General features: G+C 67.1%; 4 protein-coding genes across 12 annotated transcripts in view; 3 read left to right on the top strand and 1 right to left on the bottom strand.

The window, feature by feature from the left end:
* SPTBN4 (spectrin beta, non-erythrocytic 4) overlaps positions 1–13,776 on the bottom strand; it is a 52,846-nt gene extending 39,070 nt beyond the window's left edge. For 2 of the 4 annotated variants that reach the window (XM_075915559.1, XM_075915562.1), the window contains exons 1-8: positions 13,677–13,776; positions 9,338–9,501; positions 7,438–7,589; positions 6,904–7,077; positions 4,300–4,391; positions 3,634–3,714; positions 3,205–3,320; positions 996–1,108 (exon numbers count right to left, since the gene is read on the bottom strand). In XM_075915559.1, the coding sequence (XP_075771674.1) occupies positions 996–1,108; positions 3,205–3,320; positions 3,634–3,714; positions 4,300–4,391; positions 6,904–7,077; positions 7,438–7,589; positions 9,338–9,485 (876 nt within the window). In that variant the 5' untranslated portion in view covers positions 9,486–9,501; positions 13,677–13,776. The other 2 variants (XM_075915561.1, XM_075915560.1) reach the window with 2 other exon arrangements.
* Positions 13,777–17,277: 3,501 nt separating this feature from the next.
* On the top strand, positions 17,278–24,516 carry BLVRB (biliverdin reductase B). Its single transcript, XM_075915574.1, has 5 exons — positions 17,278–17,435; positions 19,637–19,798; positions 21,595–21,684; positions 23,718–23,849; positions 24,091–24,516. Exons 1-5 carry the CDS (start codon positions 17,354–17,356, stop codon positions 24,252–24,254), a joined length of 630 nt encoding a protein of 209 aa, XP_075771689.1. The 5' UTR covers positions 17,278–17,353; the 3' UTR covers positions 24,255–24,516.
* A 6,104-nt stretch (positions 24,517–30,620) lies between these two features.
* LOC102456888 (SERTA domain-containing protein 1) lies at positions 30,621–34,965 on the top strand. Of its 6 annotated transcripts, none has more exons than XM_075915570.1 (3): positions 30,621–30,830; positions 31,561–31,598; positions 33,325–34,965. In XM_075915570.1, exon 3 carries the CDS (start codon positions 33,329–33,331, stop codon positions 34,064–34,066), a length of 738 nt encoding a protein of 245 aa, XP_075771685.1. In that variant the 5' UTR covers positions 30,621–30,830; positions 31,561–31,598; positions 33,325–33,328; the 3' UTR covers positions 34,067–34,965. The 6 variants fall into 6 exon arrangements, with proteins under 6 accessions (XP_075771685.1, XP_075771684.1, XP_075771686.1 ...); XM_075915571.1 differs by lacking the exon at positions 30,621–30,830 and adding an exon at positions 30,902–30,952; XM_075915569.1 differs by lacking the exon at positions 31,561–31,598 and having other exon boundaries at positions 30,629–30,830.
* Positions 34,966–42,485: 7,520 nt separating this feature from the next.
* Positions 42,486–64,966, top strand: PRX (periaxin). The gene is made up of 7 exons (XM_075915564.1): positions 42,486–42,558; positions 54,017–54,069; positions 54,824–54,922; positions 55,737–55,865; positions 56,618–56,774; positions 57,837–58,030; positions 59,104–64,966. Exons 1-7 carry the CDS (start codon positions 42,501–42,503, stop codon positions 64,504–64,506), a joined length of 6,093 nt encoding a protein of 2,030 aa, XP_075771679.1. The 5' UTR covers positions 42,486–42,500; the 3' UTR covers positions 64,507–64,966.
* Positions 64,967–66,073: the final 1,107 nt, after the last annotated feature.

Below are 66,073 nucleotides of genomic sequence, written 5' to 3'. Positions count from 1 at the left end.
TGCGCTGGGGGGGGCATTGGATGCCTCTCACAAGTGTCTTCTCAACTTTCTGTCTCTCAGCCATCGACCTTGCGACGTGAGGGGCTAAAGGCCGACCCAGCGAGCTCTTTTGGGGACCGTCGGAGGCATGAATCGAGCTGGAAGTGGCTGGGGCGGAGATGGGTTTATAAGCTCTCCCCTGGGTGAGGTGCGGGGCTGGTCGGGGCCCAGAACTGGGGTGTTTAAGGGGGTTGCTTGTGGGACCCCTGGCTAGCCAGTGTGGGGAACAGATGTGCCTGCTTTGGGGTCTTATCGTAGCCCCGTCTCTGAGCAATTCTCCCTGACTGGACCCTCTCAGCAGTGCCCCCAGAAATCCGCTCGTTACACCCCCTGCCCGGTAACAAATTAAGCCACCAGCCAGGGGCTCTGGACACGTCCCCTCGCTCAGCGAGCCGTAGGGCTGCCAGGCGTCCGGTATTGACCCGGACAGTCCGGTATTTGGACTGTGTGTCCAGTAAACACATTGAGAAACTATCGGACACATCATGAATTGAGTACGTTTTTCTGCTTTTCCTGGGCCCGGCTTGGCACCCGACGGAAGCCCGCTCGGGACATGCAGCAATTAAAGGGCAATTTCGGCCCAACCTCCCGAATCCCCCCCAAGGCCTCCCTGGTTACTCCCCAGCGTTTCGGGTTTTTTTGCTCAACAAATGTTTATCACATTTTTGTCCTTTTTTTTAAACTTTCTGGCAACCCTAGAACTGCTGGCCCTCCACCCCGTGGCTCCAGGACACGGCCTGCGCCGGGGAGCCCCAGTCCCGCTCTGCCACCAGAGAACGAGGCAGCGCGCCAGGAAGCCAACGGCCAAACCCAGGGCGCTATTGCAGGGCGAGGCCTGGCCCTTGTTTACCATCTCACCAGAGATGCCGTTGCCCCGGAAACAGACCAGGGCCCGCTGTGGTCCCCAGCGTGGCCCATGGTAAGGCTGCCCCCAGCGCCCGCCCCCAGACACCCACCTTCCCAATCCTCTTCCCCTCCACGGCGAGGGCCTTCATTTTGGAGAAGTAGTGGTAGAAAGAGACCACGTAGGTGATGATGGACTTCTCGTCCGGGTTCTCCGTGTTCACATCTGCCGGGGTGGGGGGGAAACACAACCACTCAGCAGAGACGTCGGAGCCGCCGGCCCAGCGCCAGCGACGTAGCCGGCGCCTGTTCCCACCACTCCAAGCACCTCGTGACCAGCACTGCGCTTACGCGCTGGCCCCAGGAGGCCAGGTCTCCCTGGGCCGCAGGGAGGGAACCGCAGCACCCACTGTACTCTTATTATCAAGTATATCCGATAGGATAGAGGTCTATAAAATCACGACTGGTGTGGAAAAAGTAAATTAAGAAAAAGTTATTTGTTTGTTCCCATAATTTAAGAACTAGGGGCCACCCACTGAAATGAAGAGGCAGCAGGTTTAAAACAACCCAAAGGAAGTTTTTCTTCACATAGCACACAGTCCACCTGTGGAACTCCTCGCCAGAGGATGGTGTGAAGGCCAGAACTTTAATAGGGTTCAAAAAAAAAAAAAAAGCGAGATATAGTCATGGAAGTTAGGTCCATCAATAGCCATGAGCCAGGGTGGGTAGAGATGCTGACCCTGGCCTCTGTTTGTCTGAAAATGGAGGATGAGAGAGGGATCAAACAAGGATTCCCTGTTGTGTTCCCTCCCTCTGGGGCAGTGGTCCCCAACCTTTTGGGCCTAGTGGGTGCCCAGGGGCGGGGCCACTCACGGGCCGGGCACCCGGGGGCAGAGCCCCACACACGCCCAGGGGCGGGGCCACCCATACGGCACATGCCCCGTGCTGACGCCACCCATGCGCCGCACTCCCGGGGCCGGCGCCGCTTCTGTGCCACACACTCAGGAGCCGGCAGTGCCCATGCACCGCACGCCTGGGGCTGGCGCCACTCCTGAGCCGTGTGCCCAGGGGCAGGGACACCCATATGCCACGCACCCAGGAGCCGGCAGCGCCCATGCGCCGCGCGCCCGGGGGCAGGACAGCCCACGTGCCACGCGCCTGGGGCTGGCACCACCCCTGTGCCCCGCGCCTGGGGGTGAAGCCGGCCCCGATCACTTGGCCGGCGCACAGAAATGGCCCGGTGGGTGCCATGGTACCCGCGGGCACCGCATCGGGGACCACTGCTCTGGGGCATTTGGCATCGGCAGACAGGACACTAGGCTAGATGGACCTTTGGTCTGACCCCGTCTGATGTTCTGCATGACAGGAGTGCCCGGACAGCCCAGCCATGCCCTGGCCCCCCACCCTTGCTGTCCCCGCCAGCTCTCCCCCCCGGAACCTGCTATAGGGTGCTATGTAAGGAGGCCTTGCTCGGCAGCCATGTTGGAAGGCCTAAAGTCTACGGCCAACAAACAGGAAGTCGCGTCCTCTCATTCCAGCGACACGGCCTTACAATAGCCTCATCCCGGGCTGCCCAGAAGCCCACAAGCACGTGAGAAGAGACGAGGCGACCCCATCCGGACACGCCTGCCCGCAGGGCGCACGCCGTGGGAGTCCCATGGGCTGAGACAGAGTCACTAAGATAGTCTCTCAGGGTACGTCTAGACTACAGGCTTCTGTCGACAAAGAGCGTCTAGACGACAGCCAGTTCTGTCGACACAGCAAGCCGCCTTGTCGACAGGACAGTGTAGACGCAAAGGACAGTGTCGATGCGATGACGCCTTCTGGGTCTCCTCACCTCAAAACAGATATTTTGGCCTTGGAAAGGGTTCAGAAAAGGGCAACTAAAATGATCAGGGGTTTGGAACAGGTCCCATATGAGGAGAGGTTAAAGCGACTGGGACTTTTCAGTTTGGAAAAGAGGAGACTGAGGGGGGATAGGATAGAGGTCTATAAAGTCATGAGTGGTGTGGAGAGGGCGGATAAAGAAAAGTTATTTATTAGTTCCCACAATAGAAGAACTAGAGGGCACCAAATGAAGTGAATGGGGAGCAGGTTTAAAACTAATAAAAGAAAGTTCTTCTTCACACAGCATGTCGTCAACCTGTGGAACTCCTTGCCAGAGGAGGCTGTGAAGGCTAGGACTATAACAGAGTTTAAAGAGAAGCTAGATAATTTCATGGAGGTTAGGTCCATTAAAGGCTATTATACCTCCCAGCCTGCTCCGAGCCCCAGCGGCTGGGTGCAGACTTGGCACCAGGGCAGGACCAGCAGTGAGCTTACCTTCCGGGTCCAGCAGCTTGGTCAGGCCCAGCTGCTGCTCGGCCGTGTTGAAGGCCTGCTGCAGGTTGTAGGTGGCGTTGGACTTGGTGAGTTTGCTGAAGTCGACGATCTCTGGCCTGGGAATACAACACAAGAGCATCTGGCGGGCGTTCAGGGAGATGCACAGGGCAGCAGGACGGGCCTGTGGCATAGAGCTATTAGCCCTGCCTCTCTGACCACTAGACCACACTCCCTGGCCAAAGCGGAGATGGATCCCAGGAGCCCGGGCTGCCAGCCTCCTGCTCTAACCAGTACACCCCACTCCCCTCCCAGAACTCTCCATTCTGTGGCCCTGCTGTACTGCGGACAATCTGACCCCGCTGATGCCTTGGAAACTACCCAAAAGACCCTATAGCCCCCACCCCTCGGGAAGAGGCAGCCCCCACACACCTGTGCCGGTGGATCAGGGCATTGAAGGCCAGCCCATCTCTCCAGCTGGTGGTGAAGTTCTGGATGCTCACCTCCGGGTACCTGGAGGGGTCCGAAAGAAGGGCAGGGAAAGAGTCAATACAGCTGAGCCGACCGGCTGCCCAGCCCACGCACACAGGCGGGCGCTGGCTTGGTTACAGCCCGGGTGGAGGCTGATTTCGGTGTGAGAGTCGGGCCCTGTTCTAGATTCAAGACCGGCCACCAAACCGGAAATCCGACCATACAGGGTTAAACTCACGCCTTGGTCCACTCGCCCCAGCCTAGCGCCCGGTCCCTACGCACGCCCGGTCCCTACGCGCGCCCGGTCCCTCCGTGTGCCCTGGCATGGTGCCCGGTCCCTATGTGCGCCCCCCAGTCCCTACATGTGCTCTCCCTCGGTCCCAACACGTGCCCTGGCATGGTGCCCGGTCCCTACGCAAGGCTGGTCCCTACGCGGACCCAATTCCTCCACGTGCCCCAGTCCCTACACGCACTGATCCAGGGACCGGCAGGCAGCGCTGCCCTGCCAGGGAGCCAAGCGAGGCCCGAGGCCTGGCTCAGGACCGGCTCCCTGGGCGGCGCTGGCAGGGAAGGGCAGAATCGCCCCGTCGCTCAGCCGCACGAGCTGCTGACTCCAGCGCCCCTCACCCGGCCGTCTTCATCTGGCACCAGAGCAGCAGCGCGTCCTTGGCCGAGCGCGTCTCCCTGTTGTCTTCCGTCTCGATTTTAATCACCTGGATCTGGGCGAGAGGGCAGGATGATCGACGTGCGCACCGTGGGAATGCTCAGCCCCCCCCCGCCGGACGCCTGGGTTCCACTGGCCCCCTCCCCCGCTCGTCCAGACACACGGCCCCTTAGGAGACCAGGCAGCGCCGCGCCCCCAGCCTGCCCAGCGCCCCCAGTGAGCCCCCCATCTGCCCCCACAGCCCAGCGCCCCCAGCGAGCCCCCCAGCCTGCACCTCATGGCCCAGCGCCCCCAGCGAGCCCCCCAGCCTGCACCTCACGGCCCAGCGCCCCCAGCGAGCCCCCCAGCCTGCACCTCACGGCCCAGTGCCCCCAGTGAGCCCCCCATCTTCCCCCACAGCCCAGCGCCCCCAGCGAGCCCCCCAGCCTGCACCTCACGGCCCAGCGCCCCCAGCGAGCCCCCCAGCCTGCACCTCACGGCCCAGCGCCCCCAGCGAGCCCCCCAGCCTGTACCTCACGGCCCAGCGCCCCCAGCGAGCCCCTCAGCCTGCACCTCACGGCCCAGCGCCCCCAGTGAGCCCCTCAGCCTGCACCTCACGGCCCAGCGCCCCCAGTGAGCCCCCCATCTTCCCCCACAGCCCAGCGCCCCCAGCGACCCCCCAGCCTGCACCTCACGGCCCAGCGCCCCCAGCGAGCCCCCCAGCCTGCACCTCACGGCCCAGCGCCCCCAGCGAGCCCCCCAGCCTGCACCTCACGGCCCAGCGCCCCCAGCGAGCCCCTCAGCCTGCACCTCACGGCCCAGCGCCCCCAGCGAGCCCCCCATCTTCCCCCACAGCCCAGCGCCCCCAGCGAGCCCCCCAGCCTGCACCTCACGGCCCAGCGCCCCCAGCGAGCCCCCCATCTTCCCCCACAGCCCAGCGCCCCCAGCGAGCCCCCCAGCCTGCACCTCACGGCCCAGCGCCCCCAGCGAGCCCCCCAGCCTGCACCTCACGGCCCAGCGCCCCCAGCGAGCCCCTCAGCCTGCACCTCACGGCCCAGCGCCCCCAGCGAGCCCCTCAGCCTGCACCTCACGGCCCAGCGCCGCCAGCGAGCCCCTCAGCCTGCACCTCACGGCCCAGCGCCCCCAGCGAGCCCCTCAGCCTGCACCTCACGGCCCAGCGCCGCCAGCGAGCCCCCCAGCCTGCACCTCACGGCCCAGCATCCCCAGCGAGCCCCCCAGCCTGCACCTCACGGCCCAGCATCCCCAGCGAGCCCCCCAGCCTGCACCTCACAGCCCAGCATCCCCAGCGAGCCCCCCAGCCTGCACCTCACAACCCAGTGACCCCAGCGAGCCCCCCAGCCTGCACCTCACGGCCCAGCGCCCCCAGCGAGCCCCCCAGCCTGCATCTCACGGCCCAGCGCCCCCAGCGAGCCCCCCAGCCTGCACCTCACGGCCCAGCGCCCCCAGCGAGCCCCCCAGCCTGCACCTCACAGCCCAGCACCGCCAGCGAGCCCCCCAGCCTGCACCTCACGGCCCAGCGCCCCCAGCGAGCCCCTCAGCCTGCACCTCACGGCCCAGCGCCCCCAGCGAGCCCCTCAGCCTGCACCTCACGGCCCAGCGCCCCCAGCGAGCCCCTCAGCCTGCACCTCACGGCCCAGCGCCGCCAGCGAGCCCCCCAGCCTGCACCTCACGGCCCAGCGCCCCCAGCGAGCCCCTCAGCCTGCACCTCACGGCCCAGCGCCCCCAGTGAGCCCCCCATCTTCCCCCACAGCCCAGCGCCCCCAGCGAGCCCCCCAGCCTGCACCTCACGGCCCAGCGCCCCCAGCGAGCCCCTCAGCCTGCACCTCACGGCCCAGCGCCCCCAGTGAGCCCCCATCTTCCCCCACAGCCCAGCGCCCCCAGCGAGCCCCCCAGCCTGCACCTCACGGCCCAGCGCCCCCAGCGAGCCCCTCAGCCTGCACCTCACGGCCCAGCGCCCCCAGCGAGCCCCTCAGCCTGCACCTCACAGCCCAGCATCCCCAGCGAGCCCCCCAGCCTGCACCTCACGGCCCAGCATCCCCAGCGAGCCCCCCAGCCTGCACCTCACAGCCCAGCATCCCCAGTGAGCCCCCCAGCCTGCACCTCACAACCCAGTGACCCCAGCGAGCCCCCACAGCCTGCCCCCCACAGCCCAGCACCCCCAGTGAGCCCCCCAGCCTGCACCTCACAGCCCAGCACCCCCAATGAGCCCCCCAGCCTGCCCCCCACAGCCCAGCACCCCCAGCGAGCCCCACAGCCTGCCCCCCATGGCCCAGTGACCCCAGTGAGCCCCCCATCTGCCCCCACAGCCCAGCACCCCCAGCGAGCCCCCCAGCCTGCACCTCACAGCCCAGCACCCCCAGCGAGCCCCCCAGCCTGCACCTCACAGCCCAGCATCCCCAGTGAGCCCCCCAGCCTGCACCTCACAACCCAGTGACCCCAGCGAGCCCCCACAGCCTGCCCCCCACAGCCCAGCACCCCCAGTGAGCCTCCAGCCTGCCCCCCACGGCCCAACACCCCTAGTGAGCCCCCCGCTCCCAACTGCCCAGAGCCCCGGCCGGCCCTCGCACCTGGAACCGCAGGATGATGGTCCAGACGAGGCCCAGCGTCAGGCGGTGGTTGCCGTCGACGATGTCGTGGGAGCCCACGTTCTCCAGGTGCACCCGCTGCTCCTTGAGGAACTGCAGCGCCTTGTCCACGTTCTCCAGCGAGTGGATCCGCATGCGGCCCCGCGTCGGCTTGGGCTGGGGGCAAGGGGGTCTGAGCGCTGGGCCGGGGGGCTCCCTGCCCGGCCGGGGCCCCTCCCTCGCCCCGGGCACCCTGCAACGCCCAGAGGGGCCCATCTAGTCGGGCCCTGGCCCCACGGGCTGCTGGAGCCGGGCGCCAGGCAAACGCCCAAGCCGAGGGGCACAGGGCGGAGCTGCGACAGGCGGGCAGAGGGCTACGTCTGGGGCCGGACAGACAGACGGGAGCACTGGGGACAGCCCCCCTTTAGAGAAGCGACCCCCGCCCCGACTCTGCGGGCAGCTCCCAGATGTCCTGCCACCTCCCGGCTCCCCGCCCCCAGGGCCTGCGGGGAGGGGTCCCCTGGGTGCGGCTCTCACCAGCTGCTCCCCGGACAGCACCTCCAGCAGCCTGGTCAGCATGTACCCGTCGCGGAGGTCGGCGTAGAGGTCACCGATGCGGCAGGACACCCGGGCCAGGTGCGAGTTCACCCACTTGGTGAAGGTTTTCTTCTGCACGGCGTCGCGTTCGTCTGCCAGCGGCAAGCCAGCCGGGTCACGGCCCTGGCCACATGCGCCGGGCCCCGCACTGCACCCCTGGATCACCCACAGGCCACAGTGCTGGGAACAGCCTGCTTCCCCCCCCCCCCCCCCCGACTCTAACCCCTAGGCCCCACTGCCCTTCCAGAGCCAGGGATAGACCCCTGGAGCCAGTGTGTCCTAGAAACTAGGCACTTGTGTGCCTGCTCAGGAAAGATTCAAATACTGCCCAGCTGATTCGCAGAGCACCCACAGCTGGTTTTCCTGGTGGTGCACATTCACACAGGCCTGGGTGCACATCAAAAAATTATTCCGCGCATGGATGGAAAAAATTAGAGGAACATTGCCTGGAACCCTGGCTCCCAGCTTCTCTCCCCACTAGGCTCCACTCCCTTTCTGCAGCTTGGCTAGAACCCAGGAGTCCTGGCTCCCAGCCCCAGCTCTGACCCCCCCAAGACCCGCTCCCCTCCCAGAACCAAGGATAGACCCCAGAAATCCTAGAATCCTAGAACAGGAAGGGACCTCGAGAGGGCATCAAGTCCAGTCCCCTGCCCTCACAGCAGGACCAAGTACCGTCTAGCCCATCCCTGACAGGCGTCCGTCCAACCTGCTCTTCAATATCTCCAGGGATGGGGATTCTACAACCTCCCCAGGCAATTTATCCCAGTATTTAACCACCCGGACAGGCAGGAAGTTTTTCCTAATGTCCAACCTCAACCTCCCTGGCTGCAATTTCAGCCCCTTGCTTCTTGTCCTGTCCTCAGAGGCCGAGGAGAGCAACGGTTCTCCCTCCTCCCTGTGACACCCTTTTAGGTACTTGAAAGCCGCTCTCACATCCCCTCTCAGTCTGCTCCTTCCCAAACTGAACAAGCCCCGTTCTCGCAGCCTCCCCTCGCAGCTCACGTTTCTTAGACCTCTCTTCCTTTTTGTTGCTCTATCTGGGTAGTTAAATCCTTGATCGCCACCGAGTCCCGCGCTTCGGATGATTGTGTGAGTTGGTTCAAAAAAGCCTCCTCTACCTGGATCGGTGTCTGGAGCAGACCTAGCGCGACATCCCCCTGGGTTGTTACCCCTTTTAACCGAACCCAGAGACTCAGCAAGTCTGTCTCCGACATCCCTCTCCACCTCAGTCCAAGTGTGCACGTTTTTAGTATTTCAAGGCAACGCCTCCTGCTGTTGTCCGTCCTTCTGGAGCAAGCTGGACCTGTCTTCCCCAATATGCCAACCCTGTGAATTCACCCACCCAGTCTCTGAGACACTGGCTACACAGTCCTGGTCCTCAGCCTCTCTTCTAACCACTAGACAGCACTGCCCTGCCAGCACCGGGCTAGAACCCAGAAGTCCTGGTCCTCAGCCCCTCTTCTAACCACTAGCCTGCACTGCCCTGCCAGCACCAGGCTAGAACCCAGAAGCCCTGGTCCTCGGCCCCTCTTCTAACCACTAGCCTGCACTGCCCTGCCAGCACCAGGCTAGAACCCAGAAGCCCTGGTCCTCAGCCCCTCTTCTAACCACTAGCCTGCACTGCCCTGCCAGCACCAGGCTAGAACCCAGAAGCCCTGGTCCTCAGCCTCTCTTCTAACCACTAGACTGCACTGCCCTGCCAGCTCCAGGCTAGAACCCAGAAGTCCTGGTCCTCGGCCCCTCTTCTAACCACTAGCCTGCACTGCCCTGCCAGCGCCGGGCTAGACCCCAGAAGCCCTGGTCCTCAGCCCCCGCCTTAGGGAGGCGCTCACAGACGTACCGGCCAACGCTTTGATGCGGGAGCACTCGAACGCCTTGGCCGGGGTCGTGCTGCCGTCCCAGGCGTGGCCGTCCGAGCCCTCCCAGCGGCTGTTGTTGTTCTGCGGCTGCACCTCCATGTTGTCCAGTTCGGTTGCCACGGTGGCCATCAGGGAGCGTTAACGCCTGACAGGAACGAAAGCAAGGGGCAGGGTCGGGGCCGGGTTCAGAGAGACCCCCCCGTAGTGGGGGTAACTTGCTGGGGCTGTAGGTGACCTCTGCTGTCTGTAGCACGACCAAGCAAGACGGGGGGTGAGTCATTATGCAAAGGGGGCTCCAAACCTGTCTGACCAGCTACCCCCCAAGGAGAGAATCAAAGGAAGGTGGATGCCGCCCCTGGCTGGGGGGCAGGGCTGGAAGAGAGTTGGTTAGTTGCTGTCTGGGAGCATGGAGGAGACAGCCTAGGGAAGGAGCTGGGGAGGGGGCTGGGATCGTAGGGCCCAGCCACCCCCCATCTCAAAGGGGGGCACTGAGGCCTCTTAGCCGCAGTTCCTGTAACCAGATGACAGATGCTGGGCTGTATCCTGGAGAAGCGATAAACTCCCTCTGTTCTACTGGCTGGGGGAGTCTGTTCGTGCCATTCCGGGGGTGCAGGACACAGGGGAACCCCAACGCGCCGTCACACCCCCTGGACACCCAGGGACTTGGAGGTAAGGGCCAGACAGGCAGAAGAACAGAAGAACAGAAGAATGGCCGTACTGGGTCAGACCAAAGGTCCATCTAGCCCAGTATCCTGTCTGCCGACAGTGGCCAGCACCAGGTGCCCCAGAGAGGGTGGACTGAAGACAATGATCAAGCAATTTGTCTCCTGCCATCCCTCTCCAGCCTCTAACAGAGGCCAGGGACACCATTTTATCCCCTGGCTAATGGCCTTTTATGGACCTAACCTCCATGAAATTATCCAGCTTCTCTTTAAACTCTGTTATAGTTCTAGCCTCCACAGCCTCCTCTGGCAAGGAGTTCCACAGGTTGACTACATGCTGTGTGAAAAAGAACTTTCTTTTATTAGTTTTAAACCTGCTACCCATTAACTTCATTTGGTGCCCTCTAGTTCTTCTATTGTGGGAACTAATGAATAACTTTTCTTTATCAGCCCTCTCCACACTACTCATGATTTTATAGACCTCTATCCTATCCCCCCTCAGTCTCCTCTTTTCCAAACTGAAAGGTCCCAGTCGTTTTGGGACTGGAGGCTCTTCTAAGCAGCAGGAGCAATGCCAAGCACTTGCCAGCAACAGCTTCACAGAGCCAAGTTGCACAATATTTCCTCGTGCACGTGCAACGCTCCACACTCGTGCACGGCACACCCAGGACTGGGGTGCACACTGCCAGCCCACCGTTGTTCACAGTGCTGCACGCTCTATTCACCACCAGCGTGCACTCTGTGACCACCATCCCCCAGGGGCCGCCGGGACACAACTGGCCTTCAGCCTCACGCACGTGACTTCTGCCCACTGCACCGTCCCAAGCGAAGCCGTCCCCCCAAATCGGTCACGTGCACAGGCGTGTGCGCTCACATGTGTGGGGAGAGGCTCTGTTCTGCACCCCCAGCCCGCTGCCCACATGTGACCCCCCCAGACAATGCTGCCCACACTCAGAATCAGAGGGGTAGCCGTGTTAGTCTGAATCTGCAAAAGCGACGAAGAGTCCTGTGGCACCTTATAGACTAACTGAAGTGTAGGAGCATAAGCTTTCGTGGGTAAAGACCCACTTCGTCAGATGCATGCATCTGACGAAGTGGGTCTTTACCCACAAAAGCTTATGCTCCTACACTTCAGTTAGTCTATAAGGTGCCACAGGACTCTTCGTCGCTTTTGCACACTCAGAAGTGACTTCACCAGGGCAGGGCCTGGGAGCAGGACCCAGAGGAATCGACGTGCTCCGTGAAACACGGACCCCGCAGCGAGACGCCAGCCGCAGAGCGTCCGGACGACACTTCGAGGGCGACCACAGAGCGTCACTGGGCCAGTAATCGGCCCTAATCTGATCCCCCGCTGGCTGGGCAGTCCTGGGGCCCTCCTGCGAGGCTGCCCTGGGACGAGGGGCGTTAAATTGCGTTTAATCAATCCATGGACTGGCCGCTGGACTAGCCCTCGACTCGTCGATTGGGGGACGCCGTGGAAGCGCAAGGAGCTAACCCCGCTGCGACGCTGCCTTTTAAAAGCTGCCTGCTCTTAGTACATTGGAAAAGAAGCACAGCGCGAGGTAGCGGGGGGGGGGGGAGGGGGGGAGAGCCAGGACAGCTGATTCCCAGCTGGTGCCTGGCCCCCCGCTATGCCTCCACCTCTCCTGCCCCCAGGGCTAGGGGGGATCCGGCTTCTGCTCTCCGCCGTTGCTGCCTCTGATAGAAGCAGTGGGATGGGGGGGACCAGTCAAGTCACTACTGGACTATCGGACCAGCCTCAGCGCCCTGCCCGGCGAGCGCAGGGTGTTCTCAGCCCGAGCGGGGGCTACCCTGGGCCGGGGTGGGTCGTCTGCTCCTGGCCTGTCAGGTACCTCGCTGCCATTAAACAGCAGCCAGGGGAGGGGGACTGGCCCAGCCAAGGCAGCCAGGCCTGGAAGGCTGCGGGTCCCAGCCAAGAGAGATCGGCCCTGGGGTGCCGCAGCGGGTGAGTGCTTAGTACCGGTGGGCTGATGTGGCCGAGATGAGGGGCCGGGTGCTGCCCGGACTCCCCTCCCTTCGCTGCATGGGGATGCGTCAGGATTCCAGGCCCCTGGGGCGAGGGGATCTGGTGGCACCTCTGACCCGTCCTGGAGCTCGGGGGGTGGCTCCCCGTGAGGATGGATGGGGGTAGCTGCAGGCCCTTGGGACACAGCTCCTGTGTGTGCCACCACAGCTCTGCCCCGGCGCCCCTTCCCCTCCAGCAGTGGGTGACCAAAGGGCCCTGATCTCGGCCGGGGTCTGGGGGGCGCCCGGCCCGACGGGGCCTGATCTCGGCCGGGGTCTGGGGGGCGCCCGGCCCGACGGGGCCTGATCTCGGCCGGGGTCTGGGGGCGCCCGGCCCGATGGGCCCTGATCTCGGCCGGGGTCTGGGTGGCGCCCGGCCCGACGGGCCCTGATCTCGGCCGGGATCTGGGTGGCGCCCGGCCCGACGGGGCCCTGATCTCGGCCGGGGTCTGGGTGGTGCCCGGCCCGACGGGGCCCTGATCTCGGCCGGGGTCTGGGTGGTGCCCGGCCCGACGGGGCCTGATCTCGGCCGGGGTGTGGACGGTGCCCGGCCCAAGGGGGGAGCTCGCTGCCCTCAATCAGTTTGCTCAGGCGCCATGCCCAGGTGGCAAGCACTCTCTGCCATCTCAGCTACTCTCATGGCCAGGCCAGGGATGGGACCCTGTGAGGGGGGTGCTGCCGGCTGCAGCAGAGGGAGGGGCGACTCCCAGTTCTCGTGGGCCCCCTACCAGCCCGAGCCGGAGCCTGGCCAAGGAGCCGGCAGTGCGGTGGGTCTGCCTGTCTCCTTGGAGGAGTCAGCAGAGCAAGTGGGTGCCTGGGTCAATCCCGCTGGGCAGGACCCCGGGAGTGTTTCCGGATGGAACGGTTCCCAGGGATGGGCCGAGCGAGCGATGCGGCCGCCAGCCCAGCCCCTCCTGGCCTGGAAATGTCTGGAAAAGCGGCACGGCCACGCCGCCCTGCCAGGGCCAGCCAATCCCCCCACCGGGCAGGTGGGGGGCTACTCACCCGCCCGCGCTCTCACACGCGTCCCCCGGCGCTCGTGCCTGCAACCCGCCAGCGCTGGGCGAACGTGACAGCGGAGACGGACCCAGCCGGGCGGGGGGGGGGGGGGCACTGCTGGGGCGGCCGGCTGGATGGACAGAGAGCGAGGCACAGACAGACTGACGGACAGGGAGCCCCGCGGGGGGGGGGCGCACACACGCTCCCTCCCCTGCTTTAGCGGCCCCCCCCAGCCTGGTCAGGGGCTGCAGGAAAAATCCAAGCCCGGCCCGAGCGCGTCTGGCCTCCCCCTGCCGCAGCATCTGCCCCCACCCGGGCGGGTCCGCCACGCAAGGCGGGGGGGGGGGGGGGGGGCTCTGCCTTGCAGCTGGCTCCTGGCCAGGCCCCGGGGCTCCAGAGCGCAGGGGCGGCTCTGCCCGGCCCTTCACCTTCAGCGCCGGCTGCAGCCGCGGCGGCTCGGGGCGGGGCCGAGGGGCCGCTCAGCACCGCGGCTCGGCGAAACCCACCTGCCTGCAGCTGCAGCCGCATCCCCCGGGAGGCGGGGAGAGCCCGGGAGGGGCGGGCAGCGCCCGGCTCCCACCTGCGGCCGGTCCCCCCCCCCCCGCCACCTGCCGGCCCGCGGCGCAGGACTCACCCCGCGGCGCAGCATCCAGGGCCGGGGCGCGCTGCGGAGCGCACGGCCGGGCGCCCCCCCGTCACCGCCGCCCCCCGCGCCCGGCCAATCCCCGCTCGCCGGCGCAGCCTCCTCCCGCCCCGCCCGGCTGCGCGGCGCTGCCGGCCCGGGGCGGGGGGCGATCGGGGGCGGGGGGCGCCGGCAGGACGCCTGGGCTCTGTTCCTGCCATGCGGGCCCCCTGCCTCCCTGCTATGGGGGCCTGGACTGAGAGCTCTGCTAAGGGGGCACTGGGGGCACTGGGCACTGCTGGGCCCCGATCTCGGTCGCTGTGTGTCTGGGCGCCCGGCCCGACGGGCCCTGATCTCGGTCACTGTGTGTCTGGGCGCCCGGCCCGACGGGCCCTGATCTTGGTCTCTGTGTGTCTGGGCAGCCAGGGAAGCTCATGACCCAGCCAGTCGATCGGAGGCCCCTTGTGCAGACGGTAAGAAGAGCACAGCAGCCGTCAGAAGCATGACGGGGTATTAGGAGCCATTTGCAAAGTGGCCTATGGCCTGGGTGGAAGTCGGTGGGAGCCCAGATCTCGAGTGCTGGGTGCAGTCACCCAGCTCAGAAAGAGCCCTGGGAACTGGCAAAGGACCTGAAAAGGGTGACAGACGTGTGGAGGGGGGGGCGGGGAAGAGCAGCCGTGGGAGGTGAGATTACCGAGAGCAGGGCAGGGCTGCTCAGCAATGAGTCGACTGGGGGTGGTCGGGGGTGCCCTACAGACATGACTGGGGTGGAGAGCGACTCAGGACGGGTTATTTACTCCATCCCGTAACACACAAGCAGAGGTCACCTAATGCTGTGAGCAGGCAGCAGGTGTGAGACAAACACAAGGCCGTGCCGCTTCGCCCCCGCCAGCCTGCGGAACTCCCTGCCACAGGATGGTGTGGCGACCAGGAGTATCACTGGGCTCCAAAAGGAGCTAGAGAAGCTCCCAGAGGTTGGGTCCGTCAGGGGCCTTTAGTCCAGATGCTCCAGGCTGCAGCCTCTAGCGCTGGGGGCCCTATACGTGTGTGATGCTGGAGCTGGCAAGAGGCCAGGGGATGGCTCACTCTCTAGCCGGTCCTGGCCTGGACGGGCCCTTGCTCTGAGCCAGTCTGGCCCTGAGGAATGGGGTGATGTGCCAGGGCTTTGGTCCTGCCTTCCGTGTGCCCCGCGGGCACTGGGCACCAGCTCTGAGCAGCTGCAGGGCCCAGCCTGCAGGGGGTGGGGGGCATGCTGAGCCCCAGGGGCTGCAGCTGGCTTGCCAGGCAGGGATCCTGTTCCCTGGCACTGGGCACTGCAGGGCCTCTGGCACTGGACATTGAAGGGGTCCCTGGCACTGGGCACTGCAGGGATCCCGGCTCCTGGCACTGGGCACTGCAGAGATCCCGGCTCTGGCACTGGGCACTGCAGGGATCCCGGCCGGGCACTGGGCACTGCAGAGATCCCGGCCGGGCACTGGGCACTGCAGAGATCCCGGCCGGGCACTGGGCACTGCAGAGATCCCGGCACTGGGCACTGCAGGGATTCTTCCCCCCAACACTGAGCACTGCAGAGATCCCGGCTGGGCACTGGGCACTGCAGGGATCCCGGCCGGGCACTGGGCACTGCAGAGATCCCTGGCACTGGGCACTGCAGGGATCCCAGCTGGGCACTGGGCACTGCAGGGATCCCGGCCGGGCACTGGGCACTGCAGGGATCCCGGCACTGGGCACTGCAGGGATCCCGGCACTGGGCACTGCAGAGATCCCGGCACTGGGCACTGCAGGGATTCTTCCCCCCAACACTGAGCACTGCAGAGATCCCGGCTGGGCACTGGGCACTGCAGGGATCCCGGCCGGGCACTGGGCACTGCAGAGATCCCTGGCACTGGGCACTGCAGGGATCCCAGCTGGGCACTGGGCACTGCAGGGATCCCGGCCGGGCACTGGGCACTGCAGGGATCCCGGCACTGGGCACTGCAGGGATCCCGGCACTGGGCACTGCAGAGATCCCGGCACTGGGCACTGGGCACTGCAGAGATCTCGGCACTGGGCACTGCAGAGATCCCGGCACTGGGCACTGCAGAGATCCCGGCCGGGCACTGGGCACTGCAGAGATCCCGGCCGGGCACTGGGCACTGCAGGGATCCCGGCCGGGCACTGGGCACTGCAGAGATCCAGGCACTGGGCACTGCAGAGATCCCTGGCACTGGACACTGCAGAGATCCAGGCACAGGGCACTGCAGAGATCCCGGCACTGGGCACTGCAGAGATCCCTGGCACTGGGCACTGCAGAGATCCCTGGCACTGGACACTGCAGAGATCCAGGCACTGGGCACTGCAGAGATCCCTGGCACTGGGCACTGCAGAGATCCAGGCACTGGGCACTGCAGAGATCCCGGCGGGGCACTGGGCACTGCAGAGATCCCGGCCGGGCACTGGGCACTGCAGAGATCCCGGCACTGGGCACTGCAGGGATCCCGGCTGGGCACTGGGCACTGCAGGGATCCCGGCCGGGCACTGGGCACTGCAGGGATCCCGGCACTGGGCACTGCAGAGATCCCGGCACTGGGCACTGCAGAGATCCCGGCACTGGGCACTGGGCACTGCAGAGATCCCGGCACTGGGCACTGCAGAGATCTCGGCACTGGGCACTGCAGAGATCCCGGCACTGGGCACTGGGCACTGCAGAGATCCCGGCACTGGGCACTGCAGAGATCCCGGCCGGGCACTGGACACTGCAGAGATCCCGGCACTGGGCACTGCAGAGATCCCGGCACTGGGCACTGCAGAGATCCAGGCACTGGGCACTGCAGGGATCCCGGCCGGGCACTGGGCACTGCAGAGATCCAGGCACTGGGCACTGCAGAGATCCCTGGCACTGGACACTGCAGAGATCCAGGCACAGGGCACTGCAGAGATCCCGGCACTGGGCACTGCAGAGATCCCTGGCACTGGACACTGCAGAGATCCAGGCACTGGGCACTGCAGAGATCCCTGGCACTGGACACTGCAGAGATCCAGGCACTGGGCACTGCAGAGATCCCGGCGGGGCACTGGGCACTGCAGAGATCCCGGCTGGGCACTGCAGAGATCCCGGCGGGGCACTGGGCACTGCAGAGATCCCGGCGGGGCACTGGGCACTGCAGAGATCCCGGCTGGGCACTGGGCACTGCAGAGATCCCGGCACTGGGCACTGCAGAGATCCCGGCACTGGGCACTGCAGAGATCCCGGCGGGGCACTGGGCACTGCAGAGATCCCGGCCGGGCACTGGACACTGCAGAGATCCCGGCACTGGGCACTGCAGAGATCCCGGCACTGGGCACTGCAGAGATCCCGGCACTGGGCACTGGGCACTGGAGGGATCCCGGCCGGGCACTGGGCACTGCAGAGATCCAGGCACTGGGCACTGGGCACTGCAGAGATCCAGGCACTGGGCACTGGGCACTGCAGGGATCCCGGCCGGGCACTGGGCACTGCAGAGATCCCGGCACTGGGCACTGCAGAGGGCAGCGGGGGAGCTGCAGGCTGGCACCTCCGTCGCCTGGCCGCGGATTTGGGCAGGTCCGCGGCCGCGCTGGGCGCTGCGGGGGGGCGGGGCTGGGGCCCGGCCGGCCCCGGGGCGGAGCGGGCGGCGGAAGGGCCGCCCCGCTCCCAGGGAGCCGCGGAGGAGCCGCAGCCGGCGCCCAGCATGGCAGCCTGCAGGAACATCGTCATCTTCGGGGCCACCGGCATGACCGGGCTGGCCACCCTGGCGCAGGCCGTGGACGCGGGTGAGAGGGGCCGGGGGCTCACAGCCGCGAGGGGGGCGCAAGGGGGGGAGCCGGCTGGCGGGAGAATGGCCCCGGGGTGTGTGCCCCCCCGCGGTATGTCGCCCCCCAGGAGAGCCGGCCTGGGGTGGCCGAGCCGGGTCCGGGGGCCTGGTTCTCCAGGCACCTGCTGGCCAGTCCGGAGCCCGCCCTGCCGCTCGCTGCCCGTGTCACGGCTGGCGGCAGCTTCCTCCCCCGCGCACCGCGGAGAAGGGTCCCGCTGGGCCCTTCCCACCGGCAGCTGTCGGGGGCCGGGGCCTGATCTCGCCCGATGTGTGGCAGCGCCCGGCCCGAGGGGCCCTGGGCTGGCCGGGGTCTGGGGGCGTCCGGCCCGAGGGGCCCTGGGCTGGCCGGGGTCTGGGGGCGCCCGGCCCGAGGGGCCCTGGGCTGGCCGGGGTCTGGGGGCGTCCGGCCCGAGGGGCCCTGGGCTGCGCTGGACCGAGGGGCCCTGGGCTGGCCGGGGTCTGGGGGCGCCCGGCCCGAGGGGCCCTGGGCTGGCCGGGGTCTGGGGGCGCCCGGCCCGAGGGGCCCTGGGCTGGCCGGGGTCTGGGGGCGCCCGGCCCGAGGGGCCCTGGGCTGGCCGGGGTCTGGGGGCGCCCGGCCCGAGGGGCCCTGGGCTGCGCTGGACCGAGGGGCCCTGGGCTGGCCGGGGTCTGGGCTGCGCTGGACCGAGGGGCCCTGGGCTGGCCGGGGTCTGGGCTGCGCTGGACCGACGGGCCCAGGGCTGGCCAGGTGCGCTCACACTACGCCCGTGGGCAGTTCGGGGGCTGAGTTTCCCCAGGCTGGGGCAAAGTCCGTCGCGGGCGCAGGAGGCGATTGCAGCCCCTCTGGCTCTAAGTGGGTGGGGAGGCGTCTGTGGGCCGGAGATAAGCCGGAGGCAGGTCTCAAACAGCTGCAGAGGCCCGGCCCAACGGGCAGGGCTGGCACCAAGGCGGTGTGTGTAAAACCGCGCTGGCACCGTGCCCGCGCTGGCGTGGAGGGTCCCACCGCTGCACACGCTGGGCAGGCCGGCCGGGGGAGGGCCTGAGTGTAGGAAGCGCTGGGCTCAGCCCTGTGGAGACGGGGGCATGTCCCATCACTGTGTGACTCGGTTTCCCCAGCTGCAGGGAGGGAGGGTGGTACCGAGCCGGCAGGTAGAAGCTGCTGAGAAAGGGGCTGAGAACCGCAGCCCGTGCGCCTCCCGGAGGGGTGCCCCGTCCCCTTACGCCACTGACAGAGAGGGAGAGGAGGGCGGCTGGGCACCGGGGCGCATTGCTGGGGTCTTATGTTCCCTTCTGGCCTGGCGTGGCCCCTTTCTGCCTGTGATCCACAGCAGGGCCAGGCTGCGCCTCGGCCGTCCCTGCACCAAGCAGCGAGGGCTCCTTCAGCCTTTATCCACTTGTTGGATAAAGGGCCATGTGGCGCGAGGACTGGGGCTGTATCAGGCCAGCTGTTACTGCTCCAGAAACCAGACCCCGGCCGAGATCAGGGCCCCGTCGGGCCGGGCGCCCTCCAGACCCCGGCCGAGATCAGGGCCCCGTCGGGCCGGGCGCCCCCCAGACCCCGGCCGAGATCAGGGCCCCGTCGGGCCGGGCGCCCCCCTGCTCACCTGGGCACACAGGAGCCTGCCAGGCTGGGTTTCCCCACTAGGCCACGCTACTCCCCCAGGGGCAGCCCGGAGTCAGAACTTGCTCCCACTGGAGCTCAGCCGCCCTGGAGCAGGGCCAAGAGCTGCGGGTGGCTGAGCTGAGACTCCAGGCTGGTGATCTTGCTGAGTCATGGTGCCCTGCCCCCCCCATGCTGACTCACTGCCCTGGGCAGGGAGGGGGTGGGGACGGAGCAGAGGGAGCAGAGCCTGCTCCTGCTGTTCTCAGGCCTGGCTCTCTGAGGGGGGAGTCCAGCCCTGTGCTGCCCCGTGTGCTGCCCCCGCCCGGCTGCTCCAAGTCCCGCCCTGCCGGCTCCGGCTCTGGGCTGCAGGGACTAGTCCCGTGCAGCGAGCCCAGCCCGGCGTGAGCTTCTCAACGTCCCCCCTGCCCTCCCTCCGCGTGGGATGTGGCCAGGCTGAGGCCACACGGCAGCCGAGAACCCAGGCGACCTGGCCTGGCTCCCACCACTAGACTGCACTGCCTGTGGCCCAGACTGCTCCCCCGCAGGGCCCACCCACCAGCTTCCTCTCCTGCTCACAGGCTACCAGGTGACGGTGCTGGTGCGGGACCCGGCGCGGCTGCCCCCGGAGCACCGGCCGGCGCGGGTCGTCGTGGGCGACGTGCTGAACCCACAGGATGTGGACAAGGCGATTGAGGGGCAGCATGCCGTCATCATCATCCTGGGGACCCGCAATGACCTGAGTACGACTGCGGCCCTGGGACGGCCCCCTGCTCGAAACCCCCCCCCCCCGCTTGGAACCTTCCCGCTCGAAACCCCTCACTTAGATCCTGTACTTAGAACACCCCCCGCTCAGAACCTCCCGCTTGGAACCTTCCCGCTCGGAACCCCTCACTTAGATCCTGTACTTAGAACACCCCCCGCTCAGAACCCCCCGCTTGGAACCTTCCCGCTCGGAACCCCTCACTTAGATCCCGTACTTAGAACACCCCCCGCTCGGAACCCCTCACTTAGATCCTGTACTTAGAACACCCCCCGCTTGGAACCTTCCCGCTCGGAACCCCTCACTTAGATCCTGTACTTAGAACACCCCCCGCTCGGAACCCCTCACTTAGATCCCGTACTTAGAACACCCCCCACTCGGAACCCCTCACTTAGATCCTGTACTTAGAACACCCCCCGCTCAGAACCCCCCGCTTGGAACCTTCCCGCTCGGAACCCCTCACTTAGATCCCGTACTTAGAACACCCCCCGCTCAGAACCCCCCCTTGGAACCTTCCCGCTCGGAACCCCTCACTTAGATCCTGTACTTAGAACACCCCCCGCTCAGAAGCCCCCACTCGGAACCTTCCCGCTCGGAACCCCTCACTTAGATCCTGTACTTAGAACACCCCCCGCTCAGAACCCCCCCTTGGAACCTTCCCGCTCGGAACCCCTCACTTAGATCCTGTACTTAGAACACCCCCCGCTTGGAACCTTCCTGCTCACAACCCCTCACTTAGATCCTGTACTTAGAACACCCCCCGCTCAGAACCCCCCACTTGGAACCTTCCCGCTCGGAACCCCTCACATAGATCCTGTACTTAGAACACCCCCCGCTTGGAACCTTCCCGCTCGGAACCCCTCACTTAGATCCTGTACTTAGAACACCCCCCGCTCAGAACCCCCCGCTTGGAACCTTCCCGCTTGGAACCCCTCACTTAGATCCTGTACTTAGAACACCCCCCGCTCAGAACCCCCCGCTTGGAATCTTCCAGCTCGGAACCCCTCACTTAGACCCTGTACTTAAAACACCCCCCCACTCAGAACCCCCCGCTTGGAACCTTCCTGCTCAAAACCCCTCGCTTAGATCCTGTACTTAGAACACCCCCTGCTCAGAACCCCCCGCTTGGAACCTTCCTGCTCAAAACCCCTCACTTGGAACTCCCCACCCCCTGCTCAGAACCCCCTCCCCACTTGGACCACCTCCCACTTGGGCCCCCATTGCTCGGGCCCACCTGCTCAGAACGGAACCCCCCTGCCACTCAGAACCTCCCCACTCAGGCCCCACCACTTGGAACCCCTCTGCTCGGGAACCTCCCCCACTCAGAATCCCCTCTCTCAGAACCCCGCCACTCAGAGCCCCTGTCTGGCCCCCCAGTACAGGCCTTGCTGCTTGTGGCCCCCACCACTTAGAACCCCCTATTTAATCCCAAAGGACGAGGCCCCTGCCACTTGGAAGGCCCCCCCATTTGGCCCCTTGTCACTCAGGACCCCCGCCACTAGGAACCCCCACTACTTGGCCCCCAGCCAGAGGGGCCCCTGCCACTTGGGGACCCCCCACCTTGTCCCCCTGGGGATGGGGACCCCTCTTGCTCAGCCCCCCAGGGGATGAGGATTCCCACTGCTCGGCCTCCCTGGGGCAGAGACTTTTACTACTTAGCGCCCCCCTCCACTGTCCCACTCCTCCTGCCTGTCCACCCCTGCACCCTCCGACCCACCTGCTCCTCCCACCCCCCCACCCGCCTGCCCCACAGCCCCTCTGCTCTCTGCCTTCCAGGCCCCACCACCATGATGTCGGAGGGCACCCGGAACATCGTGGAGGCCATGAAAGCGCACGGGATCCGGAAGGTGATCGTCTGCCTGTCTGGTGAGTCTGGCTGCCCTGACCCCCGGGAAATGCCGCGCTGGGTCGCTGGGCCGGAGCCCCGGCCAGGGTGTTGTGCTTAAAAGAAGCACCTGGGATCTTCTTCAGAGGGATAAGGCAACACGCCATACATAGATCAATCAAGACTTATCACATACATATGATATATATCTCACACACACACACACACACACACACACACACACACACACACACACACACACACACACACACACACACACACACACACACACACACACACACACACACACACACACACACACACACACACACACACACACACACACACACACACCCTCTTGTTGTTCTTACCAACGAGTTGCTCCCCTTAACTGCACTGGCCAGGTGAGTTAGATGGGGGAGGGGTGGAGCCGGGCTTCTGCCGATCCGGATCAATGCTCCGATGGTGACAAGACGAGAGCCGGGGTCCTTTGCAAGCACCCTCCCTTTTCTAGCAGCTTCCCTCTCCTGCAAGTCTATCCCAGATTCAAAATGTGGGTCTGGGTCCGTTTTCCTTAGTGCTGCTGCTCTCTGGGTGTTGTTCAGATGCTGTCCAGAGAGGGGGTTTTCCAAAGAAGGTGCCGGCTTCTAATCCCCAGGGCCGACAATACGTCTGCTCTTCTTTCTTCAGCCCACTTGACAAGTTTTCTTGTCCTTGGGTCTGGCTTCCTCCCCCTCATCAACTGGTGTAGCTGTCCGGAGGTGCTTGGCTTCCAAGCCTTCCTCATTCACTCCTCATTCATTCAACGGGGCAATTGATTAGAGTGGGGGGTGGATCTTACTCTACTCCTAGCAAACAGACATTTTTACCACTTTAACTACATACCCGGTTTTCTACAGGTTTTCTGGATAGGGCTCTACTACCAAGTTACAAGGTTCTGCGGAGAGGCACAATGCCAAGTCATATACTTAGATTTAGCTACAAGGGCTCCGGGTTGTGCTAGGGGCAATCCTGTTCCAGCCCCGGATTCACGGAACACTGGCTCCCAGCCCTCCCCCGCAGGTCTAACCACTAGTCCCCACTCCCCTCCAGGTGTGCTGGCTTTGTGCTTCCTGCCCCTTTCTGACTCTCCCCGCAGCTGTCCTGGACATGGCTTCGTAGCTCTGCCCAGCATGGGGTGGGGGGGAGATCTGGCCTCTCCCCAGCAGCTGTCTAATGACGCCAGGGCACCCCACGCATCTTCAGGGGTGGGGGCAGGCCCTCTTCCTTCCTGCCAGTATTAATCCCTTCCCCTTGGGACCAGGATCCCCAAGGGCCAGGTGCTGCGGCGGGGTCCGTGGGCCATCTGCTGCCCCAGCGTAAGGTGCCCCGGGCTGGGAAGACCTGCCCCTTGCTCGTCCCTGGGCCCCCGGGTTCCCTGCCTGGAGCTGGGTTCAGTGCAGCTCCTGTCTAGGCCAAGGCCCTGCCCGCACGGCGCAGCCAGCTGTGCCTCTCCGCGGGCCAGTGGAGCACACGTGGGTTTACTGCGGCTCCCGGATTCAGCCCGGCGTAGGCTCGCTGGAGGCATCGGACAGGCCGCCAGCCCTCGCTCCCTTGGGGGAGGGGTTCCCAGGCCCATGCTGGTTTTAGTCGGCTTCCTCCGTGCTGCCCCACACTCACACTGCCCCTTCTCCAAACCCCAGAACACTCCTCCCCCCAGGTAGCCCCCCCTTGCTTTGTTCACACCCCTTCCCCAGGCCAGGTGAGAAGTGGCTAGTCATGGTCCAGGTGCACTGCCCCCCCCCACCCGGCAGTGCTTACAGACACCGGCCAGTAGGGGTCACCCCCAGCCCAACACGGCCACCAGTGTCTGCCCACCCAGAGTGGACCCCGGGACACGAGTGTACAGCCCCCCCGCTACGTCACAGCCTCCCAGTGCAGTGACCCCCCCCCTCCGCTGGGGGCACAGTGGGAGATGGAGATAGAACCCAGGAGTCCTGGCTGCTAGGCCCCCCTGCTCTAACCACTAGACCCCACTCTCCTCCTGGCTTTGATGCGGGTGGCGATGGGAGCCTTGTCCTGACTCTCCCGGCAGCTTTCCTGATGTGGGATTTGAAGAAGGTGCCGCCCAAGCTGCTGCCGGTGACGGAGGACCACATCCGCATGCACCAGATCCTGCAGGAGTCGGGGCTGGACTGCGTCTCCGTCATGCCGCCCCACATCGCCGGTGGGTAGCGGGCGCCCACCCGGGTGGGACGGGGTGGGGGCTCCCTCCCGCTCATGGGGGCAGTGGACGGGGTCCCGGTAGGAGGGCTGGCGCGGGAGGGGTTGGAGGGGCTCAGAGCGGGGCCCTGTTTCATGTCTCACCCCGGACGGGCGAGCCGGGGCCTGGTGTGGAAGGGGCAGTGGGGCCTAGTGGTGGGAGGCACGGGGCTGGTCCCACCCACCCGTCTCTCCCCGCCCGCCAGACGACCAGCCGCTGACCGGGGACTACACGGTGACGGTGAACACGTCCGGCGGCGCCCGGGTCATCTCCAAGCACGACCTCGGCCACTTCTTCCTCAAGTGCCTCACCACCTCGGAGTACGACGGCAAGAACGTCTACCTCTCCCGCAACTACCCCAAGGTGTGAGGCCGGCGGCTGCCCCCCGGGATCGGGGCCAGTGGGCCGAGTCCGGATTCTCCTCGCTCCCCCGCTGCTCTGCGCCCCGACAGTCCTCCGGCTGTGGAGCCGCTTTGCGGCCGAGCCAGCCCCTCTCTCTTCCCCCCTCAGCTGAGCCCAGCCCTCCCTCTTCCCCCCCCACCCCCGTGAGCCCAGGCCTTGGGCTGCGTGTGCGGCTCGCCCTGGGTTGTGTCTCCCGGTGGCAGGGTCCAGTAAAGTGCCTATTTTCTCAGCCTGGCTCCCGCCGGTCTCTGCTCCCTGGGGGGGAGGAGGGGCTGGCCTGTGGGGCTCCCGGCCTCCAGATTGCAGGGTGGCCCGGGGCAGGCGATGAGCCACGAGGGCCAGAGGCAAAGATTTAAACCACAGCAGGGAATTTGGAAGAAGATGGCACCTCCAGGGCGGCCGGGCAGAACCCCCCCCCTCCCCCCGGAGCGGCCGGGAAGAACCCCCTCCCCCCAGAGCGGCCGGGCAGAACCCCCCCCAGACTATAGGACCGCATTCTCCCCCCCAGGCTGCAGGGTGAATCCCGGAGCACCCCACAGAGATGGGGCAGGGCCTTGATCCCCACTTCACAGCTGGGGCCATCGGGGCCGGGAGCCAGCCTGGGACTTGCCCTAGCCGGGGGAGGCCTAGGAGCCAAGGGGTTAACGCTTCCCTGGGGGCAGCACGGGGGGTCCCCGGAGCAGCTGCCGCTGGCCTGTTGCAGGCAGGATACCGGGCCAGATGTGGGGGACGGGGGATTCCTCTTCAGGAACCCAGCCCCTTTCTGACAGTAGCCGATTAGCCGCTGTGGCCTCGCGGGGCAGGCTGGGCAGCTGACGAGGTAAGGGCCCATCCAGCGAGGAACCCACTGGCCCGCTGAGAACGATGGGCACTGCTGGGGGCTGAGCGGCAGCGCGGCCCAGTGGTTAGATTACAGTGCTTCCGAATTCTTCACCTCGGGCCAGGGCCCGCCCTGCTGAGGTAGATGGGGCAGGGGGTTGAACCAGGATCTGCCCCTCAGGGGAGGAAGGAAAATGGACCCCCCCAGTTACTGGGGTGGTCAGGACAATGCTGGCGAGATCTCCTCCTTATTCCCAGCTGGCCTGAGCGGGTGCTGCAGCAGGCGGTGTCTAGGGGCTTTGGGCGCCTCATTGGGCCACATCTCTGGTCTGTCCGGGGGTGGGCAGCAGCAAGCCACAGAGCTTTGGGAGCTGCCTCCCAGCTACTGCGCAGCCCACCCCGCTCCAGGGCCTGCCGAGGCACTAACCATAAAACCACTAGATCCCACCTCTGCAAGCCCCTCTCCCCTGCTGGGGGCATGAGGAGAACCCAAGTGATTCGGGTGCCGCCCAGTGGAAAAGCAGAGCACTTACAGCTGGCAGCATGTGTTGTTCTGGGTGGTGCACATCGTCGATGCCTTGGTGCACAGAACAAAATTTATTTCACACATCAGTGTAGTAAAAAAATTTAGAGGGACCATTGCTCTCTTTCCAGGGACACGCGGGGAGCTCAGGAGTCCTGGCCCCAGCCCTCTGAGCTCGGTAACTTCCCCCCTACCCAGGAGTCCCACGGTGCTGCCCACCTGCCCCCTTGTCCCACGTGGACTGGGGTATGAGTGAGTCCCAGCTCTGGGAGGGGAAGGGGATCACACACCCCCAGGGGGGCGGGGCAGAGGTACCTGCAGCGGCCAGGTAGTGCCTGCAGCCAATCGCAGCCTGCCGAGCGCTTCCAGGACAGCCAATGAGAGCCAAGTCCCGGGCTCGCTGTGCAAAACCTGTATGCTAATGCCCATACCTGTGGGGATAGGAGCTGGGCCCCTTACGGGGGCACCCAGCCTCTGGGTGTGGGCTGGGATTTTGGGCTGGGCTGTAGCCCTGCAGTGGGGGCTGCTCTCGCCACACCCTGATCCGTGCCCCTGCAGAGAGAGAGAGAGAGAGAGAGAGAGAGAGTGTGTGTGTGTGTGTACACAGGCGGGGTGTGACCTTGTGTGTGTGTGTGTGGACACACAGGCGGGGTGTGACCTTGTGTGTGTGTGTGTGTGTGTGTGTGTGTGTGTGGACACACAGGTGGGGTGTGACCTTGTGTGTGTGTGTGGACACAGGCGGGGTGTGACCTACACCCAAAACAGGGGAGCGCACCACAGGTCAGGCCAGATGCGGACACCCAGGAGAGGGGCCAGAGAGGCAGGGGCCAGAAGACATGGCCTATACGAGCCGACTGACAAACCTGGGATTGTTTCAGAGGCCGACTCCCCCTCTAGCTGGGGAAAGGGGGAGGGCTGCATCCTGCTCTGCCCCTTCCCATGCCCTGCTCCTGCCCCATTCCACCTTTAACCCTTCCCCCCCCCCCGCACCCTGTCCCCTCCTCCCCCTCCTGGAGCTTCTGGAATCAGCTGTTCTCAGCCATGGGGGAGGAGTGGGGGCAGCAGCAGGCGATGTGGGGAGGGGGGGGGAGCAGTGTGAGCGTGGCTGCTGGTAATTTTCCCCCAGGGCTGCTCCAGCCTGTGGTTTGGTCTGGAGAGAGGGGACGCGAGAGCCGTTTTCAAATACCTAACGGTGTTGTAGGGAGAAAAATTGTTCCCCTCGGCCTCTGAGGACAGGCCAAGCAGCAAGGGGCTCACACTGCAGCCAGGGAGGTTGAGGTTGGACATTAGGGAAAACTTCCTCCCTGTCCGGGGGGTGACACACTGGGATAAGTTGCCGGGGGAGGTTGTGGAATCTCCATCCCTGGGGATAATTAAGAGCAGGTTGGACAGACGCCTGTCAGGGACGGGACTGGATGGTGCTTGGCCCTGCCAGGAGCGAGGTCCTGGACTCCCCATGTCCTTGAAACAAGCCGCTGGCCCTGCCTCCCGGACAGAGCGGAGATGAGGCGGGAAGAGGGAAATTCTCCCGGCTCCTTACTCCGACCTTCCCAGAGAGGAAGTCGAGTTTTGTTGCAAATCTCTGGGGTGATTTGTTCTCGGGTGTCGCCCTTCAACCAGCGGGTAGGAAATCTCTCCCCCCCCCCCCCACCTTTGCCCATGCCCCAGCAGCACTGGTTCCGGCCTGCGGGAGTGGCCACGGGGCGGTGATGGGCACAGCCGGCCAGCCAAAGACAGCGGCTGCTCGGTCAGGACGCACCTGGGAACAGCCTGTCTGAGGCCAGAATGTTCAGGGAAGAGCAGCGTGTGTGCCGGTCCCGCCGCGCCCTTGGCACCGGCTCCGCTCTGCGGTTCGCGTTAGACCGGCAGCTGGGCGAGTTAACCCCGAAGGTCCCTGTGGCCTTGGCCGGCTGGGGGGAGGGGCTGGTTTAACCTCCCCCAAACCCATGGACAGAGCCACGGTGGGTGAAGTAACGTGGGCTAGAAGAGACCAGCCTGTCGCCCGGACCCAGCTGTGGCAGCGTGGCAGGGTCCCCCCGGATCCTGCCGCCCCATAGCTGCAAGGACAGACTCCGCCGGCCAGTAGAATGGAGCGTTCATTGCTTCTCCGGGATACAGCCCAGCACAGACGGGATGTGGTTACAGGAGTCGGGGCCAGGATGCCTCAGCCCCCTTGGGGCAGGGGGTCCACCGGCCCCTCAGCACCCAGTTTAATCTGTTCCCTTCATGTTTTCTAGCCAGAAACTGCCCTGCCCCCAGCCAGGTGTCCGTCTCCACCTCCCTCCCTTTGTCTCTCCCCTGGGAAGAGACTTACCTGCTCAGGTTGGGACTAGGTGTCTGGGCCAATACACAGGTGGGGGAGTCAGTGGGAATCACACAGCGCAGGGGAACCCCAGGTTTTAGCACGACAGCCCCCTCCTACTACGTCACACAAGCGCTCGGGGAAGGTGACAGGCGGGTCCCTGCTCTGGACCAGCAGGGAGGGATTGCTAAACAAAAGGGCTACCAGCAGCAAGACGCCCCTTGCCTCTAGGTGGGTAATTCACACCTCTGCCCTCCCAGGCCAAGGGCCGGTTAGCTGCTTGTAGGAGCTTCGTAATGAACCATCGGAGCAGAATCCGGTGAGACTGGCGGCTTTTTGGGCTGCGAGCTCCCAGACTCGTGTGAACAGGGATGCGGTGAGCAAGACACGAGGAGTCGTTCTGCCGCTCGGCACTGTGCTGACGAGGATTGGGTCCAGTTCTGGGCACCATATTTCAGGAAAGCTGGGGAGAAATTGGAGAGGGTCCAGAGAAGAGCACCAAGACTGATGAAAGGTCGAGAGAACACGAGCTAGGAGGGCCGACTGGCCGAACTGGGCTTGTTTAGTTTGGAAAGGAGAAGACTGAGAGGATACGATAGCGATTTTAAAAGGGTGTGACAAGAAGGAGGGAGAATAATTCTTCTCCTTAATATCTGAGGACAGGACAAGCAGCAATGGGCTTAAACTGCAGAAAGGCAGGTGTAGGTTGGACATTAGGAAAAACTTCCTACCTGTCAGGCTGGCGAAACACTGGAAAAAATTTCCTAGGGAGGTTGTGGAATCTCCCTCCCTGGAAATATCTAAGAGCAGGTTGGACAGACACCTGTCTGCAGGTATGTCTGCACTGCATTTTTTCCCGTTCTTCCGAAAAAGCTTCACTTACGTGCACACTGCAATCGCTTTCTTTCAAAAAAAAATCAAAAGAACAGAGGGTGTTTTCCGACATTGGTACACCTCTTTCTACAGGGAAGAAGCCTTGTTCTGAAAGCTCTTTCGGAAAAAGGCATGTGGACGGGGAAAAGGGAGTTCTTTGGCAAGAAGAGGAAAAAGCCCAGCAGCCCTGGTGGCCACTCCGCCCATAGCAATGCCAGCTTCCAGGCGAGAGAGTGTCCATTCAGTGTGGACGCTCTTTTGAACAAGCAGATGGCTTTTTCGATGCGCTTTGGCAGTGCGGACGCTCTCGTTCGGAAGAAGTTTTTTCAGACGATGTCTTCCGGAAATGCTTCTTCCAAAAGAAGCCTGCAGTCTAGGCATAGCCAGGGATAGTTTAGACCAGCGGTTCCCAAACTTTTCGGCATCACGCCCCCTTTTTGATTTTTGAGAAACCCTCACGCTCCCCCCTCCCAAAAAATTAGCAGCAACACTTGGGGTGGGATTGACGGGGGGGGGGGCTGGGTTGCCTCGTGCCCCCCAGGGGGGCACGCCCCACAGTTTGGGAACCTGTGGATGGTGCTTGGTCCTGCCGAGGGGGCTGGGGACTGGACTCGCTGACCTCGTGAGATCCCTTCTCGTTCCAGGAGGGTATGATTCTCTTGGGCAGGGAAGGGGCAGGCAGTCCCGGAGGCGCGAGCTGTGTGAGGTGCAGTCCACCCTGGCTGCCCAGGGGGGTCTCAAAAGGGCATTTGATGTCGGATGGGAATCCCTGCCGGCCGTGGGGAGGGGCTGGGCTCCCGACACCAGAGATGCAGCAGGGCTGTTGCATTAGGCTGCTCCTAGGAGCGGAGTCCCTGCTGTCCCCTGGAAGCGCATTTCCCCCTGTAGTCAATGCCCCTGCTTCCCCTAACCCCTGAGCGCTCCGAAGGGCAGGGGCTCTCCAGGGGTCTGGAGGTGCCCAGCCGCTGGGAGGCCTGACTGGAGTGGGGGACGCCACGGGGGAGGCGAGACGGTTTTATCTGTGGGTGAGAGATGCTTTCGAGCCGCCGCGTGCTCTTCGGTGGGAGAGCGCGTGACACCGAGAAATGAGCGAGGGGCCCGGGCCCGGCAGCGGGGGCGACGGCAGGTGGGGCAGGGGGCTGTCACTCGGCTGAGCACAACGCCGCGAAGGTTGTCACACCAGCCAGGCAGAGGTGGGGGCCTGCTGTGCAAAACGGGGCCAGAAGCCGCCCAGAGGTTGTTTCTCTCTCAGCTGCGCTCATGCCTGGCCCTTTCGCTTTCGTTTCTGGGCCACCCAGCTCTTATTTCAGTTTCCTCTAAATCACATGAGTCCTGCTGGCGGGGCCCCCTGGTGCTATGGGGTAGGGTGGGGTGCAAGGGGGGGCTGGGACTGCACTGCATGGAGTCACAGCTGTTCTCTAGGGCTGGCAGGACCCCAGGATGGGCCTGGCTGGAGGAGCGGCTTGCACTAAGGTGGTTGGGGGAGTGGGGCTGGTAAGGGCCTAGGAGGAAGAAGGGGGCGTGCCCTGGGTCTCCTCCCCTAGTCCTGACCCGGCGGGGGCTTCCTGAGCAGCCCCACCCCCAGCAGCTGCAAGCTGAGCCCCCACAAACTCATCCCACCCCGTCCCCCTGCTGGGCCTGCCACTCAATCCTCGTGCCCCGCCCTCGCTTGAGTCGCTCACGTCCTCTCTCTGCATGCAGATGAGCCACTCGGCCCTGACCAATCAGAAGCCAGAGGGCGGGGCCCCTTGTTCTTTTCTCTCAGCCCGCCCCTCCCTCCAACTGCGTTGATTCGGCCCCGTCCGCCCACTGTATGCAGATAAGGCGTTCAGCCGAGCTCCGCGATTGGCTGGAGCGCTGCTCGCCCGCCCCCGGACAATCGGAGGGGCGGGGCCTGGCGCGGACGGGCAGATGTAGCAATTCCCGGTGGCCGAGTCGGTCTCGGAGCCGTAGGGGGGGAGATGCCGGCTGCTGATTGGCTGCGCGCCGCCTTCCAAACCCCGCTGATTGGCCCCTGAGGAGCCGGGTATGTAAATGAGGGTCTGGAGGGGCCCGCTGGCGGGGCTCGCGCTGCCCCGGGACGGGCGCGGGGGGGACGAGCCGGGTCCGGCCGCTGGGGGGAGCCCGGGGCAGCGCGAGCCCGAGCTCGTGAGTCACCCGGGCTGGGCGGGGGGGAAGCGGCTCCGGCTGCTGCGTGACTCACCCGCCCCCGCCGCTGCTCCGCCCGCCGCGTGGGGCTGCCCCCCAGCAACGGGAGCCCCCCCCGGCCAGGGGGGTAACGGCGAGTCCCCCCCCGGAGCAGCGGGGCGCCCCCAGTGCAATCCCTGGAGCACTGCGGACCACCCAGCAAGGGGCAGGTGGGGGGCGGTAGGGAGCAGTTAAGGGGGGCGGGTAATGGGGGAGCTCTCAGGGCTACAGGTAGGTGGGTACCCCAGTGCATGGCAGGCAATGGGGCAGGTGAGAAACACTGTGCAATGCCCAGATGAATGGGGGGACTTTGGGGGGGTCCCTCTTTGCATCCACCAGTACCCCACCAGCTCCCCATTCTGCCTGCCAGGTGCAAAATAGCATCCCTCTGAAAGACACCCCACTTAAAAACCAAACCGGGGGGGCAGGGGAAACCCCGGGGGGTGGGACCACCAGCCCTTTGCATGGGTCTGTCCTGTCCCCGCCCCCCCACGGTGCCAAGTAACCCCGCTGTGGCTTGTGGGGGATGTTCTCACGACTCCATTGCCTCTTGTTTTCCTTCTCCGTAGCCTCTGGTCCCCGCCCCTCAGGAGTTTGGCCAGCGCAGGTGGGTTGAGATCCAGCCCTCTGGCCGGCCCAGTGGATAGGATCCGCACTGGGCCTTGGGTTCTTTTTTGTGGCTGCGGGCTCGTGAGGTTCCTGCTCCATGCCTCAGTTTCCCCTGGACAGTTCTTTGAGCTCTACCCCGGTGGGTCTGGCTCCACCACAGTCACAGCCCAAAGGAAGTCAAGGCCCTGTGGCACTAGGCGCTGTACATGCCGGGCCTCTCGGTGGGTACTTACTTATTTGGGGCCTTGGTGCGGGGCCTTGCAGAAGGGACTTTGTTCCTAATATGAACAAGGGTCATAGGGTAGCCCCACAATTATAGGGCAGCCCCAAGGGCCGCAGAAGTGCTCTGGGGCTCTTCCCAGCCCCTGCCCCTGCCCCAAAGAGCACCCTGTCTAAGTCAGCAGCGGTCAGAGGGGAAACTGAGGCATGGGTCGGGGAGCTGTTTGCTCCAGGGCAGCTGGGAGTGGAACCGGTCCTGGGACCCGCTCGCGGTAGAGCTGGCCACTGGGTCCCGCCTGGCAGCTTGATGGGTAGCCAGTCTCTGAGAGGCAGGTGCCTGGAAACCATGGGTTGTGATTCATCTATCGTCTGCACAACAGCGTGGCGTGAGTCATGTTGTGTCATCGCGGTGACACGCACCGGGGAGGGGGTGTGCGGCGATGCCCCTGGCACAGCCGACCTGCTGCCTCCCCGGGCACGGTGCCCCCGGTCCCAGCGGGCCATCGGGGAGAGACAGGGAACCCCTCTTGTGTCCCAGCTGCTCCGCCCTGGCCCAGGGGTGGGGGCACCGGCAGGGGGGCGTCCCCAGAGCTTCCAGCAGCATTGGGTGTGCAAATCCCCTGTCCCACGGGGGGCTGTGGTTTGGAGGGCGTGGGCCTCCTGGGAGGAACGTGGCAGGAGGAGGGGAAGCAGCGGAGGCCCGGGGGGTTCAGAGCGAACAGCTGGTGGGCCGTGTCCCATATTGTGGGGGCGCACAGGAGTGAGCAGGCACCCCCCTGTAGGGGGCTGGGCGCTGCAGTTCAGTATGATCCCCCCGCGGAATACGTCACCCGGCCGAGCTGCTGTCTTTCCCCCTCCTCCGGGTAGGGTTCTGGCAGCTCCGGCAGGGGGTGGGACCAGCCGAGAGGCCTTGGCTGGGGGAGGCTGAGCCAAATCCTGTCTCCTCCCCCACCGCCTGGGAGGAGAGCTGCCCGGGGCGGGTGTGTGCCCCCCTTCTGCCGGCGGGAGCTGGGGTTTGCTTCCCTGAGGGGCTGTCCGAGGCGGGGGCCCCCTGTGGATGGGCAGCCGCTCAGTGGCTAGCGTGCAGGGGAGTCCCTGGGCACGGCTGTCCTGGTGGAAACCGAGGCACAGGAAGGGGGTGGGTCTCCTGCCCTAGAGCACACAGAGCATCTGTTGCCACGCTGGGCTAGAATCCCCGAGTCCTGGCTCCCAGCCTCCCCCGCCCCCCAAGCCGCGCCTGAGTTATGTGGCAGAAACAGTCATCTGTCACCCCTGCCCCGAGGCCCAGCCGTGCTGGGGCATCAGCCGGGGGACAGGCAGGCTCAGTGGTTAGGGCAGCTGCCTGGGCTTGGGCTCCATCTGCCTCGCCAGGGAGGGGGAAAACGGCGTCGGCCGGGGCTGAGTTTGGGGCCACTTGAGGCCGGGCGTCCCAGTGCCCAGCTGGCCAGCCCCACACTTCCTGCCGGAGCCAGGCCCCGGACTCACTGCTCCCCCCTCTCTTGCAGCGCCATGCTGGCCAAAGGCGTCAAGCGCAGCCATGGGGAGATGGAGGGCGAGGACCCGGAGCCCCGCGACCCCGGCACCGCCCCGGCCAGCGCCTTGCTCGACATCTCCATGCTGAAGCTGCACCAGAGCCTGCGGCACGTGGAGCCCGACCTGCGGCACCTGGTGCTGGTGGCCAACACCTTGCGCCGGATGCAGGGCCACATGCAGCTGCAGGCGGGGGGGCCAGCGGCCCCCGACAGCCCCCCGGGCGTGGGGGAGTCTCCTGCGCCTGTCTCGGAGGTCAGGGACAGCGGGCCAGAGTCCGGCCAACAGCCGCCCTCCCCGGGCCAGGGGGGCGACCTCCTCCTCTCCACCATGGACGCCTCGCTCTGCTCCTCCATCTCCACCCTCCTGGAGGACTTGGGGCAGCTGGAGAGCCTGAGCCCGGCGCGGCCCGAGGAGGAGCAGCTGCTGGCCGGGGCGTGCGGCACCAAGCCGGAGCCGGCCCCGGGCCACGGCCCCTTGGACCTACTCAGCTCCGCCAGCTACCTGACGGAGGACGGCCTGGAGGACATCTTCGAGGACATCGACACCTCCATGTACGACTGCGACCTGTGGTCGCCCACCAGCCTCTCCGGCTTCAAGGCCTTCCCGGGCGCCGAGGGCTTGGACAGCAAGGCGCTGGCCGGCGCCGAGGGCCGGCTGGACATGAGCGACCTGGACTACCTGATGGACGTGCTCGTGGGGGGACACGGCCTCTGAGGGCGGGAGGGGGGACAGGATTAAAAAACCCCGGTCTAATTTATTGGGGCCTGATCCTCAGCTGGGGTAAATCCATTCCTGTCGGGAGCTGGAGTCCGGCTCTGGTTCCTCTCAGCCACGCTCCGGCCACTCGGTCCTGCTCTCGGGGGGCTTTGCCCCCAGACGATACCCCCTTGGAGGGGCACACGCCAGCTCTGGACTGACCGGGGAAGGGCCCTGGACCCTGCCCCCGAGGTAAGGGGTGGATTGGGGCATGGATGGCATGTTCTGTGGTGACTTTTCTCTGCCCTGCCCAGGGCTTATGCGGGGAGCAGCCCGGAGGTTGCTCTGACCAACCCCAGGGCTCAGACTACGGGGAGCACGCTGTAACCCCGGCCCAAGAGCAGTGGCCGAGAAGTGACCTGTTCCATAAACCCCTCCCTGCTGCCCCGGCCCCCCTGGCTCGCCCCCATCCCCCTGCCAGCCCAGCAGGACGAGCCGTGGGGGGAAGGGGCCGTTTCCTGCCCAGATGGGGCTGGGAAGCCCATGACCCGCGTCGAAAGGAGAATACCCGCCCTGGCTCTGTGCCTGGCTCCGGCTGCCCCTCACGCCCCTGTGTTCCCGCTGCCCGCCGCTCCCCCGCCCTGCCCCGGCTGCAGCCTCTCAGCCCCCAGCGGGTGTCCTGGGCCATCATCACTCCTTTCTGGCCCCCGGCCCAGAGCTCAGCCCCCCAGCACCTCCCACTCTCCCATGTCAAACTGGGTCTGCTCCCTCGGGCGCCCTCAAGGCTACTGGGTGGGGTCCCAGCTACTCCTCATCGATGGGGTGCGGGGGGAGACGGCTGGGCCAGGAGCAGGGAAGAAAGAGGGAGAGACCTGTATGGAAGCCATTAAATGGAGCCCATCTGTGCTTGGCTGTGATGGACGCCTGGGTTCTGTGTCAGGAGTGGGGTGAGTGGGGGGGAGGGGCTGGAAGCCTGGGTTCTATGCCGGGCTTGGGGAGGGAAGCGGGGCCTAGTGGTTGGAGCATGGTGGCTGGGCGCCAGGATTCCTGGGTTCTATGCCGGGCTCGGGGAGGGAAGCGGGGCCTAGTGGTTGGAGCATGGTGGCTGGGCGCCAGGATTCCTGGGTTCTATGCCGGGCTCTGGGAGGAAAGCGGGGCCTAGTGGTTGGAGCACGGGGGGCTGGGCGCCAGGATTCCTGGGTTCTCGGCCCCTCACTCAGTGTGACCATCAGCAGGTCACGTCCCCCTGTGGGAAGGGAGGGGGATGGGGGGCTCTGATCAGACCCCCTCCCAGCATTTGGAGCCCAGGACTCCTGCCTCCCCCCAGGGGCTGCACAGCCCTTCCGGAGTCTCCGAGGGAGGGGCTAGCTCAGACCCCAGCAGGGGAGGGGCGTGGGACGTCAGGGGCAAACGCAGCGGGGCAGGGTTGGGGGCAGTGGGTATCCACCCCTCCCCTGCTGCCCTGGGTCTGCAGCACAGTCCCCCGTGGGCTCCCTGGGCCTGGAGCTGCCATGCTGGGGCCCTGCACCTCTTCCCCCGTGGGGCATGTGGCAGGGGAGCCTGGAGGGTGATCAGACTCGTGAGGATGTGCACGAGGCAAGAGGCTGGCTTGGGGGGCGGAGCCAGGCTTAGAGTGGCAGGCCCCCAACTCCATGCCCAGTGCTCTGCCCACTAGCCCTTGCTGCCCTTGTTCTGGCTGCGCTGCGGGACTGCTTTGGCGGGCAGGAGTGCAGGAGCCATGCAGCCCTGGGCAGGGGATCCTAGCGGCTGGGACTTTGCCCCTGGCCCATGGAGCAGAGAAGGAGGGGGGGTCCTAGCACCTTGTCCCCCAGCTCCTGCTGCAGGACAGAGGTCACCAGGGACCGCAGTCCTCGGGCGAAGCGGGGCAGCCTTGCTCCCTGGTGCAGAGCCAGGGCCCAGCTCTCCAAGCCACCATGAGACTCTGGGCACAGGTGGGAACGCAGCCCGAGGCTCGGGGGGCTGGGAGCCGGCTTGCACATGGCTGGATCACCCCTGCGTCCCCTTGGGCTCGGCCCCTGCTGTGGAGGGTTCCCAGTGCCCAGTGCCCCGATCCCGTCGGGCTGGCGCGCCGAGCTCCGTTGTGCTGGCACTGCCCAGACAGCCCCTGCCCCGCAGAGCTCAGCGCCTGGCTAGAGCGGACGTTGTTCCCATTTCACAGCTAGGAAAGCAGAGCCCCGCGGGGCGGGGGGGTGACATGCCAGGGTCCCTCTGGGCAGGACGTGACCCCAGCACCCAGCCCTGCAACGCGACCCGAGTGGCACCTCCCGCGACCAGCAGGAAATGACAAACCCTCCAGGAACGACGGTCACCAGCCACTTCCCGGAGCCGCTGAGCCGGTCTGGGCAGGGCTACGCCTGCTGTCCGGAGCAGCCGTCGCCAGCCAGGCTCCCCGCTGCTCCCTCCTGGCTGCTTGGGACGGGTCGGGTGCCTGTCGGCGAACATGTTACCCCTCCCCTCCCTTCCCCGTCTGTCCCCCAAAACAGTGAGCCTGGCCCTGATCTCGGTCACTGTGTGTCTGGGCGGCGCCCGGCCCGACGGGCCCTGATCTCGGTCACTGTGTGTCTGGGCGCCTGGCCCGACGGGCCCTGATCTCGGTCACTGTGTGTCTGGGCGGCGCCCGGCCCGACGGGGCCCTGATCTCGGTCACTGTGTGTCTGGGCGGCGCCCGGCCCGACAGGCCCTGATCTCGGTCACTGTGTGTCTGGGCAGCGCCCGGCCCGACGGGCCCTGATCTCGGTCACTGTGTGTCTGGGCGGCGCCCGGCCCGACGGGCCCTGATCTCGGTCACTGTGTGTCTGGGCGCCCGGCCCGACGGGCCCTGATCTCGGTCACTGTGTGTCTGGGCACCGCCCGGCCCGACGGGGCCCGATCTCAGTCACTGTGTGTCTGGGCGGCGCCCGGCCCGACGGGCCCTGATCTCGGTCACTGTGTGTCTGGGCGGCGCCCGGCCCGACGGGCCCCGATCTCGGTCACTGTGTGTCTGGGCGCCCGGCCCGACGGGCCCCGATCTCGGTCACTGTGTGTCTGGGCGGCGCCCGGCCCGACGGGCTCTGATCTCGGTCACTGTGTGTCTGGGCGCCCGGCCCGACGGGCCCTGATCTCGGTCACTGTGTGTCTGGGCGGCGCCCGGCCCAACGGGGCCCTGATCTCGGTCACTGTGTGTCTGGGCAGCGCCCGGCCCGACGGGGCCCTGATCTCGGTTGGGGGCTGGAGTGAGAACCGGCTGGCCCTGGCCCTGGTGAAAGGATGAAGTGCAGCTGGGCCGGAGGGCGGGGTAACAAGATGCTAACGGGAGAGGCAGGGCAAGTGGCTCACCCTGGATAAGAATGCCCCCCCGCCCCCCTCCCTCCGGCAGGGTCAGCTGGCCTGAGTCCGTGGGGGGAGGGCTGGGTTTGGGGGGTGCCTGGGGCTGGTGTGTGGGGGCTGCATTTGCATTCTGGCTTGGGGTTTGGTTCAGTAGCTCTCAGCCCCTCAGTGCACGGTGCTAAGCATTGGGGGTGGCTGCAGGGTGGGGTGATGGGTGACCCAGAGACCGAGCGGGGGCTGTGCTGTGGGGCACTGGCATGCCGGGTGCTGCATGGACCTGGACCATGTTGGGGTGGGGTGCTGCTGTGCTGGGCGCTATAGGGACCTGTGCCGTGCTGGGGGGGGAGCGCTGCCTGGTGTGCACTATAAGGACTGGTACCATGGGGGGGGCTGCCTGGTGTGCACTATAAGGACTGGTACCGTGGGAGGGGCTGCCTGCTGGGCACTAGAGGGACTGGTACCGTGGGGGGGAGGGCTTCCTGCTGGGCACTATAGGGACCAGTACCGTGGGGGGGGGCACTGCCTGGACTCAGTCCCTGAGGCTCCCTACCACGAAGAGTTCCCTGCCTGAACACATCAAGGGAGGCTTATTCTCCCCACGTTGACAAGTGGGGAAACTGAGGCCCAAGAGAAGCCGAAACCTTCCCATGTGGGTGGCAGCATCTCCGGGGGTCCAGCCGGGAGCCTCCGGCGCAGGCGCAGCCCGGCAGGGACGATCGGGGTCCCTCCGTGACCGCCAGGGGGCTGCTGTGGCTAGCATGGAGCGGGGACTCCTTCCCGCAGCCCGAGCCCGGGGCGGAGGGGAGCCCCCAGAGCCACGGCCCAGTAGCCCTGCGAACTGCAGGGGGGTCCCGCCCTCCGGGCTTAGGCCGTGAGATGCCCCAGGCCCCCTGCAGCTCCTGAGAGGGGCAGGGCCTTTGCGCCGGGGCCCCGAACCCGCCCGCTGTCCCTGGTGTCTCCGGGGCTGGCTGCAGCCACTGCTCCGTGCCCACTCGCCTCGTGCTCTGTGCATTCCCCTGGGAGCCCACACCATTCCTGGGCGGGCGGGGATGAATGCCCCATTCTCTCTGCGCCCGGCCGCTCTGGGCCTGCCAGGCCGGCCGCGCCCTCACGCCTGTCCCGGAGCCAGGCTTCTGGGCTGCGCCCGGGGTCCGCCCCCTTCTCCCCGCCCCTCCAGGCTGCTTGGAATTACCGACTAATCGCATTCCCGGGGCCTCCTCGTGCTGCGGGGCCGGCGCCGGCAGAGGCCTCCTGGCCCCGGCCCAATTCCGAGCCACTCGCCAGCGGGAGAGAGCCCAGGCATGCTGACTCCAGCCCTGCACTCGCTCTATGTTGTCCCGTGGTCCTGAGCGGCCAGGCCGTGGAACCAGCTTCTTCCCCATGGCGCTGCTTGGCTCACTTGCCTGCTGCAGCCAGCGTGGCTCTGCCCGGCCCCCCAAGGCGCAGGCTGTGATCCTGCCTTGCTGGCCTGGGACTTGGATTCACTCCCTGGCTAATTAGCTCTTCTGAATTGGCTGGATTTGGTCTAAAACCAACCAAAGGAGGTTTTTCTTCACTCGGCGCTCAGCCAACCTGTGGAACTCCTTGCTGGGGGATGTTATGAAGGCCGGGGCTTTAACAGGGTTCAAAAAAGAAGCAGAGAAATTCATGGAGGACAGATTCATCCATGGCTCTTAGCCAGGCTGGGTAGGGATGGTGTTCCCAGCCTCTGTGTGTCTGCAAATGGGTGACAGGAGAGAGATCAAAGTGAGGATTCCCTGTTGTGTTCCCGCCCTCTGGGGCACCTGGCATTGGTCACTATTGGCAGCCAGGACAGTGGGCCGGATGGGCCTTTGCTTTGACCCCCCGGCCTCTCTTATACGCTGGGGCAGGGAAGTTCCCTATGGAAACAGACTCTGTTGTCACAGGCGCTGTGAGGGGTAAACGTACTGAACCCGGGTGGGTAAAACTCAGGCAGCCTCTGCCCAGAGCACAGTCCCGGGGAGCTGAGGGGGGTGGCTGGTTCTAGCCCCCGAGTGGGGAGTGTCTCTACATGAGGGGAGCCTGTGATGTAGTGGGGGGTGCTGCAGTGTGTGTGTGTGTGTGTGTGCACCTCAGGCCCCCCCCTTTGCAGCTGTCTCTGCATGAGGGGGGAGAGGCCAGGCAGGACTCACTATGGAAGTATGTCGGAGTCTCCTCTTGGGGTCCAGGTGACAAAAGATTCACCTTGGGTCTGGGTGTGCCGTCGTGGGGGGCTGTCTGCGCTGTAACCCGCTGTCCCCTGCACTGTGAGGTGCGATTCCCACAGACTCCCCCCAATGTGGATTGGCCCAGACACCCCGTCCCAGCCTGGGCAGGTAACAAGGCTCTTCCTGGAGGGAGACAAAGGGAGGGAGGGGGAGACGGACGCCTGGCTGGGAGCCGGCCAGTTTTTTTGGCTGGGCAAACATGAAGAGAACAGAGTAGCCGAGTGTGGGGGGTTCGGGGGCCTGGGTACCCTGCCCCAAGGGGTCTGAGGCTGCCTGCCCCTGACTCCGCTGTCCACCTCGAACCCGGGCTGTGCTGTATCTCTGAGAGGCAATAACCCCTCCCTATTCCACCGGCTGGCGGAGCCACATCTTGCTGCGGACGGGGGTGCAGGGTTGGGGGTCCCTGATGCACCAGCCCGGAGCCAGAGAGGGAGCTGGATGCCGCGGGGGCGCTGGCGAGCTGCTGGGCAGAGGGCGGGCCGGGAAGGGGCTGGAAGCGGTGAGCAAAGCCCCAGCTCCCGGTGTTCTCTTCTGGCGGTGCGGGGAAACAGCCCTGGGCCCGGACAACGGCGTTGCCACAGCGCTGTGTCACCCGGCACGACACAACGCGAAGTGGTGCTTCCGCTCGCCGCGCTGGCGAGGCCTCAGGCGGAGGTTTGGGGCCACTGCTGGGCCCCACGTTTCGGGACAGATGGGGAGACGTTGGAAAGGGCCCAGAGAAGAGCCACAAAACTGCTTCGAGGGCTGGAGAACAGGAGGCAGGAGGGGAGACTGAACGAAGGGGGCTTGGTTAGTTCGGAAAGGAGAACGCCGAGACAGGAGAGCGGTGTTCAAGGACCTAACAGGGGGTCACCAGGAGGAGGGAGAAACATTGTTCCCCTCGGCCTCTGAGAACAGGACAAGAAGCCAGGGGCTTACCCTGCAGCCAGGGAGGTTTGGGAAACACTTCCTGCCTGTCCGGGAGGTGAAACATTGGGATAAATTGCCGGGAGGGGGGGGCGGTTGTGGAATTTCCACCACTGGAGATATGGAAGAGCAGGTTGCACACACCAGGGTGACTCCACTTTGGAGCCCCAGGGCCCCAGTGATACTCCCAGCACATGCAGAGAGCCGCAACTTAAGTGTGGTTGCATAGACATGCAAATCGATATGCAAATATATGCAAATAGCTTCTTTCACACAATGCCTCGGCCCTCCCGGCACCTCTTCTCTGCAGGCTAGAAACGCCGACACCCTGTCCCCGCCTGTTCCAGCCAGCCTGTCCGCTTGGGTCTGCCAGCGCTCACCCTGCCTGGGAGAGGCCTCGCCGGCGTGGAGCCTGTTCCCAGGGGAGGCCACGTTCCACGGATCCCACCCTTGGCCGCGTGTGAGCCCCACGTAAACCCAAACCGCCCCGCGGGCCACAAACCAACAGGCCACGTGCGGAGTAGCCCTCATGGAGACGGTGCCTGGCCCTGCCGTGCGGGCGGGGGACGGGGCTGGACTGCCCCTCGAGGCCCCTTCCCCTTCCAGGACTCCATGAGACTACGACCCTCCGAGCCCTTGAACGTGGGCGCCCGGCTTGGGTCCCTAAGCGGCCCCCATGGCGAAAGGCAGCCAGTGCCGGGTGTGGAGTGAGCAGGGGGGCCGGGGCGGTGGCGGGGCTGGGAGCCCCACGCCAGCGCTCCCCGGAGCCGCGTCCTGAGCCGGCGCTGGAGCGGGGCGGGGGCCGGGAGGAAGGCGCCCCCACTGCTTCCCGTCCTGGAGGCCGGGCTGGGGCGGAAGCCGGGGCGGGAGGAGGATGTGGGGTGTTTACAATGGCTGGGCCAGGCTCCTCGCCCGGCCCTTGACCTGGTCACGGCGACAGGGCACAAACATCGGCCCCGGGGGCTCCCGATTTAGCTTCCCTCCTGCCTCCCTGGGAGCAGGCGCGGGCCCCTTCCTGGCGCGCTGGGGACGCCGGCGGGGGGCAAAGGAAGGGCTGGCCCCACGGCCCCGGGAGCAGAGCGGGCCGGTGAGGTCCCTGCGGGTGGCTCCGGGCCCCAAACCGTGGCAGAGCGCCTCCGAGACCCCGGTAGCCGAGTGGGCCAGGAGACCCTCCCTCCCCGTCCCAGCCGCTGGAAAGGGGACCCAGGACCCCCCCCCCACTCCTGTGGCTGCCTTGGAGCTGCGCCCCCCCCCCCCACACACACACACCAGTGGTGGCCTTTGGGCCCTCTGGCCTGACAGTGGCCGGGGGGGGGGGGAGCCGCCGGTTGCGCTGGAATTACCGACCCGTGAGACGGGCCGTTGGCGAGGTGCTGGCGAGGCAGCTCAGAGCACGGGGCTCAGGCCTGTAACCTCCCGTCCGGGCAGCACCCCATGCTCGGCCCGCTCAGGCAGGGGCAGCGGGGTCTACTGGTTAGAGCTGGTGGCATGGGGCTGTTGCTGGGCCAGGGATCAGGTCGCCTGGGGTCTCGTCCCAGCGCCGGGTGCTGCGTGTGCGAGTCCTGGCTCCAGCATGGCCAGGCCACCCCCTTGGGGTACCGAGGCGCCTGGTCTCGAGGGCTCTGTCTCCCTATGACGTGGGGGGGCTGTCTGCTCCGGAACCCGGGGTCCCCACCTGGATGCCCGGGTCAGCCCGGTGGCAACGGGCGGCACCCGATCCCGGCTGGAGGAGCTGAGCGCCCCTGGCCTGCCGGGGCTTGGGGCTCAGACGAGCCGGGCCCCCCGGGCGACGAAGCCAGGGGCTTTGCCGTTTTGTCTCCCTCGTCAAATCCGCCCTGCGCAGGGAGGGGAGAACAAAAGGCCGGGGCCTTGTGGAAATGCTGACACCGGGGTAGCGCTAATCTGCCATTCACGGCCGTGCGCAGGGGGCTTTAGCCTCTTGCCGCCGGGCGGCGGGGAGCCGCGTCCTGGGGCGCTGGAGAGGCAGCAAGATGTGCGACTGCTTCACCACGGCGCTCAGCGCCGCCTGGGCCCGGGCCGCGCCGCGGGGTAAGCCGAGATCTCGGGGGGCAGGGGGGGTCTGCACCCCGGGACCTGGCCGTGGCCCGCGCCTCTGCCCTCGGGCGCCCCCCCCAAGCGGCCACAGGGCCGGGATCCCAGCCCTGGGGGTTTGGCTCCGAGAATCGCGCGTCCCGAGGGGCGTGAGATCCACACGGCCCAGACGTTGCCGCTGGGGTTGGGAGGGAGGGGGACCTCGTCCTGCCACCTGGCCCTGGGAGCCGCTCGGCTCCAGCCAGGGAGCTGGTTCTGCCGGAGCCCCCGGGGCGGGCGCTCGCCCCCTGCCCAGCCGATAGCAATACCGCGTCCCAGAGTCACAGGGCAGCCGGGCAGGGCTGGGTGTGCCGCCCCGGACTCCTGGTCCCAGGCTTCCCCACGGGCTCGGCCGCTTCCCCGAGGATCCGGCCCGGCTCTTTGGCTCACACCAGGCGTGGCTGGGCCGAACCCCTGCCGCCGGCTCCCTCCCCGGCTGTGCAACACACTCCCTGGCCGCCGCACTAGTGCAAGGCACCAGCACGTCGGGCCGGGCTGGGGCCTGCTGGCGGTGGGCCACGGAGGAGGCTGGGAAACCCACAGACCCTTGGCAGGGCGAGGCAGGGCGCTGTCACCCTGGCTGCCAGTTCCGCTGGGCCAGGCTGCTCCTCGCCGGAGGGGCTGCCCCCGGCCTTGCCCGTGTTGGCCATGGCGCCGTCTGGGCTCGCCGTCTCCTACGGGCAAACGGGCGGGGGAATAGGGAGGCGAAGCTGCCAAATCCGGGGGCAGAACGTAGCTTGGTCTGAACCCTGGGGGCAGCCCAGAGCTACGGGGGTTCGGGTGGCTGGGGGAGGGGGAGACTTGCAGGCCCCTCTGTCCGTGGCCTGCGGTCCCCTGGGCGGCACAGCTCTGCCCCTCCAACAACGGCGGCTGGCACCGGTCCTGGGACGCCCCGTGGCCCCCGCCTGGGCGCTGGGCACCTGGGCTGGCCGCTCAGACCCGTTGGGCTTGGCTGTGGAGCGCAGGGAGCCGGGGGGGGGGGGCGGGGCAGGGCCCTGGCCTGGTCTCCGCAGGGGCCCAGCGCCTCGGCTCTGCCCCAGCAGTGGGAGAAGCGGGCAGGGTGGGGGGGGGCTTTGAGCGAGGTTTGGGGTTTGCTGGTGGCTGGCTCTGCCCTCGGGACTCTCCTTGCACCGACGGCCCTGCCGTGCCACCTCCCCCGGCTCTCACTTCCCCGTGGCCTGGTGGGAGCCCAGCCCTGTGGGGCGCCGGCCGGGGGGAGCTGCCCCCCCCCATGCCCTGCCCGCCAGCGTCCCTCCTGTGCCTTTAAGCGCAGCCGGCTGGAAGGGATGGCCGGGTCCCACCCGGGGCTGCACACACCCACCCACACACTCCCAGGGCCGCTGATGTCCGAGGCTGCAGCCAATGGCTGGGGAGCGCCTGCCCCTTTCGGCTCAGGGCTAGGAGCTGCCAGTGCCTCAGCCTCCTTCTCCCAGCCGGCTGCAGGGCTCGCCAGCCAGGGCAGCGCGGTGGGCGCACTGGAGAGCCGGGACCGCGGGCGGGCACCTCCCAGGTAAGGCGCGGCGCGGGGCCGGCTGCCGCCTTGTGCCCAGCGGGGCCGGCTCTGGAGGGGGCTGCCCGGGCGGCTCCTGTTCCGAAAGAAAGTTTCCAGGCTGCTCCGGGTTGGCAGTGCCAGGCCGCGTGGGTGGGGGGGCCGTGCCCGGGGAGCCGGGCTGAGACCGGTCGTGCTCGCTGCATGCCAGGACAGGGAGCTGCCCAGTGGGGTTTGCTCGCCGGGCCGGGGTCAGCGCCTGCCAGGAGAGCAGCTTCCCCGGGCACAAACTGCGCTGCCAGCTGCCCCGGCCGGGCGCTGCTGCTGGCTGGGTCCCAGCTCTGCCAGCGGAGTCTCCCTGCTGCTGGAGGAGCTGGTGGAGACGAGGCGCCCGCAGTCTGCTGCTGGGTTTGGGGGGCTCTTAGCACCCGTTGGCTCAGCCCAGCAGTGCTTGGCACAGGCGTGAGCGGCAGGGCAGGGCGGGCCTCAGCTGTGGCAGAGCCAGGCTGCCAGGGCAGGAAGTGCCCAGCCCGGGAGGGGCCCGGTCAGCTACCACCAGCCGGTCACAACGGTCAGTCTCCGGCCAGCCGGGTTTGCCCCCTGGCAGTCCTGGGGGCAGGGCATGGGGCCCCTGTCCCCCAGCTCAGCGTGGGTCCCAGCATCGCCGCTGCCAGGGAGGGGGTGGGCGGCCACTCTGCCATCGTGGCTGCGTCCCCGTGCGAAGCAGGCGTGCAAACGGCCACTGGTGCAAGCGGCTGCACGGCGTCGGGACACGGGCTGGGCGGGGTGTGTGGCTGGGCCAGGGGGCTAGGCAGCTGCCCCACAAGCAGAGTCTCTGACGGCTCCCGCACCAGTTCCGGGGGGGGGGGGGGCAGCAGGCCACTCAGGGCCCACTGGAGGCAAGGAGGGTGGGGCGTTCCCCTTGCTTGGCCGCCCCGGGGCAGCGGGGCTCCCCACGCAGGAAGCCAGGCATCCGCAGGGGCTGGGTGGCTGCCCGCCCGGGGCAGCCGGGTCTCAGCCAGGGCTCCGGGTGTGACACTGCGGCGGGGGGGGGGGGGGTGCACCGGGTCTGTCCACTCACAGCAGTGCCTCAGTCCCCAGGGGCTGCCAGCGGATCGGGGGGGAGCTTTGCTCTGTGCCTGGAACTGCGCCAGGAGGGGGGGGTTTCTCTTCTGCCCCCTCCCGCTCACCGGTGCCCCAGGCTGGGGACAACCTGGCTCCCCTCTCTCTCCTGGGCTCGCGCTGCCCTGCTGCCAGCCTGGCCCAAGCCACGGGGCTGGGCATGGCCTGCTGTCATTGGGTCGAGCCGAGACACCAGAGCCAGCGGGTTCCACTGGCCTTTGCCCCCACCCTGGCTCGGGGCTGGATTCTCCCTCTGCCCCCCGAGTCCGGGGACGCCACCAGGGACTTCCAGACTCTGGCTCTGGGGAGAAAAGACTCTGAGCGTGGCCAGAGCGCCCCCACCTGCCTCCGCGGCCCCTTCCCCTCCAGCCAGACCCCCGCAAGGGCCAGGCAGGCAGGTGGTGCCGGGAGCCCGGCCTGGGGGAGTTAACGGGAGACAGGGCGGCGGGAGCCGGGAGGGGAGCCGGCCCCCGGCGGCTGAGGGGGGCTACTGTGGTAACTTGGCTCCGCCGGGGGCTGCTGCTGCGGTGAGGTCCCCGGGCCCCTCTCCTTGCCCGGCGGGTGGCGCTCGGCTGGCTCTGGGGGCAGCCCGGGGACCCCTGCAGGCTAGAGACGAGGCCCCTAACCGGGCTTTTCTGGGACCTGGCACCTGCCAAGCGCCCCTCCTGTCACCCGGCCAAACTTCGGGCGAGGCCCCCAAGGCCCACGAGTTACCCCAGGCCCGGGGAACTCCGCCTCTGCGCCTGGGGCTCATGCCAGCCGGGCTGTGCCAGCTGGGGTCACGCGCCCGCCCACCACGCTGCCTGGCGCGAGGCCAAACCTGCGAGCGGGCTGGCGGGGACTTCCCGGGGCAGGGGCCTTTTATAACGGGCAGGCTGAGGATTTCGCGCCTCCCCCGGACGCTGCAGCTGGCACAGGGAGTGGGGCAGAACATCACCCCATGCCCAGCGCCGCTGGAGGGCAGGCTGGGCCCTTGGGCCTGCCCCCGGCAGCCCAGCCCCCTGCAAACCGGGCACCACAGTCTCTGACTTTAGCCCCGGAGCGCTGGGCCCGGGCTGTCTCCTCCCTGCCTGGCCGGCTGCCCCAGGAGCCAGGGGACCTGTGGGGCGCCCCGTGCACCCCCCCCCCCCCCACGCCCTGCCGGGCAGCACCAGGATGTGCGCTGGGACTCTAGCACAGGAAATCACTTCTCAAACTCCTGCCTTTCACATCCTGCCCCCCCCCGGCCCCGCTTCCTCCGGGAAGCAAACGGACACGTTTCTTTTGCCCTTTTGGCCGGCGACGCAGCCTCCCGGGAGTGGGGCAGGGGGACCCCGAGGGGAAACTGGTGCCAGCCTCCTGTCCCGGCAGAGTGGGGGCGCTGGTCAGCGGCGGGGTGAGGGGCAGTCTCTGGGGATGGGCCAGCAGCTGGGGAGCTTAGGACGGGAGTCTCCTAGCAGCAGTGCACAGCAGGGACGTAGGGCCTGCCCCCCTGGCCGGGCAAAGAGACTCCACCTGGGCATGGGGGAGAGCAGCTCTGCCCCCAGCAGGCCCCAGAGGCCTGGATTCAATCACTGGCTAATTAACACCTCTGCTTAATTGGCTTAATTTGGTTTAAAACAAACCAAAGGGAGTATTTCTTCAGGCAACCTGTGGAACTCCTTGCTGGAGGAGGCCATGAAGACCAGGACTTTAACAGGGCTCAAAAAGAACTAGATAATTCATGGAGGTACTGCCGGGGCCAGGTCGTGCTGCGCATTAGCTCGAAGCCCAGGGCTGTGCAGATTGGTCAGCACCCCAGAGGCTACTGGGGTGAGGGAGGAAGGCTTCCCCTTGCCCACCCCACAGCCTGGCTGGGCCCCCTGCAGGGCCAGGCTCTCTCCGCACCGGTACTGCAGGACAGACGTGCGGTGCTGCGGGAAGGGTTCCTCGGCCAAACCCCACAGAGCACCTGGTGCGGCCAGGAGTGCGCCAGGGCAATTCCCGGGGAGCTCTCTAGCCTGGGTTGGGGGGCACTGGCAGTAGTGCGCTATGGGGTCCGTGTCCTCGCCTGGCTTTGCTGCTAACCCACCGGCTCCCCTGGGCCTACGGCCTCCCCCCGGCGAACCCCTGTGCCCACGGGCCGGCCTCCCCCCGGCGAACCCCTGCACCCACAGGCCGGCCTCCCCCCCAGCTAACCCCTGCGCCCACGGGCCGGCCTCCCCCCAGCGAACCCCTGCGCCCACGGGCCGGCCTCCCCCCCAGCTAACCCCTGCGCCCACAGGCCGGCCTCCCCCCGGCGAACCCCTGTGCCCACGGGCCGGCCTCCCCCCGGCGAACCCCTGTGCCCATGGGCCGGCCTCCCCCCGGCGAACCCCTGCACCCACAGGCCGGCCTCCCCCCCAGCTAACCCCTGCGCCCACGGGCCGGCCTCCCCCCGGCGAACCCCTGTGCCCACAGGCCGGCCTCCCCCCGGCGAACCCCTGCGCCCACGGGCCGGCCTCCCCCCCAGCTAACCCCTGCGCCCACGGGCCGGCCTCCCCCCCAGCTAACCCCTGCGCCCACAGGCCGGCCTCCCCCCGGCGAACCCCTGCGCCCACGGGCCGGCCTCCCCCCAGCTAACCCCTGCGCCCACGGGCCGGCCTCCCCCCAGCTAACCCCTGCGCCCACAGGCCGGCCTCCCCCCGGCTAACCCCTGCGCCCACAGGCCGGCCTCCCCCCGGCGAACCCCTGCGCCCACGGGCCGGCCTCCCCCCAGCGAACCCCTGTGCCCACGGGCCGGCCTCCCCCCGGCTAACCCCTGTGCCCACGGGCCGGCCTCCCGCCGGGTATCCAGCTGTGGGGCTGAGCTGCACACAGGACTTGCCGGGCGGCCGTGGTGGCTGCTGGCCATCGAGGTGCCGGGCCAGGCCGGGCGGACGGGACAGAATTAGAAAGGGGAAGCTGGAGCAGGGTGGAGCTGCCGAGGCTCTGGCAGGAACTGGGACCTCTGGAGACGCTCGGCCTGGAGCCGAGCTGAGCTGCCCCCGGGGGCCTGCGCCTCCCGCCAGCCAGGCACTGTGGGAAGAGGAGGCCTTGGCCTGCTATTCCCCCCCCCCCCCCCGTCCCGGGGGCAGCCGGTTCCTCCGCCGACGGCCCCTGGCCTGGGAGACGCGGCCGCACCCATCGCTGGCCCCTCCCCTGCTTCGACCCCGCAGGCCGTCCCCAAATGCGTCTGTCCGTCCGTCTGTCCCTGGTGCACCCCCCACCCTTCCATCCCCATGGGAGACCTGCAGGCTGTCCCCACGTCTGTCTGTCCATCTGTGTGTCCCTGGTGCACCCCCCACCCTTCCATCCCCATGGGAGACCTGCAGGCTGTCCCCACGTCTGTCCGTCCGTCTGTGTGTCCCTGGTGCCCTCCCAGCTTTGCAGGCCCCATCCTTATGGGCAACAGGCTGGCTACTCCAGACTGTGTCTGTCCGTCTGTCCCTGCCTGCACCCCCAGCCTTCCATCCCCTGTTCTGCAAGGAAACCCGCTGCTGACCCCCAAAGGTTTCTGCCGTCCTTCCCCACCCGTGCCCCTCGCTGCTGCGTCTGGGCGCCTGCCTTCCCGCTGCCCCAGCCCTTGGATGGAGGCTGCCTTGGGGGCGTGGGGAGCAGGGCTGTGAGCTGGGGGAGGGGGACCCATCAGGCCGGGCCCCCCAACGGTCGGTGGAAGCGTGGGGCCCGTGGGGCCGGGGTCTGGTCGGCAGGGAGGGCTGCGGTAAAACAGGAGCTCGAGGTGTTGTTGGTCTTCGGGGCCTTTTCAGCTTTTCAGCCCAAACGTGAGAGTTTGGAGCTTTGTCCGAATTCTTTGGGGTGCCCCTGGTCCCCTCCTCCCCCACCCCCGGGAGCGTGTTCTGCTGAGCCTGTGAAATGCTCGGCATTCTCCGCTCCTGGCGCTCGGGGAAGAGCCGTGGTGCCCAGCGGGGACGGGCAAACAAGCCGCTGCTTGTCTTGCTCCTGAGTGGGCCGAATGCTCGGACTCCTAGCGGGCCCCAGGGTGAGGGGAGGCAGCCGGGGGCCGTCCCGGGCCTGGCTTGGAACCAGGGGGCTGCAGGGGAGGTGGAATTGAAGCCCAGGCCGGTATCACCTTGCAGTGTTCCTGCTAAGCCGGGCGCTTGGGTGGCCACCCCGCTGATTAGCAGAGCACTCACAGCTAGGTTCGTGGTTGTCTGGGTGGTGCACATCCACACTTGCCTTGGTGCACAGAACAAAATGTATTCCACACAAGGGCAGAGACAATGACAGGGAACATTGTCACCCTGTGCCCAGCATCCCCTCCCCCCCGCCACTCCTCTGAGGCGAGGATCGGGGCTTGCTGGCATCAGACGAGGCTACAGGAGGCCATGGAGGCTGAAGGACGGGGACTCAGGCCCCTCGGCCCTAGTACATCCCATGACCAGTTCCCTCCCCTCAGTCTGCCATGGCCGGTGGGTCCCCAGCCCCGGGAGCTGCTAGCCTGTCTCCCAAGCGGGGGCTGGACAGCCCCCAGCCCTGCAGGTCTCTGGGCACCACGGAGCTGCACCTAGGAACAGGCAGGAGGCAGGAGCCTCCCAGGCACGAGGCTGTGTGGGAGCTGCTGGCTCTGGACCCAGGCGCGGAAGCGCCGCGGCGCCCTCTCTCCGGTCCCATGGAGCCCGACTCCGGCAGCGTCCGGCAGGGGCCGTTTCTCGCTCTCCCAGCTGCCGCTGTCCCGGCGTGTGCACGCGTCTCCGCCGCGGGGCTGTGCACGACTGTCGTGTAAACACCCCCTCGTGCACGGCCGCGTGTAAGCTCCCAACTGGGCGAGAGGCACCCACAGCTGCCGCTCCCCCCATCTCCACCTGCGGCTCCCCCCAGCCCCAGCTGCGGGTTGCAGGGTGTTCCCGTGCGGGCTGGCTCCGGCAAAGAGCACGCGCCCCAGGGGTTAATGCCCTGTAAGGACACCACTTCACTCCCGCCCCTGCGGTTCGTGCGTCTGATCCCTCTGCAGGGGTCCCTGTGCGGGGCAGCCCCTGCACTGAGCCTGGGCCTGGGGGGCAGGGCGGGGGTTCGCTTGGCTCCTCCTCGCTGCAGCCCCTCGGGCCCGGAGCCCCTGGCCAGGCACCCTGCCCTGGCAAAAACGATTCCCAAACGCGGCCAGCTGGGTTAGTCCCCGGGACCGGGGGCACGTGCCAGGCAGCCTGTGCGGGGAACGCCAGGCAGGCACCTCCAGCTTCGCCTCAGCACCAGCTGCGCTCCCCACCAGGCTGAGCCGGGGGCGGGGAGCCCCCCGGCCCTGCACCCCATCCGCAGCCGGACATGCCCGTAGAGTGGAAGGTTTTATTGGTGCTCCGGGACACAGCGCAGCAGGGGGGTCTGGGTGTGCCGTGGGGGGGGGGGGGCTGTCTGTTCTGTGACCCGGGATCCCCCCGCGCTGCGCTGTGAGATCCCCACTGACCCCGCCACATGGGGATTGGCCCAGACACCCAGTCCCGGCCTGGACAGGTAACAAGGCTCTTCCCAGGGGGGAGACAAGGGGCGGGGGAGACGGACGCCTGGCTGGGGGGCAGGGCCGGGGAGCTGGGCGGTTTTGCTGGGGGGAAACATGAAAACAGGAGACTAAGCCGAGTGCTGGGGGGTCAGGGGCCTGTGGACCCCGCCCCAAGGGGTGTGGGGCTGCCAGCTGTGACGGCGCGTTGGGGTCCCCCGCCTCCTGCACCCCCGAAAGGGCACGAACAGACTCCACCAGCCAGTGGAATAGAGGAAGTTTATTGCCTCTCCAGGATACAGCACAGCACAGATGTAACTGGTTACAGGGCAGGCCTAGGATGCCTCAGCCCCCCTTGATATGGGGGGGGGTCTCGGCTTCTAAACCCCCCAGCCTTTGCTGAGGCTGCTTCCTCCATGCTCCCAGACAGAAACTAACTCCCTCTCCTCCAGCCCTGCCCCCAGCCAGGGCAGCATCCCCCTTCCCTTGTTCCTCTCCATGGGGGGTGTCTGGCCATACCGGTTGAGAGGTCCCTTTGCATAATGACTCATCCTGTTTTGCTGGGTCATGGTACCAACTGCAGCCAGTGGGGTTACCCCAGAGCCAGCAGCATAGAAACCAGCCAGGTACCCCCACTACGTCACACCAGCCCCTGACTCTGTATGTCCACACCACTGGGCTGTGTCCTGGAGAAGCAAGAACCCCTCCCCGTTCTACTGGCTGGCGGGGTCTCATCTTGCTGCAGACGGGGTGCAGGATCGGGGGGGTCCCAGACCCCCGAGTCCTGCCCCCCGGACCGGCCGGACCCCGCTGCCCCCTCCGAGCCGGGCCCAGACCCCCGAGTCCTGCCCCCCGGACCGGCCGGACCCCACTGCCCCCTCCGAGCCGGGCTCAGACCCCTGAGTCCTGCCCCCTGGACTGGCCGGACCCCACTGCCCCCTCCGAGCCGGGCCCAGACCCCCGAGTCCTGCCCCCCCGGACCGGCCGGACCCCGCTGCCCCCTCCGAGCCGGGCCCAGACCCCCGAGTCCTGCCCCCCGGCCCGGCCGGACCCCGCTGCCCTCCCCGAACTGGCCCTGCCCAGGTGGAGAAGGGTCGCGGAGCCGCTGCTGTGCGGGGACTTTGTTCGGGGTCCGGAGCGGCACTGCCCGGAATGCCAGCTATGCCAGGGCCCATTGTTCCCGGGGCCGGGAATGCGAGAGGGCAGCCAGTGACCTTTCCAGGGACGGGCCCCGCGGCCCGGGCGTGGGAATGAAATGCCACCCGGGCCCCGTGCAGGGACGCGTGCCTGACGCCAGGCTGCCCCAGGCAGGGGCGACGGGGCCTCCCCATGTGGGGCAGCGGGCCGCGGGGAGGTGCCGAATGGGGAATTCTCTATGGGTCAAGGGGCGTCGGTGCAAGTCACTGGGAACCACACACAGGGAGAGCTGGGGGTCTACTGTGGCTCGGGGAGGGCAGTGGGGACCAGTGGTTAGAGCAGGGAGGTTGGGCGACAGGACCCTGGGTTCTATTGTGGCTCGGGGAGGGCAGTGGGGGCTAGTGGTTAGAGCTGGGGGGGGCCAGGACCCCGGGTTCTATCCCAGCCCTGGGAGGGGCATGTGGGGGGGACTGGTTAGGGGAGCAGGACGTTGCCTTCCACAGCATTCTGCATCCCCCCCCACTGGCGTTGCCTCCAGGGGGTCTGTGAGCCATAGACCTAGTCGAGGGCAGCTGGCAGCACGGCCCCTTGGACCAGCTGGAGAAGGGCCGTGGGGCTGCGCTGGGTTTGGGACGTGCCTGAGACCCCTCATGCCGGGGGACAAGTCAGGCCCTGCTGGGCCGCTGGCTCCCGCCCTGGGTAGGGGCCCCTCCAGCAGCGTCTTTCTTCCCAGCTCTAGCTGGACCTTGGGGGTGAGGGCACAGCCTGAGCCTGACCGGGCAGGCCTCCCTGCACGGGATCCATGGGTCCATGCCCTGAGCAGTCCCCAGAGCACACCCGCGAGGGCACCGTGCCCATAGGGGGCTGGGCTGGTGGGCGCAGCAGCTGCTGTTCTTTAGGGGGTGGCACCGGTGAGATCCAAGGGCCGCGAGAACAGCAGCACCCACGGGTGCGGCCTGTGATGTTGGGCGTATCCCAGAAAGCTCCAGCTCCTGGAATCCCGGGATCGCTCGGTTTTCGTTTGACGCGCGCCAGGCCCCCGGCTCGCCTGGCGGCAGGGGAGGTGGAACGGGTGGCCAAGTGGCTCAGAGCCGATTTCGGCATTGGGAGAGGGGAGATGTAGGAGCACAAGCTGGGATCTTTGAGCCCTGCGGGGGGCCGGCCATGTGGCCCCGGAGCCAGGCGGGGCACCGGCTGTTGGGAGAAAGCCCATGTATTTAACAGCTCTCCAAGTGGTGGGTGGGTTCCACAGACCTCCCCCTGTATTAGCGGGGTGGGGCTTGGACTCACTTTCCTGCTGGCCCGACGGATGGTTGGTGGCCCTGGCCATTAGGTGGAAAATCCATTTCCGCTCCTGCTGGCTGGAATACATGGGCCCTGCCGGGTGCATTGGGGGTCGCGCTGGCTCCTGCGGCCAGGGTTGCCAGCTGTCCGGTATTGACCCGGACAGTCCGGTATTTTCGCCTCCTGTCCGGTAAAAAAAATTCAGAGAATACCGGACACCTAAAATGTCCGGTATTTTCTGATTTTTTCCCTGCGAAAATACTGGACACCTGGCAACCCTACACACACTCAGCAACCAGGCCCAGACCCCGGTCCCCTGGACCACCTGTTTACCTGATTCCACAGGGGAGCTGTCTTCTGGCTCTGATACAGAAAACAAGATGGCGGCCCGCAAAAAGCCTGAAAGGCCTTTCTTAAAGGGGCCATGCTGGGTTTTTTAATTATTTTTTTTGCTTAATAACTCTCGGGGATCCTTTTTTCCCCCCGTTTTTTTGGGGGGGCGGTGTTCAGTATTTTTGGTTAAACCATCTGGCAACCCTACCTGAGGCTGGCCAGGGCTGGGGGACGGAAGGGGCCGTTCCATCGCAGGGCAGGTGGCCGAGGGTGGGACGGAATGGCCTAGTGGCGGTGGTCCCCCGAGGCCTCACGGCCGCGTGGTGCTTTGGGGCATGGCTGGGCTCAGCGCGGCTGGAGGTGGCACCCACCCCACATGCCACACAGGGGGGGGCCTAATATGGGCTGTGCCCAAAAGGGAGGCGGGGCTGGGAATCAGGGCCTGGACTGGCCCTGCCAGGAGCCAGCCAGGATGCGAGAGCCCCTGCCAGAATCCGGGGTGCTGTCTGGAAACCCCCCAGAGCCAGCATCTCGCCCTGGGAGCAGGGGAACCCCGGCTCCGTGAGGAACCCCGCAGCCTCTTCTCGCCAGGGCTCTGTTCATGCTGCTCTTCTCCCTGGCAGGCGCGGAGAGAGGCGGGGAGAGCCATGCTGTGAGCCCAGAAGGCCAGTCTGCCGTGAGTAGCCTCCAGCGTGCCCGCCCCGGCTGCTTTACGCCTGGATTCCGGGGCACGGAGTCGGGGGGACCCCAGGGGCTGGGAGCTGCAGGCCAGCTACAGGGTGCACCGGGGCACAGCCCCGGCTGGACGCCCCACGGTGGGAATGAATGGGAACAGAAGCCAGAGCTTTGGGGAGGGAACCAAGCCCAGTTTCAGCCTGTGCTCTGGAGCTGAGCACCAGCAGACGGGAGGCCGGGCTAGATGGGCCCCTGGTCTGATCGCACTCCCAATCCCCCCACCAGAGAGCGGGCGGTCCCCAGGAGTCACCCTTTCTCCTTGGGGCATAGCTCAGCTTGTGGGGCAATTACCCCCCCTCCTATTTTGGGGTCAGTCGGGACCCTGGCGGGGAGATTCCGGAGCGGGGGACCCTTGTTGCACCCGGGCAGGTCAAGGGCACTGTCGGGGCTGGAGGCAGAGGCTTTGCTGTCACCCTGGCGCATTCGGACCTCCCACGTGCAGAGCGAGTATGGCAGTCGAACGGCCGGCCGGTCGAGGGGATAACAGCCTACCACTGCTGCAGAAGGATGGAGCAATTCCCGTACCTTGCCGGGGGGAAATTTCTGCTGAGCAGTGGCAGGTCCCAGGGCCCCGCTAGCACCCTGCGGGGGGAGGGGAGGCAGCATATTTAGCCCTGTGTTTGTGATGGGGGGGGAGCTTGGGGGAGGTGCTGGCCCCAGGCTGATTCCTGCATTTTCTCCCCGCGCCCCCCCAGGCAGCAGAAGAAAAGGAGAAGCGGCCTGCGCAGCCCCAGCCCGTGCCCGGACCCCGGCCACTCCTGACCCCTGAGGAAGCCAGCGACGCCGAGAGAGCTGTAAGGCTGGGCCGGGCCGGGCTGGGCTGAGGGGGGCAGAAGCAGGTGGCAGGACGAAGGCGGGGACCAGCAACAGCAGCCAGCCTGTCCCGCCTGGACACAGCTTTGCAAGGCCTTTCCCTGTTAGCCGGGCTGGTCCTGCGGGTCCGCGGCTCCCTGAGCCCACGGCTGGGGTAGGGCCCCACTGTGCTGGGAGCTGGACAGGCGGGTGCCGGAGTGAGGTCACAATGGAGGAACCCCCAGCCCCTTGGGGTTCCCACGGCTCTCGCTGGGCGAAGGTGCCTCCCCAATGGAGTTTGTCCCATGAGCACGTCCCCGTCCAGGCTGGACTGGGTCCTGTGCTGGGCAGCAGCCCTCGCGCCCGGGCTGGTGCGACCGTCCCCAGCTCAGCTCAGCTGTGGATCGGCAGCAGCCGAGGTGCATTGTCAGTCAAGAGCTGTGAGGCCCTCGCCTGGCCGCCGCTCACAGCAGGTTGGCCGAACGCCCCGGAGGGCCCCAGCAGGAGACTTTAGCAACACAAGCCCAGAGCCAACCCCCCAGCTCCAAATACAGCAGCGATGCACCCGCACGAGCAGAACCAGCCACTCCCCAGCGTCCCTTAGCCCCCTCCCTGGGCCCACGCGGCACCCGAGTCGGTGCCCGCACAGAGCAGGGGCGGCACCCACGATTGGCGTGTTCCTGTCGCAAAACAGGGACGTCACAGCCCCCCTCCCCTCCCAGAGCCGGGGCAGACCCCCAGAGTCCTGCCCCCCCCCAGCCCAGGCTGCAGCCCCTGCCCAGCTCCCAGCGCTCTCTGCCCCATCTGCCCCCGCAGGCCCAGAAGGAGAAGCTCCATGCAGAGCTGAAGCGGGTCTTGCAGCGGAAAGGCGAGAGCCAGCCCAGCGCCGCGGCGCCAGAAAGGCCCCCCACCCCCGCGATGGAGCCCCGGGCCAGGGTGATGGAGGTGAGTGATGAACCCTGCCTAGCCTGCCCCCCTCCCGCTCCCGGCCCCCCCCCCCAACAGTAACACGCCCCAGGCCTCTGTCCCGGGGCGGCGTCTGCCGGCCGCTTTCAGGCTGGGGGGGGTGTCGCCCGAGGGCCTCTGGAGCCTCTGCTGGAGACCTCCTGCTGCAGCCCGGCCCCTCCCAGCCATCTGCCCCACCCCATCATCTCCCCCTGGAGACTTGTGTGCCCACCCAGGGCCAGCCGCTCCCTCCGCGTGCCCCCCCCAGCTCTCTGAGCCCGGGCCCTGGCGGCTGACCCGGCGCGGCGGGGAGCGCGCCCAGCAGAGCGGCTGCCTGGGGGCAGCCACAGACACAAAACACGGCGCTTTAAACCTCTCAGGCATGGGTGGTGGTGGAGCCCCGCCCCTTTCCCCAGGCCCCGCCCACGGGAGCCAAGCTGCCCTCCCTCCCGCACAGGGAGGGAGCGAGGGCGTACCCCCCCCCAGCCTCCCCGGCCCCGGGGCCAAGCTGGCGGTTTGGGAAGGCAGCAGGCACGGGGCTCTAAGGGGCCAAAAAAGGGGTCTCGGGTGCAGGCGTCCAACCCCTGGCTGCTCGGGCGCCTGGGGGTCCCGGGGACAGGCGGGCAGCACAGGGCCCCAGACTAGCCCCCTTCCTCCCCCAGCTCCGTGCGGCCGCAGGGGCCCGGTGACGCTGCAGCCCCGGGGGGCCCCGGCACTGAGCCCGGCCCCCCTCACCGGCTCTCTCCCCGCAGGAGGCCAAGGCGTCGGAGCTGGTGGAGATCATCCTGGAGACGGAGGCCAAGGCCGGGCTCAGTGGGCTCAGCGTGGCGGGCGGGGGCAGGGAGGGGCTCTTCGTGTCCGACGTGCTGGGCGAGTCCCCCGCCGCCAAGGCCCTGAGCCTGAAGGAAGGTGGGTGGCGTCGGAGGGGGGGGGGAGCGGGGACCCGGGCTCAGCTCCCAGCCCTGCCACTAGCTCCCTCCCCAGCATGTCTCGGGCACCCGCTCTGGGAACTGGGGAGCCCGGCCCAGTGTGCGCTGGGAATCCACCGGGACGGGGGGGCCTGGGAGGGCCTGCTGGAGGTAGGTGGGGCTGTGGAGGGCCTTTCTGGGGGAGGAGGGCCCTGGGAGGACCTGGTGGGGATAGGGGGGCCCTGGTGGAGGTAGGGGGGCCCTGGGAGGACCTGGTGGGAGTAGGGGGGCCCTGGTGGAGGTAGGGGGGCCCTGGGAGGACCTGGTGGGAGTAGGGGGGCCCTGGTGGGGGTAGGGGGGCCCTGGGAGGACCTGGTGGGAGTAGGGAGGCCCTGGTGGGGGTAGGGGGGCCCTGGTGGGGGTAGGGGGGCCCTGGGAGGACCTGGTGGGAGTAGGGGGGCCCTGGTGGGGGTAGGGAGGCCCTGGGAAGACCTGGTGGGAGTAGGGGGCCCTGGGAGGACCTGGTGGGAGTAGGGGGGGCCTGGTGGAGGTAGGGGGCCCTGGGAGGACCTGGTGGGAGTAGGGGGGCCCTGGTGGGGGTGGGGGGGCCCTGGGAGGCCCTGGTGGGGGTAGGGGGACCCAGTCAGGGAGAGGCTAAAGCTGCAGCGTGTCACCAGCCGCCCCCACCAAGCGGCTCCCTTGTCCTGCCCTGCATTGCCCCGGCTGGCAGGGCAGCGGGCCCAGAGCCAGGCGTGCTGAGCCCGGGGCGGAGATTGCAGGGGCTGTGGCCGGGGGGACAGCCGGGCGACCAGGGGGCTCTGCTTTCCAAAGGAACGCCAGCCAATTTCCTGGCTTCTCTCTGGGGCCAGACTGTCCACCCACCAGGGATCCAACCCCCAGCGATCTGGCCCTTACCACTGAGCCATGCTCCCTCTCCAGCCTGGAGAAGGGCATCACGTCCTGGCTGCGTCCCCCGGGCCACGCGCAGCCCCCGCGAGAAGTCCAGCCCGCAGCTTCTGCTGCCCTGTCGGCCTGGCTCCTCAACTCCCCCCCCACCCCGCAGGCGACCAGCTCCTGAGCGCCAGGGTGTCCTTCGAGAACGTCCGCTACGAAGACGCCGTGCGGATCCTGCAGTGTGCCGAGCCCTACAAGGTCTCCTTCTGCCTGAAGCGCACCGTGCCCCGGTCGGACGTCCCCGGGGGCCCCGCCGTGGGGGGCCTGGACGTGAAGGGGCCCCAGGCGAAGATGGCCAGGCTGGTACGTGGCGCCATCGCTCGGACACGGGTTTGATGGGAGGACTGGGGGCAGCGCGTCCCTTCCTTTGCTCTAGAACCGGGCGGCCTTGTCGGAGCCGCAGCCGGATCGCTTGGGTCTGATTCTCACACGCTCCCTTCCTGCTCGGAGGGGAGGGGGCTGTACGGGCCCCTGGTGTCAGAGTGACCTCAGCGCTGCTCTAGTTCGGGCTTCACCTTGGGGGTGGGGAATAGCCCCAGCACAGTGAGCTCAGGCCACGCCCCCTATGGACTCTGGGGGTGGGGAATAGCCACAGCGCAGTGAGCTCAGGCCACGCCCCCTACGGGCCCTGGGGGCGGGGAATAGCCACAGCAGAGTGAGCTCAGGCCACGCCCCCTATGGACTCTGGGGGTGGGGAATAGCCACAGCGCAGTGAGCTCAGGCCACGCCCCCTACGGGCCCTGGGGGCGGGGAATAGCCACAGCACAGTGAGCTCAGGCCACGCCCCCTACGGGCCCTGGAGGTGGGGAATAGCCACAGCACAGTGAGCTCAGGCCACGCCCCCTACGGGCCCTGGAGGTGGGGAATAGCCACAGCACAGTGAGCTCAGGCCACGCCCCCTATGGACTCTGGGGGTGGGGAATAGCCACAGCGCAGTGAGCTCAGGCCACGCCCCCTACGGGCCCTGGAGGTGGGGAATAGCCACAGCACAGTGAGCTCAGGCCACGCCCCCTATGGACTCTGGGGGTGGGGAATAGCCACAGCGCAGTGAGCTCAGGCCACGCCCCCTATGGACTCTGGGGGTGGGGAATAGCCACAGCGCAGTGAGCTCAGGCCACGCCCCCTACGGGCCCTGGGGGCGGGGAATAGCCACAGCACAGTGAGCTCAGGCCACGCCCCCTATGGACTCTGGGGGTGGGGAATAGCCACAGCACAGTGAGCTCAGGCCACGCCCCCTATGGACTCTGGGGGTGGGGCATAGCCCCAGCGCCGTGAGCCCTGGCCACGTGGGAAGACAGGTGCCAAGCGGGCAGCGTGGCGAGGCGGGCACGTGGGCGGGGCCCTGACTCACAGGGCTGTGCTCTCTCTCCCCCCAGAGCATGCGGAGCCTGGTGCCCCTGAGGAAGGCGGGGAAGGGCCCGGGGCTGGAGGCGGCCCTGGCCGGCAGCGCGGAGCCGGCGGCGGCCCCGGTGGACGTGGAATTCTCCTGGCCCAAGTTCGCCAGGCTGAGGAAGGCCAAGAGCGCCGGCGAGGCGAGAGCCGCCCTGCCCGGCCTGGCCGCCCCGCTCCCCGCCTCCCAAGCCAAGCGCCGGAGGCTCAGGTTCCCCCGGCTGCGGGTGAAGGAGGCAGCCGGCCAGGGGACGCTGGAGGGAGGAGAGGCAGGGCCCAAGGCCAAGGCCCCCCCCTTCGCAGCCTCTTTCTTCAAGGCCCAAAGGCCCACGGAGGGGCCCGCGGAGCTGGAGCTCAAGTTCAAGGCCCCCCAGGTGGAACTGGACCTCCCCAAAGCGGCGGCTGGCCTGGCTGCCCCAGAGCCCCCCGGCAAAGGGGAGGGGGTCCGGCTCCAGCTGCCGGTGCTCGGGGGGGCCGCCCGGCAGGGCCTGGAGGGGAAGCTGGCGGTGCCCCGGGTCGGGCTGGCCCTGCCGACGGCGGAGCGGGACGCGGCGAGGCCCCAGGAGGAGCCCCCCGCCGGCCTCCACCTGCCCTCGGTGGAGATAGCCGCCCCCAAAGTGGAGCTGGATTTGAGCCTTCCCAAAGGGGAGGCCGAGGGGCCGGAGGGGAGGCCCAGAGCTGGCGTGAAGCTGCCGTCCCTCGACATCGGGGTGCGCCCGGTGGAGGTGGAGCTCCCCCTGCCCGGGGGGAAGGCGGGGGCCGAAGGGGGAGCAGAGCCGGCCGCGGCTGCGCGGCAGCTCCCCGACGTGACTGTGAAGCTCCCCAGGTTCGGCCTGGCCCCGCAGGGGGGCGCGGCGGAGAGGGAGCCCCAGGCGGACGGGAAGGTGGGGAAGGCCGAGCGGGGGAGCCCCGAGTTGAAGGCGAGGGGCCCCAAGATCAAGCTGCCGAGCTTCGGGCTCTCCCTGCGGGAACACAAGCCCGAGGCGGCCGCCAAGGCGAAGGAGCCGGCCGCGGACGCGCAGGGGAGATTCCCTGGGCTGAAGGTGCCCTCCGTCGACCTCTCTGTGCCCAAGGCCAAGATGGAGCTGGCGGGGCTCGCCGGCGAGGGGAAGGCCAAAGCCCCCGCTGGGGAGGCGCCGGAGGGTCCCGAGTTCAAGTTCCAAGTGCCTCAGGTGTCGCTTCCCAAGTTGGACCTCTCGGGCGCGGCCGGGAGAGCAGAGAGCAAGGCCCAGGCGCCTTCGCCCACAGCCCCGGAGGCCGGCGGCCTGGAGCTCCCGGCTGGGAGGCTCAGCCTGCCCCGGCTGGATATCTCGGTGCCGGGGATTACGCCGCTCAGCCGGGAGCTGCCAGAGGCCGAGCCCGGCACGGAGAAGCCAAAGCTCCAGGCGAGGCTGCTCCCCGGCAAAGCCGAGGCAAAGAGGCTGGAGGCGGAGGGGCCAGCAGCCCCCACCAGGCTGAGTTTCCCCTCCGTCAAGCTGCCGTCCCTGGATATCGACATGCCCAAGGTTGGCGTGGATCTGGACCTGCCGGCGGCCACGCCTGGCCGGGAGGGGGAACTCGGGGCAGGCCTGAAGGAACGTGAGCAGACGCCCCAGGAGCCCCTCCTAAAGCTGGGGGCCATTTGCAAGGACTTGCAGGTGGAGATCGACATGCCGGGCCCCCCGGGCAGGGCCCTCCCTGCGCCACCGGCCGAGCGCCCGGACCTCAGTGGGGCGGTGGCCAGGCATCCCAAGGTGGACATTTCGTTCGGGGGGCTGGAGCTGGAGGGAGCGGGGCCGGAAGGGAAGGGCAAAGCGGAGAGGAAGTTCCCAAAGGTCGGCCTGGAACTCCCGAGCCCCGAAGTCGGGACCCTGGAGGCCAAAGTGAAGCTGCCCTCGGTTGAAATTTCGGCGCCCACGCTCCCGGAGGTGACCATCGAGGCCGGCCTCCCCGCGGAGCTGCCGGCCGCCAGCGGGAAAGCGCCGGAGCCCGATGCCAAGCTGAAATCGCCCAAATTTTCTTTCCCCAAGTTCAGCATCTCCGGCCCGAAGGGGAGGCGAGGGGGCCCGGAGGCTGCAGCGGAGCTGGAGGCGGAAACCGCAGAAGCCAGCGGCAAAGGGGTGAAGCTGAAGATGCCGAAATTTGGCCTCTCGTTCTCCAGGGCGAAGGCGGGGGCGGACGCGGGCGGGGCCAGGCTCTTGGCGGAGGGGGAGGGGAAGTCTCCCAAGGGGAAGGCAGAGATCCCGGGCCCCCCCATCGAGACGGGCGCCTCCGACGGCCACGCAAAGCTGCCCTCCGTGAAAGTCCCCGCGGTCGACATCTCTGCGCCCAACGTGGGGGTGGACATCGGCCTGCCCAAGGGGAAGGGGGACGCCTGGGGAGACGGGGTCCCGCCGCCGGACATAAGCATCGAGGGCCCAGACGTGACGCTGAAGATGCCGAAATTTTCGCTGCCCAAATTTGGGGGCAAGAGCAAAGAGGAGGCACTGGAGCCGGAGCCAGAGCCCCGCAAGGGGGAAGCGAAAGGCAGAGCCGAGGCAGAGCCGGATGGGAAAGCCAAGGGCAAGGAGGCCAAGATGAAGATGCCCAAGTTCAAAATGCCCTCCGTGGGCATTGCCAAGAGAGAGGGGGAGGTGCCCGGGCCCAGCGTGGCAGCTCTGGCGCTCGCCGAGAAAGCAGCCGGGAGCCCGGAGAAGGCAAAAGGGCCCTTTGTGAAGATGCCGACGCTGCAGATCTCCTCCCCCAAGGTGGGGCTGGACACAGAAGCCCACGAGAGAGGCGCCCACAGCCCTGCCCTCGAGATGAAAGTGCCCCAGGTGGAGCTGCCGGTGTTTGGAGCCAAGGCGGAGAAGGCTGGCGTGGCGGCGGCCGAGCGACCGGACAGCCCCGGTGCCCGGCTGCGAGCGGGCCTGGTGAGGATGCCCGCGCTGGAGATCTCCGTGCCTCAGCAAGCGCCTTCCTTGCAAATCTCCGTTCCCAGCGAGCGAGCCGAGGGGGAGCCGGGCACGGGCGTCTCGGAGGGGCGCGAAGGACACGTGAAGATCCCCAAGGCGCCTTCCCTCGGCATCTCGGCGCCCGCGCTGGACCTGGACCTCCGCCTGCCCAAAGCCAGCGTGCCGGAGCCGGGCCAGCTGCCAGAGGGGGGCGCCGCCCTGGAGAAAGCAGAGAGCAAGATGAAATTGCCCCAGGTGGAGCTGCCCCGATGCAGGGCAGAGGCTTTGCTGGGGGCAGGCGTGGACAGAGAGCGGGGTGGCACCGAGGCAGAAATGCACCTTCTCCAAGGGGAAAAGCCCAAAGGGCCTTCCAGGCAGGAGCAGAAAATAGCCCTGGAGCTGGAAGGGGACAAATCCGCCCCCGATGCCGCCGAAGGCTCCCTGCAAGGCTCCAAGTTCCGGGTGCCCAGAGTAGACATTTCCTTATCCAGAGCCAGGCTGTCGGACGCCGAGGGGCCTCTGGCCGCGGGGGAGAGCGCCCTGCAGGGCCTGGAAGAAGCCGAGGGCAAATTTAAGCTGCCGGCGGTTGGGCTCCCTACCTTTTCCACCCCCAAAGCGAAAGCCGCGGAGGTGGGAATTGGCGTTGGCTTCGGCCGCGGGCGAGACGCCGCCCTGGACACGTCCGGGCTGCAGGGGAAAATGCCCAAAGTCGAAGTGAGCGGCCCAAAGGTGAAGCTGCCGAAATTCGGGGGATCCGGTGCTGAGGACCAAGGGGAGGCCGAGAGAGACGCGGCCAAAGCCCCCCAGGTGGAGCTTAAACCCCCCAGGCTCTGGGGCAGCCCCGAGAGCCCGGGCGGCGAAGGGAGGGGGAAAGACGCCCAGCTCCAAATGCCGTCGGTGCCCATCGGCTTCACGGTGGGCAAGGCAGAGGGGGCCGCCAGGACAGAGGACTTGGAGGGCAGGTTCAAAGTGAAGATGCCCTCGTTCGGGATTCCCAGAGCCGGGGCCGAGGCCAAGAGGGGCGAGTCCGGGACGGACACCCAGCCCCTGTGCCCCATGGCCGAGACAGTGGACTTCTCCTTTCAAGTGCCCCAGCTGGCCATCCCGGACGTGGGGTTCTCGGTGGGCCCGGGAGACGCCGGGGCGGGGAGAGAGGCCAGGGTGAGGGGCAAGGAACCAGCAGGTGCTGCAGAGGAGGGGGATGTGGGAGGGTTCGCGGCCAGGCTGAAGAGGCTGCCGTTCGGGCTCTCGGGGCCCGAGGGAGATGAGGGGGCGGGCGGGGAGAAATCCCTGTTCCAGGTGCCAGACCTGGAGCTCTCCGCCCCGAGCGCCAAGGCGGAGGGCGAAGGTGAGAGGGGCCGGAGCAGCGGGGCCCGCGTGGGGCAGGGCGAGGCGCCGGACGCCGAGGGGCGGAAGAAGCACAGAATGAAGCTGCCCAAGTTTGGCTTGGCCCTGCCCAAGGCCGGCGGGGAGGCCGAGGCCCGGGAGGCGGACGGCAGGGTCAGGGTGCCCAAGGCGAAAAAGGGATTTGCGCTGGGGAGGGCCAAGGGGGCGGGGGCGGAAGCGTCCTCGGGGCTCTTGGAAGCTGACGGCGAGGCGGCTGCCGGCTCCCTGGAGGAGGAGGGGGGCCGCAAGGCCAAGTCGCCCACGATCAAGCTGAGACCCGGCTTCGGGCTCTCGCTCTCCAAGCCCAAAGCCGTCAACGGGGAGCTGGAGTCCCCGGGCGCGGGGGAGGAGGAGCCAGAGAGCGGCTCCACGCTCAAGCTACCCAAGCTGGGCTTCTCCAAGCCCGAAGGCCCGGCCCTCCACGGGAGGGGGTCAGCGTCCCCGGTCGACGGGCCGGGGGCCGAGCCGTCGCTGCCGAACGGCTCCCAGGGCGGCGCGGCCAAGCCGGGCAAGGTCCGCCTGCCCCAGCTGGAGCTCTCCTCCCCGTACAAGGCCCCGGAGGCAGACCCCGAGCTGAGCCTCCGCCTGGTGAGCACGGAGGAGGCGCCCGCCAGCACCTTCGCAGCCCTCAAGGCGGCCAAGTTCAAGCCCCCCAAGATCACCTTCTCGGGCTTCAGGAAGAAGGACGCGGAGCCGGCCGGGGGCGTGGTCGCGTCGGCCGCCAGGACCGAGCTGGCTTTGCTGGAGGGGGACCCCGGGCCTAAGCTGGAGACGCCCAAGATCTCCCTGGGCTTCACCTCCAAGTCGAAGGGGGAATACGACGTGCAGCGGGGCCAGGAGGCCGGCCCCCGGGGCGAGCTGGATGGCAGCGAGAAATCCCCCAAGTTCAAGTTCCCCAAGCTGGCCCTGAGCCCCAAAAGCAGAGGGGGGCTGGAAGCCGCCTGTGAGCCGCAGGAGAGGGGGGGTATGACCCAGGAGGGCGTGGGGGCGCTGGAGGGGTTCAAGATTCGGGCGCCCAAGCTGGGTTTCTCCCCTCAGCCGGAGGAGCAGGGGGGCCACGTGAAGGTGGTGGGGAAATCATCCGCCATCTGAGGCCGGGCCGGGGCAGCAGAGAGACGGGAGCTGCGCTGGCTGGTGTCTGTACAGGTCTGTGCCCGGGTGCGAAAGCCGCGCTGGGCAGGGTGCGGAAAGGGGGGGGCAGCCGTTCTAATCCCCAGCTCCAGTATGGGGCCCCCCGACTCCGCCCCAAGGGGGGGGCCGTGTGAACCTTCTTGGGGCAAGAAGAATTGTTTTGTTGGAAATAATGTGAATACATAACACAGCTCCTCCTCGGGTTTTTACAGTTTAATAAGCAGGGCCTTTGACCCGGCGCCCGTGCCGCCCCGGCTCGCCGCCTCGCGGGAACCGGGGGTGCCACGGCGCGGAGGGGGCTCCCGATGACTTGGTTTTAACTTTAACTGTGTTTCTCTGGGGGGAGGGGGGCTGCTCCATTTCTATGTTCTTGCAAACTAACGCAAACTAGGAAAATAAAGCAACCGTGGCCTTCCTGCCAGCGAGCGGTGCCTTCTTCCAGCAGAGCCTGGCATGCCGGCGGCACGGAGAATTAGGGGGTGTGAACTGGGCCGGGCCCAGGGTGAGGAATTTCCAGGAATGGGCCGGAGGGGAGTGTGGTGCCTGGCTCCAGCCGGAGGAAGGGGCCTTTGGGGACAGCAGCCTGTCGTCCCAGGTGGCGTTTAACCTCGAGTTCGGAGCAGCCTGGCCGGGCCAGCTCCGCTCGGCTTGCCCTGAAACGCCCGACCCCTGACCGAGTGGCCAGAGGGTTCTCCCCTGGAAGCTGGTTTAAAAATAACCGGCCGTCCCAGGAAGCGACTTTGCCAGGCTGGTGACATGCCTGCCGGGCGGTGATGGTCACGGCTCTTCGCCCCGGCCTGGGCCGGCGGCTGGCCTTATGCCGAGCAAAGATGCAGCGTTTCTTTTGGGCTGGGGCACGGTTCCGACCCTTCCTGGGGAGGCCAGGACCCGTCCCACACAGCATGAGATGCCCCTGGCCCTACAGAGCTTGCTGTGAACAAGGAGGAGACAGTCGGAGAGAGTTTGATCAACCCAAGAGAGATCCAGTGACATGCCCAAGCTCATGCAGGCAGTCGGTAGCAGAGCGGAGCAAGGCCCCTGGGTTTCCCGAGTGCTGTACTCACACAGTCCGCTTGTCCGTCCTTGGGCAGGAACCCCCTCTCCAGTGAGACAGCCCTTTCTCGGGGATCCCATTCCAGTGCGGTGACCCGCTCCTGGGGGGTCCACCCCTCTGCCTCTCGGGGCCTTCAGCTGCCTGCCTCTGCCGCTCCCTCTGGACTCCCAGAAGGACCAGCGCCCCCCTGTTCTCTAGACCAGAGCGACTCCCCGCCAGCCCCAAACAGGAGGCTTATTGAGCGTTGAACGCGGCAGCGGATCCCTCAGGCCAGTCGCCTGGGCACTTGGCCCACACGTCTGAGTCTCCTCTGCAGCCGGCTGAGTCCTGCCTGCCCTGCCCTGTCCCGAACAGCCCAACCGTCCCCCGCAACAGCCCCTCCCCAGCCAGTGTCTCTCCAGATAACAGGGTCCCTGGGCCCCTCTTCTCCGCCTCCCCTCCCCCGTCCCATGTTCTCCCCTCGCTGGGGCCGGC

Source organism: Pelodiscus sinensis, unplaced genomic scaffold (assembly GCF_049634645.1).
Source record: "Pelodiscus sinensis isolate JC-2024 unplaced genomic scaffold, ASM4963464v1 ctg34, whole genome shotgun sequence".
Lineage (NCBI taxonomy): Eukaryota > Metazoa > Chordata > Testudines > Trionychidae > Pelodiscus > Pelodiscus sinensis.
The sequence above is the reverse complement of the archived record's forward strand: the minus strand, read 5'-3'. Positions and strand labels throughout refer to the sequence as shown.

What these genes read in the sequence shown, in the direction of transcription:
- BLVRB (XM_075915574.1), top strand. Translation starts at nt 17,354, where the DNA reads ATGGCAGCCTGCAGGAACATCGTCATCTTCGGGGCCACCGGCATGACC. An exon ending in GGCGCAGGCCGTGGACGCGG is followed by an intron (nt 17,436 to 19,636) that starts GTGAGAGGGGCC and finishes TCCTGCTCACAG; the next exon opens with GCTACCAGGTGACGGTGCTG. An exon ending in GGGGACCCGCAATGACCTGA is followed by an intron (nt 19,799 to 21,594) that starts GTACGACTGCGG and finishes TCTGCCTTCCAG; the next exon opens with GCCCCACCACCATGATGTCG.
- LOC102456888 (XM_075915568.1), top strand. Translation starts at nt 32,213, where the DNA reads ATGTTGTGTCATCGCGGTGACACGCACCGGGGAGGGGGTGTGCGGCGA. An exon ending in TGTCTTTCCCCCTCCTCCGG is followed by an intron (nt 32,683 to 33,324) that starts GTAGGGTTCTGG and finishes CCTCTCTTGCAG; the next exon opens with CGCCATGCTGGCCAAAGGCG.
- PRX (XM_075915564.1), top strand. Translation starts at nt 42,501, where the DNA reads ATGTGCGACTGCTTCACCACGGCGCTCAGCGCCGCCTGGGCCCGGGCC. An exon ending in CCAGCGACGCCGAGAGAGCT is followed by an intron (nt 54,923 to 55,736) that starts GTAAGGCTGGGC and finishes CTGCCCCCGCAG; the next exon opens with GCCCAGAAGGAGAAGCTCCA. An exon ending in AGGCGAAGATGGCCAGGCTG is followed by an intron (nt 58,031 to 59,103) that starts GTACGTGGCGCC and finishes CTCTCCCCCCAG; the next exon opens with AGCATGCGGAGCCTGGTGCC.